The 60,948-nt window shown below is 36.0% G+C and overlaps 2 protein-coding genes across 2 annotated transcripts in view; one reads left to right on the top strand and one right to left on the bottom strand.

Annotated features, from left to right (window-relative positions):
- Positions 1 to 10,549: 10,549 nt before the first annotated feature.
- Positions 10,550 to 25,400, bottom strand: SF3B2 (Splicing factor 3B subunit 2). Its single transcript, XM_051211895.1, has 7 exons — positions 24,888 to 25,400; positions 22,903 to 23,403; positions 19,480 to 19,719; positions 15,690 to 15,960; positions 14,584 to 14,806; positions 12,803 to 13,046; positions 10,550 to 10,926 (listed from the first exon to the last, which is right to left on the bottom strand). Exons 1-7 carry the CDS (start codon positions 25,155 to 25,157, stop codon positions 10,759 to 10,761), a joined length of 1,917 nt encoding a protein of 638 aa, XP_051073293.1. The 5' UTR covers positions 25,158 to 25,400; the 3' UTR covers positions 10,550 to 10,758.
- A 12,751-nt stretch (positions 25,401 to 38,151) lies between these two features.
- The window catches only part of PSMD1 (26S proteasome non-ATPase regulatory subunit 1), a 25,714-nt gene continuing 2,917 nt past the window's right edge, over positions 38,152 to 60,948 (top strand). The window contains exons 1-17 of the mRNA XM_051211884.1: positions 38,152 to 38,256; positions 38,296 to 38,539; positions 38,572 to 38,788; positions 40,102 to 40,309; positions 42,595 to 43,008; positions 46,378 to 46,618; positions 46,775 to 46,915; positions 47,619 to 47,768; positions 48,134 to 48,324; positions 49,524 to 49,690; positions 49,835 to 50,066; positions 51,370 to 51,511; positions 53,250 to 53,444; positions 55,317 to 55,491; positions 56,092 to 56,161; positions 57,672 to 57,782; positions 59,494 to 60,324. Of these exons, the coding sequence (XP_051073292.1) occupies positions 38,194 to 38,256; positions 38,296 to 38,539; positions 38,572 to 38,788; positions 40,102 to 40,309; positions 42,595 to 43,008; positions 46,378 to 46,618; positions 46,775 to 46,915; positions 47,619 to 47,768; positions 48,134 to 48,324; positions 49,524 to 49,690; positions 49,835 to 50,066; positions 51,370 to 51,511; positions 53,250 to 53,444; positions 55,317 to 55,491; positions 56,092 to 56,161; positions 57,672 to 57,782; positions 59,494 to 60,240 (3,708 nt within the window). The 5' untranslated portion in view covers positions 38,152 to 38,193 and the 3' untranslated portion in view covers positions 60,241 to 60,324. The remainder of the gene's footprint in view (positions 38,257 to 38,295; positions 38,540 to 38,571; positions 38,789 to 40,101; positions 40,310 to 42,594; positions 43,009 to 46,377; positions 46,619 to 46,774; positions 46,916 to 47,618; positions 47,769 to 48,133; positions 48,325 to 49,523; positions 49,691 to 49,834; positions 50,067 to 51,369; positions 51,512 to 53,249; positions 53,445 to 55,316; positions 55,492 to 56,091; positions 56,162 to 57,671; positions 57,783 to 59,493; positions 60,325 to 60,948) is intronic.

Below are 60,948 nucleotides of genomic sequence, written 5' to 3'. Positions count from 1 at the left end.
TGGTTTTCCCAAATGTATGGCTATCACTTCGGCAATGTTAAGAAGATACAATATAACTTCCTTTGGAAGACTTCTACTTATTTTTTAGATGACGTTTAACGCAGAGTCCGTCTTGATTGAGTGACCAAAGACAACAAGCTAGAATTAAACTTCGTACAAGAAATCTTATCACTTGGTTTTTCCAAACTAATGATATACACACCAAAACTCCAATGAAAAGGATTTACTTCAAATGAAGTTAATTAGAGAAATGTAGATAATATTGACGTAGATAATAATATAGAGAATTTATTGTATATATTTATTTGTCTGGTATCATCATCATACCTTTGAAACAAAAAACTATAAACCAATAAACATTTCCTTGTCAAATTATTTACTTCAAATATATCATGACATAAAACATTAATAATAATAATAATAATAATAATAATAATAATAATGACAGCAGTAATAGTAGCAGTAGTATCAGTAATAGTAGTAGTAATAGTACTGGTAGTAGTAGTAGTAGTAGTAGTAGTAGTAGTAGTAGTAGTAGTAGTAGTAGTAGTAGTAGTAGTAGTAGTATAGTGGTAGTAGGTAGTAGTAGTAGTAGTAGTAGAGAGTAGAGTGTAGTAGTAGTAGTAGTAGTAGTAGTAGTAGTAGTAGTAGTAGTAGTAGTAGTAGTAGTAGTAGTATAGTAGTAGTAGTAGTAGTAGTAGTAGTAGTAGAGTAGTAGTAGTAATAGAGTAGTAGTAGTAGTAGTAGTAGTAGTAGTAGTAGTAGTAGTAGTAGTAGTAGTAGTAGTAGTAGTATAGTAGTAGTAGTAGTAGTAGTAGTAGTAGTAGTAGTAGTAGTAGTAGTAGTAGTAGTAGTATCAGTAATAGTAGTAGTATTAGTAATGGTAGTAGTAGTAGTAGTAGTGATAGTATAAAACCTACTGTTTGGAATATCTTTTACTTCGGAAAATAAGAATTATGTAAATAATCTAATAACTGAGTCAACGATTAAATATATTCATGCACAATGAATAAATGTTAATCATAAAATGATTCATACGAAAATGATAATTAATCAATCAGAATGTAATAAGTGTATCACAATAGTTAACAGATTAGAATGTTCATTACTGAAACTTGTTGGTTAGTTAGTAAGCTTTAATAAATGTTATTCGACATAGATACTTATAAATTATATAATATCTGCGTCTATTTTTTTGGTTAAACAGTTCTTACAATTACATCATATCTGATTGAGAATTCCGTCAGTAACCAGTTTTTCTACTTCTAATTATTTGTCAAGTTAATAGGGTTCATCATTTCTGTTCATTAAAGTGTAACAAATAACAGAATTATTATATTAACTCATGATCTCATTTATCACTTCACGAGATTGTGGTAATTGTTAAATTTTATTGAGATCGCAAATTGATATAAGTTAGACATCAATGAAAACCTAAAATCACTGGAGGTCTCTTCCTCCTAGTATGGGACTCATCAGCAGTGCATATTTACCACCACACTACCGGAAATCAAACTCAAGGCCTCCAGTCCTGTATGCACAAAAACATAATCTCTGAACCACTGAGCTAGGATCCAGTGGTGTACTACAATTTATTCACGATATTCTTCAGCCGCTTTCCATTACTTTCATTAAGTAATTTCCTCACACCTGACACAGTTATACTCCACTGGTCACAGTTTCTCCTTAGAACTTCGGAAATTTCCTCTTGAAGTTAATCAACAATGAAAATGTTTAACCAATTAATTAGTATCGTTTTCAGTATTTTCTCAAGACTACTATTTTATGGTTATACATTTTCAATTTATTTTTTTTTACTATCAAATTGTAATCCGTTGAGGGTTTTTACTTCAAGATCATAGTTCTTATGCCTATAAATCTCTCTTTCTACCTTTAATTTCAAATACTACCTCAGCTATGGTTTATCATAAGTATAACGCTGAAAATATTTTAATTCATATCGACTATTTGTTTCAAGAATCATTTTCACTCTCTAGAATAAAATAGTTTAGACTTATGAATGTAGCACCCTACAATTAGTGTTAAACATCTCAAAGTATACTAGAACTATACATTACAAAATACTTTCTTTCGTCTACTATCACAGAATAAATATGTGAATTGAATACACATGGAATATAACTAATACTGAATGATTATCAGTGAATAGTCAATACAAAATTCAATTCAATATGTAAAGTTATTCAGATTAGTTATTTTACGCAATTGAATAATTTATTTAATTCATCTGTGATATGGTTTAACGAGTTACTACTTTTTGGACGATTCATGCAGACTTGTATCAGCTAAAGAACTTCTGACAAACTAATATGCAATGAATAGCTGCTTCAGTCTAATTTAGGACTGCACGATAGTGTCTTCATATTACCACACATGTGATCGAACATTGAGTATTGTAGTCTAGAGCAATCACTGTACCTTTAGGTTATTAATTTAGAATTCAGTAGTCCAAAATTTCTACCAAATTAATTTCTGACATAACGCTATTCTCATCGATTTCTAGTGGTGAGTTAATGTCTCGTTTGTGACTTGGTCGATTCCTCAAATAACAAGTTACTATAACTTGTGGTGGTCCATCTAGAAGCTGGTCACACTTGATTCGAGACCTCCAGGATGAAAGTATATCTGACTGATGAGTCCTGAATAGAACAAAAATACTTTTTGAATTTCATTGATAGTTAGTATAATAAATATGACCATTTATAATAGTAGAATTATCGTATGAACTAGGAATTCCAGGATTAACGCAATTGAATTAAGAAGACACAGGCACAAACGAATGTATTGTATTTAGAATTCGAAATCGAGCATTCAACAAGTACAAAAGAATCATTAGTTAATTCAAACACCACACCATTATACTGTTAAAACATGAATTTACTTTATAAGACACACGATTGTACGTAGGCTGAAGATACAATGAACGTGGAAATTCATGAATCACCTTTTATATTCAATATTCACCTATAATATATGCTTTTTGCTTACTGAAAACATTATATATTCATGTGCAGTACATAAAAGACAAGATTATGTTTGTGACTAACTAATGTGCCAAACTCACTAAGACAATATTTAACATAAATGTATTACTTAATCTTGTAAAAATAACCTTCCTAACAAATTTCAATTTATTTAATAAACTGGTACGTTATGAGATTAGTTTTCAGAAGAGTTTTCAAGCTTAATACTAATTGGAATAAATCAAAGTGTTATTGATTTATTTCAAAAGGTTCGTTAACTTCAGATCTAGTGAGATTATCGTCTAGAATAATTAATAGGTAACTACTTCCCCCAAATGTCCTGGTACGGCCGAGAGTAAGGAGAGTCAGCTCTCCCGCTCGAAATGCTCTCACACAGCCACGTGTATACAGCCACTACCACGGAAGTCCTACTCACTGCCTTCTCACACCATGGATATTGTTTACAAAATTGGGAGGATGAAAATCAAATGTCCAGCGCTTCAACCAGGTTGGTTGATGGGTATGAATGATCCACCTAGGGGAGTTGGAAAGCCCTCACTCCAAACCAATGGTGCACAACGATCCAATATCCTGATGGAGCAAATGGAGTATGGACCAATTGTTGGTCACCGGCTATCATGTGACTGTCTCTCCTGACGTTGCTCCACTGCATTGTGGATCAGATCTTTAGGTCGAAGACTCCGTGTGTGGCCATCTAAGAAAACCACCTGTTTCGGTTTTGGCACTCGGGCAGTATCACAATCCACAGACAAATCAAGTGACCTGTGTGGCACATATGTATTCGGTGCCTCCTTATACCAATATTTATGTGTTCAAATAAATAGATGGCTAACTACTTCACTCTCGATATAATTGAATTTTACCAGTTATGACTTTGGAAATACTTCTCCAAGATGCTTATCAATATGTAAATGATAGTAATATAGTTTGTGTAAACTTTAAAATTAAGTATTCAAATAAGGGCTTCTTTTGATCACTTTTTTTGTAAAACCTGAATAAATTACATTCTGTAATGCTTCCCAGGAGAACAAATCATCCATGTAGTTACTAGTTGACAACTTATTAAATTTATTGTTTGACAATATGATAAAAAGATAATTAAATATTTGATCTTATCATGCTATAATACGAAAAGAATTTACCTGGTAAATAATTATTCGTTATTCATTTTCACTTTGTAGCTATCTATGTCATAAAATTACATCTTACTTTATTGAGAATATTGTTTGCTTGAATCTTCTCATTGATGTTTAAGGTTGCAATTGATCAATCTCTTATTGACATATATAGATACTGTGCGTATTGCCTCGATATAACCCTTAATTCACAAGCATTATATACAAAAATGGATAGTGTTCTGGATTCCACTGCTAGCCATTATCCATCTTTGCATTTAAACATAAATAGTTTGGAAATTTCTAGAAAATAAAATCCTTATTTATTAACAAAGTCTTCAGATGAATGATAGTTTTAACTTTCTAAATTAGACTTTAGTTTTCATTTGTAATCAATAAAAGTCGTGAATTTAAGCATTCATTAGATAATAATAAGTTATTACTAACGTTCTTTAGGTTTGATTAACTAATTAATTAATTAACTAAATTTACTTACAAAGCTTATCTTGTAATAGTCGTTTTATGAATCAAAGCTATCAAAATACATGAGTCGTTGCCTTATACCTTCACAAATAAAAATAAAACCTTCATTCTACTCATGTATAGAACAACTAAATTAGTCTCAGAGATGTTATTCGGACAACAATAAGTTTGTTCATTACCAAAACTCAATAAGATTATAGCATATAATAGATTGTTATCAGAATTGAGGTAGATGTCTAAAAGTGAGTGGTAGTCCTGTATATGTCTGTGTCATTTGAGATTGATTTCAGTATGATCGTTTTTAGTCCATAGTTCAGTTCCAGAAGTTAGTGATAGCCAAAGTCCTTTGGCATACTTAGGGCTATAGTGGACAGAGATCCAAGTTGGCAACGAAACATCTTGTTTTTCTGTCAAGGAACTCGATTTTATCAGTCGATCTCTCATCTAGAATTATAATAATCACTGAAAGTGTTTACTCACGTGTTGATAAATTTATAACCTTATAGACGCTTTTGATCAGTTGATAAACTTGATTTTCTCGATTCGAATTAACGTAATATAAAAAGCGGCTACTATACAGTAAGAGAGTAAGAACTGATAGTTTCTACATAATTCAGAATACATGTATACCATAAGTTTAGAATCAAGGCTTGACAATAAATCTGGGTGGACATCCTATTTATAACAAATCTATTTAAGTGCCATTTTTCAAAATAACTTGTGAAAATATTCTCAGTAGGTGAAGGTAGTAAGTTGAATTTTCGTAAGAGCGATTATAAGCACATCGTTGTGTATGAGATAACTCTTAACACCTTTATCCTTATCAAAGTGTTCCAGAATGTTGGTTCTAATACACATAACGGAAACACTTATATAATTCACACTAGTGATTATACTAAACAAAAATTGACTAACTAATACAATTAAAACATAACGTGATGGTAATTTAGTAAATTCCAATTTTTATGAACTCTAATTTATCAGAATTTCCATATAGTTTATTACAAAAATAAAGAAACAAACAAATGCTCTTTGATTGAGATCATGAACCGATTGATGTTAGACCACCATTACAAACCTGAAAGCACTGGACGACCGTTTCGTCCTATTGTGGGACTCCTCAGCAGTGCACATCCACGATCCCGCTCGCGGGATTCCAACCCAGGGCCTCCAGTCACGCGCGCGAACGCCTAGCCTACTGGACCATTGAGCCGGCATCCAATAGTGTTAATGTCTAACCTCAACCAATCCACGAAGTTGCGCGACCATCTTCCATTGTATTGAGGTGGACACCTGTTTCTACCTGACACAGATTAGCTCCGCTGGTCATGGCGTCTCACCAGAACTCCGAAAATTTTCTCACGAAGCTAGTCACTAGTGAGCACATGGTAATTATCAGCTGTTTTCTTTTCATTGCTTTGTTATTGAATAAGTTCATCATAAGATTATTTTAGTTGAATCAATCTGATTTCACTATCACATTAATTAAGAACTCATTTAAAAAGACTCCTGTGTAAGATAAATAATATACACTTGATGATAATAATAATAAAGACAAAAAGTCATTGTTAATTCACATTGGAACTAAACCCTGATAATAGTAACATATAGATAATAATAATAATAATAATAATAATAATAATAATAATAATAATAATAATAATAATAATGATAATAATAATAATAATAATAATAATGGTTGTACATAAATATGCTGTTCATCAGTAAAATTGTAAATAAATTTTGTTTTTTAGATAAACAGACCAAGACAAAAAATGATTTAAATGGATTAGCGAAAACAGAGAGTAGTGCTATGATTCCTTTCATTTTTTCTTTTGAACTGAATGCTAACCAGAAAAAAAAAAGAGAAATGATTAGAAAGACCAAAAAAAGAATTAATCCTTTAAATTCCCAAAAAAAACATCGAAGCATCAGTTAATTTGCATATAAATAATTGATGTGACGAATATAAAAATGGAATATACATATAAACTAATTTCAACACTGCTGAAAGCTATTTTATTCGTAAAAAGAGTAATAATATTTCTTAAAAATCAGTCATTATGCTTTAATAACTGATAATTATGACAGATATTCTCAAAAGTTGTTAATTATGCAAGAGATTGGAATGAGAAATTGAAAACGATTGAAGTATGAGTGAAAACGATAGCAACACTAGACAGTAATATTTCTTTATTGTCAAGTTGCCTTTGCTCCCAAATGTCTTGGTACGGCCGAGAGTAAGGAGAGTCAGCTCTCCCGCTCGAAATGCTCTCACACAGCCACGTGTATACAGCCACTACTACGGAAGTCCTACTCACTGCCTTCTCACACCATGGATATTGTTTACAAAATTGGGAGGATGAAAATCAAATGTCCAGCGCTTCAACCAGGTTGGTTGATGGGTATGAATGATCCACCTAGGGGAGTTGGAAAGCCCTCACTCCAAACCAATGGTGCACAACGATCCAATATCCTGATGGAGCAAATGGAGTATGGACCAATTGTTGGTCACCGGCTATCATGTGACTGTCTCTCCTGACGTTGCTCCACTGCATTGTGGATCAGATCTTTAGGTCGAAGACTCCGTGTGTGGCCATCTAAGAAAACCACCTGTTTCGGTTTTGGCACTCGGGCAGTATCACAATCCACAGACAAATCAAGTGACCTGTGTGGCACATATGTATTCGGTGCCTCCTTATACCAATATTTATGTGTTCAAATAAATATAAATAATAAGTTGTCTTTATGTATTTTATATTATATTACTTAATACAGTTCAGTAACTTGTAGCATTCTTCCTCATTTTTTAGTAAGAGAAATGTTACATGCAATATTTTAGCGTATTCGCATTCATCTGTTATGCTTGATACATTTATTACTGTTAGTGTATTATCTTAACATTCTTGATTTCTTTTGGCTTCACTGAAAATTTATTTATTTGCAACAATTTACATAAGCTGTGTGGATATATCTTGTCACGATTTGGTAAATTCCATTATTGAATACCACATAGAAACAAAAAGTTCAGCGAAGAGATCCCTTTTCAACGAATGTATTGCCAACCTGTTCAGTCGAATATATATATATACTGTGGTGTTTGAATGAACTAATTATACCTTTGTACTTGTTGAATGCTTGATTTCGAATTCTAAATACAATACATTCGTTTGTGCTTATCTAGTACTTCTTGATTCAATTGCGTTATTTTGGGAATTCTTAGTTCATACTACAATTCAAATAATTCGAAACATTATAATATATATCTGAAAATTTTGTTAAAGTACCAGTTCTATGGGGACATATGAACAAGGAACAAACATGATGATGTAATAGAATACTACATAGTTACAGGCTATTCCATTGTTGATCACATTTTTTTGTAGATATCTCTGACATGACGGTTGTAGGAAGTACTACTGATTTGGTTGTACCCTGGTGTGTGTAGACATTTTAGATACCTCACGAACTGAGATTTGTAAAATTCGTTACTTGGGTTGTCATTAATAACAGTACTGTTTTATAGGCAAATCATTTCTATTGATTTCGGATTTTAGGTGTAACTCAATCGTTTGATTTGAACCCTAGAAATGACTTAGCAATGAAATCCACGTTAGCTTAGAACTACTTAGTAGAACATAACCAATGGATACACCCTTGGATTGAAAAGAACTATTAGATATCTAACCAAATATGTTCATTTAAATGCGCACGAAACTTAAACTATCAACATAGTTTCCATGCTAGAAAATTTTTGTAAATAAAATTAGGAATAAGTGGGAAAATAACTATATATATACTCAACCAATCCATTCAATTAAAATACATCTTTAGACTATGAGGAAAAATTCCCCGATAAATTAATGGAAACTGTTATGACTTTATGTCCGGCTAGCTATCACACGATTTATCCACCAATCAAGATACGACTTACACAATCTTAGCACCGTGCCAAACCAATTACATTCGACTGGTATGAGCAGCCTAGCGTTCTTATTGGTCCTATGTCCGCCTAGCCCGTCCACTTGAGTCCAGAACACCAATACCAGCTTCCGCTATGCGAATCATATATTTCAAACATATTGGGTTTATATATCAAGCAAAGAAACAGGAACATTATGATATGCGATTTGTCCAGGAAGCCAACATAAGACCATTTACACAATTCATATATTGAAATGCTGAACACATCAATGATCCCAAGTTACTTGCAATAGATCATTCGTGGCACTCATATTTTTCCTAGTATAATTCTTGAACAGAAGTGCTTTGCTTACATAACCATATTAGTGACTAAATTTACCCGTCTTGGGTATTCTTTTTTGGCTAGTTTACGTATAATTAACAAAGCTATTGCTATGACTACTCTCCACTCGGTCACGATAATTTAGACTGTAGTCATTAGTTTTCCTTATCATTTTTAGAATGATGCTAAAAAAATACTGATCATCATCACACAGCTAAATAAGTTTTGGTAACTCTGCAAGGGTCAGAACTGTAATTACAAAATATACTCATTTTTATATTGGTTGTCTGACTCTTTCCATTGGTGTTTACGACTGCAATTGTCCAGTCTCTTATTGGCATATGTGAGTCCTGAACAGACAGTTTAATATATGTACGATATTTCTCGAATCATGCATATTGAAGATTTAATGCTAACGCTACTCACTGTAACTAACATTGTCACTTACAACTTTAGAAATATTCAAATTACTGAGGAAGCCAACTTCCGAACAGAGCGTTCTAGATACTATTCTCTGAAATAGTTTATAAACACACATTTTTTCAAGGGTGTGCTGAAATTCTCACCACAAGCAACCAAAGGACATAAACTGACATATCCTAAATAAAGTTTATTTGGCGGTTTTTATTTCTCATTACTTGAGACAACAAAATAGCGGCGTTAATAGGGTAATAGGTCTTAACTGTTTATGAGTACAGGGAATGCATTTAGTTGATATCAGACTCACAAAACATTTTACGTAATGGTATCCAAGCATTTCGGAAAATATTTCGTGCATCACTACTCCAAACCTTTTCAACACTACTTACTACCCAAATACATTGAGGTAATAGAAGGGACTTGTTTCAACTTTACATCTTAAAGAGATAAAAACGAAGCTTCGAGAATGCATATGCAAAGAAAACTATTGGTGTCGATTCGTAATACCTTTAGAGGATTAACAATTGTAGATTTTTTGGGTTTCATGCTATCGATTTTTGTTTCATACGTTATGAGCTTGGCAGTTTTGGAATGGCTAATTCACAAAAACATATGAATCAACTCGTGTTCATGATACACAACTATTCAAATAAACATTGGGATCAATCAGCTGCGAATATCTAATAGACACCAAAACTGCCCGACAGTTCAACAGTAATTATTCATACATATTAGTAACTAGTTAATCAAATACAGGTCTGTGCACTAGTTCTTAAGCGATGTTAACTAGTGTAGGAGTGAGTCAGGTGAAAGCTAGGGATAGACAACCTAAAACGTGACATTACACCATGAAATCATTGATTGTTTAACCAAACTAGGTTGGCAGGTTCAAATTACATGGTTAAAGTTTGAGAGATAAACTAATGTTTGAAAACGTTGGGTAACATGCCAATGCGGTGCAGATGCATCCATTCCTTATTTCATTCTAGACCTTGTATCCCAATATTACTCCATACATACCTTTTAATTCTGTTTTTCGAACAATATTTACTCTTTCTCGTTGTTATTGTCAATACCCATATTTATACTGCTTTACTACTATTCATCTTGTGGCGTTAATATAGTAAAACTTGGGCTAACGCACATCTATACCAAACTATACGTTCATTATGACCAACTGAGTGATTGAACGTTAGTATTTTAATCACTAAATCATCGCTACATTAATCGTAAATAGATAACAAACAACTCCTTTCAGATACTAAATTACAACACAATTATCATTCATTTGTTATAAATAAGGTTTATTATTAGAATTATTTCAAAACTATTCAAACGTTTTTTTATATTTACAAATAAATGTTAACTGAAAGATATGATCACTTTTTTATTCTGTTGCCGCATGTCATATTCAAGTATGTATATTCTAACAGTAATAGTGCGATGAATAACAAGTGTTGTTTCTTTGTAATGCATATTTATTACTTCATCAAAACTTGAATTCTTTATATTTTTTCGATGTGGACGGAACAGTTGGCTCGGGTGCATTACTTAAAACTGCACTACCCCCGCCAGATTTCACTCCACTAATATGATCTTGCTGAGATTCAGTGCCTGCTATGCGCTTACGTAACATACGTTCACGAGGATCTTCAGCCTAGACAAAGAGTTTAGGTAAAGTGAAAAAAGTTGACAATAAATAACATTGTAAACAATGTGTATTAATGAACAATCCTCTCTAAGTAAGCCTAAAAATAATGTGGTACACTCTCTTGGTAATTTTCAATCATTTTAAAAATAATATCGCGGTGAATGTTTTCCTTTATTTAGCTCATCTAAAAATGAAGTTTAATAATATGCAACTTGCTGAAAATCAATCTTAGTAACCGATTTCACTATAGAATCAATAGAACAAATTAATACGTAGTAGTGATAATGAGAGTTCATGTTATCTAGTTTCTGATTAATAAATATTAAGTTTTTTTTTCCGTAAAGACAACTATGATAAACTTCTGACTCATAATTTTGTACCGGCTTTGTTGTTATTTAATTGGTTCTTGTCACCTTTAAATTGTTAATTTTGTTATCTGTTCCAAGGCCACTGAGTATTACCATATATACTGGGTAGTTCCACCTCCATTTAAAGTTCTTAAATATCGACCCGTTTCTGTGTACCTGTCTTACATAAAATTGGAGATATTGTCGAAGTGTTATGTATCAGTTAACAGTCTATCGAGTTCACATTAGATTCTGTATGTACTAGACAAAACCTAATTGTTCGTGACTAGAAATTATCGTAGGGTGATCACAAAACTCAACGAGTAAACACATGTGTCTAGATATACATTTTGTCATTTGGTCTAGTCAAACCTTACTACTAATCACTACTTTATTTTCAAGTAGACTTAGGTATGATTTAATTTACATAAAAGGTAAATATATGTGCTACATCGCGAAGCATAACAACATTATTAAATTTTGGAATGCGATGAGATTGAATGATAGATTAATTATACTAAATTAATGAACACTATCAAGTGAGATAGAAAAAGGACAGAAACTAGTGGAAAAATATTTGTACCTTTGGTAGGTCTTAACTTTGAAAAGTAATTGGGATTATTATGTTCTCTGAAGAAAAGATGCAACATTCAGACAATGCTTAAAGAGAGCAAGAACGAAGATTGATGCAGAATATGAACTCATTTTATTACGTTAGGTTCTCATCAGCTGCTTACAACCTATAATATTTTAAAATCAACGTTTTATAGATATTGATATACTTATACATGTGAGGGTGTTTAGAGGTGAATATCTGTATCATGATGCAGCGAATATTTCAATAGTTAATAAGGTCATAAAAATTTAGTTTCGGATAAAGTTTGGGAGGGAAAGTTCCAGAACATTGAATTAGTGATTAGAACTCATAGAGTTAACAAACATATTCGTTCTTGTTCTCTTTAAGATAATAAAGGGAACTATATGTATGGAATTTCATACAATGCATTTGGAAACCCAAGTTTCAAGTTTTGCCATCGCATAAATCTTAGTTGAAATAGTTTTTTTAAAGCAGCACTTGAGATCTACAGTATTAACTAGAATATCAAGCATTCAAACATTAACTAGATTACCTGAAAAATATACCAAGTCTTCGAAAAATGATAAGTACTGGCATCATAAAGAAACGTTAAACTATATGCATATAAGACTCCAACCAGTAGACTACTTGAAGTTATGGGCTTTGTGTGTCAAAAAAAGTAATTTTGTTAAGATAGCCTACATTAATACGCCAAACATTAGTTGAAAACGGTTGCATTAGTTACTGTCACAGACTTTGCATAGATTTCCTTTCACAGTTCCTTTTGAATAAACTTATCGCAAAATGTTACTTTTCCAAAAGAAGTTTATAGGAAAATGAGACTACAGTTAAAGTAAGTGATTGTTTATCGTTTTAATGGGGATAAATAAGTTAAACTGAGAAAGCCAGAATCTAAGTATACTTTGAATCGGTTACATACATGAAACAGCATACTTACTTCGATTCCACGCTGAGCACCTGTTACACCAGCCACATCATACAATTTAGTACTACCCATAAGTGCATTAGGTTGTAAATTAGTTTCAGTTTCAGGAAGTATACGATACAACTGAGTGGATGGTGTAACCAAACCAGTACTATCTTCCATTGCCTCTTCTATAGTTTTCTTACGTAGTTCAATCATACTTTGTGGAGTTTCTAAACCAGCACCAACGCTGGATACACCACTAGGTGTTATTAATCTGTAACCAAACAAATAGTATAGAAGCAAAAACAAAATTAATTTTTTAATAAAAGAAATTACGCGAAATAATATACACGAAAACCCATGAATTGTCGGAAACGTTCCTAAGAAATCAATAAACCTCACAGCAATCAAGTTCGACTGAGGAAAAAACCTATAAAAAGTAGTTAACTTATGAGAAAATCCTTGAAAGTTGGCAATTCCCATTCACAATAAAAAATCATAATAAAGGAGACATGAAATTACACCAATGTTTATTTGTCAAATTAAGAAATCTTTACTTTTTTATATTACGAACTCAATGTGAACCATTTTTATGCATAATGTTGTCAATCAAATGATTCACAATAAATGCTCAAAGGATAATATTCACGAAGAATTTCACAAGTATAGAAATAAACACGAAAGCTAATAAGAACCCGGATTTTTTCCATCAACATAGTATTTTGTTAGGAGCGAGTTCGAATAACCTTCCCTGAACTCGAGGACAATCGTGACCATATCATCAAACAAAAATTACTTATTTTGCTAACATAATATAACCAATCAAGTAAATGGCTCAATACAAAATGAGCTTTATTTCAAATAAATGAATGGATGGATCCTTGAAATGTTGAATAAAATACTGTGAAACTATATTAATCAACTTTTCCTGAAAACAAACAACTAATACAACTCTGTGACAGGATACAGGTTCATGTACTCTACATTTCAATCACACTGTGTTTTACATGAGAGCTATTGACAACATTACCCGGCCCCTCAAGCCCACATATATGGAACCTGGCTCGAAGCCGTTACGAAGTTATTGGAACCCGACTGTTATAACTAATAATAAACTGTTGAGTCAATTAATTGAAAGTCAAATTATCTAACTTCCAGACCAAGCTCCATAAACAAGTAAGTCAAAATAAGGAATAAGGCGAGACGGTTAGAATCAATTACAGTTTGTGACTAAACTGAGCAGATATACAAAATTATAGAATTTAGACAGAAAAAATGGATGTATCCCATAGATAACAGAACATACTGTCTTCGCCATTGGTAAAGGCGACAATAGTTGGTCCATTTCAACCAATGATTAGATATAAAACTTTAAAAGCTGCTTAACTTTTACAATAAATTGTTATTTTTTAAACCGTTTGTTTTAATCAGTGAATGTGATTCTTGTTAATTATTATTTCGGATTTAATATTAAGCGGGGACCCGCTTTTTTTAATATTCTTTATACAATTAAAAGAAAAGATATCGAAATATTGTAATTTTAGTTTAAGAGTACTTATACTATCTCTAAGATCTGTTAACCTATTTCCTAGAATTATTTGCTATGTTGAAAGAAGAGATGAGTATTTCCACGAAAACAGAGCACAGTATACTCATCAAACGAATGGTGGATATTCTAACTGATGATACGCTCATTCCTGACTACACCCAAACGAAATGAGCTTCGTGGGCAGTAGCGATTATATTCTCTGGCTAAAGACAACTTATGGAAGGATACAAATAACAGTAATGGGAAATAAATGAGAGCTTACCCTCCAGCAGGTGTGACTAGGCCACCGACATCTACTGGTCGAGGAATAGATCCTGCACTTGGCAACGTTACGAGCATCTTTTTGGCTTCATTTTCAGCCATCGCAGATGCTGCTGCTTGATCTTCATCACTCTCATCGTCCGTATCCATATCCTGATCACCATCTTCACCTTCAGACTCCTCATCAGATTCCAACTCGCCCCAATAACTGATATTTCCATGAGCTGATTTCATAATAAAGAATATGTGACAATACGCAGTTAGTGTATATTTTACTAATATTATACTAACAAATCAAAGTCCTAAATATTTTTAAAGTGGTAGGAAAGAACTTTGATTTCATACTTTGCGATTGTTAGATAGCTTTGCTTTAAGTGGATATACTTACACCAGTCTTAGCAATTTTTCGTTCTGGTTGTTTACTTTTAACATTTTGAATCAGATGTCAACCTTTCTTTGGTGTTCAAAATAAGAGAGAGGCATATATATTGGTTACTTCTAGTCCGTTGTCCTAAAATAAACGCTAGGTATAACACTAAAACAATTACTACCTAATCTCATCTTTAATTCCTATTAACAATGACATAATTGGAAATTATTATTCTAAACAGTATCAACTCGGAAAGTATATCTCTTGTAGCAAAAAATTAATGATCAGTGGTTATCAGATTCAGTATACAGAAACAAATGAGCAAAAAATGAGCATCAAGATTATAATAATATCAACCATTTATTTAAAAGTAAGAGAAATGTTCATAAACATTGCCTTGATTAGATAACAAGAGTGGTAAACTGGTAATACGTGTAGGCTAAATATACCAGCTAGAATATTTACTATTTTCCAGTAAAGCTACAACAATCAATATCCACATTCACGTAGGCATTTAAATGCATCCTTCATATATGTGCCTGGTCCTAAATTGTAGCTGACTGGCTCATCTGATGTAGGACATGATATCAAACAGCTTTATTCCTAATCTAAAGAAACAATCCATGTAACAATTTCGAATAAATTTAACATTTAATTGTCATTAAGACGCACTGCTTTTAACAGTAAAATCACCAAACAAATAGTGAAATGCATTTTTAAAAATGTAAAAAACCTACCGATTTGCTCATCGGCATCCTCAAAAGTGGTTGGTGGGGGTGGCGGTGGTGGTACACCGGCAATATTACCTCCATTTCCAAACACATCTCCATAAACAGGACGTCCTAGCTCATCCACGGGAGGTTTACCCCATCCGCCAGGGTGATAACCAAATGCACAACCATCCGGAATAGGAGCATTTAGACCGGGGATCTTCAAATTGGGATACGAAGGAGGTGGACCATACCGTTGCATAGCAATCAACCATGGTGGAGGATATCGCTCAGCACCCTTAAGTGAAATTTGCAGAAAGTGTATTTTATTTTCGATACTAGGAGAGTGGGAAAATAATCTGCTTTTAATGGCCCAGAATTATCTGACTCCACTTTAGTCGTGTGATTATCGTTACTGATATAGACATGTCACCAATCCTAGCATATGATCATCGACTTAAATAACGTTAGTGTATAAGGGAATTAAATAAGTCAAATGCGATAATGGATTTTGAATATATTTCGTACAATCGTTAATCGGAAAGCGAAGCAAAACAAAATGACACGCAGTGGAGAAGGCGGGTGGGTCAACTCGATTTAATTAAGTGTTAATCGATATTCCTAGTCAAACAAAAACTAATGAATTTAAATCGGAAATTCAGTGTATGGTGTGAACCACAATTAATGTAATCAGACTGAAATCATGATAAAAAGAACGAATTAAGTGTATAAACCACCAAAAAACTAAAAATATAGTCTTAGGTTAATTTGATTCACACTTGTGACCTACTGCATTTAAATAATAACATGAGGCCTTAAATTATCTATGGTGTCATCTTATAAAAGGCGAACAAGTTTGTTGGTAAATACACGCATCAAAACTATACCATTTTATCAAAATCCTATCAAACTTTGATCACTACCAAAATAAAAACCATTAAGTTGTTTATACGAATATTCGTCAAGATTAGAACGAATAGTTTGACAGTAATTGAGCGCCGAGTATAGAGAAGTCATTATATGTGAAAATTATATTTGAAATATTCTCAGCGATTGAAATATAACTAATTCCAACGTTTCGTCCAGCTAACTTGTCTGGACTTCTTCAGGGTAACAATCAAAATCAAAATTATCAAAGACATATATAGCTTTTAACAATCAGGATTATACTGTGTTAAACCAATCATATTTGGATGTTGATTTTTTGTAAAATAGGATCAAATGAGTCAGTTAACTGCAAATCATGTGAAGAATTCAACTACATAGAAATAATTAACTGAGTAACAAATCGTATGTGTGTGAGTGTGCAGGTATGTATGTATGTGTAAGAGATTGATATGAAGGAATTAATAAATAAATAAAGTTCAAGTTCAAGGTGGAAAAATTTTTTGATAATGAAACATCGATGTACATGTCAAAACATAAATTGTATTGTTTCAAAAACTCATTGAATTCATTCCAAAAATAATAACGATGCATGTGATATTAAAAACAGGTTTAAACAAGAGATAGGTTCCAAATTTACTTGTCAAACGAAATTTGCCATGTAGTTGCCAGTTGAATACCATCTTTTCGGTTCAGGCTGTTCTTGTTCGCCCATATATGCAGCGCTTCTGCTGTCAATCTTTCTTTATGGGTGTTAAAACCTTTCTGAAGTATTTTGGTCCCTTCGAAATTAATCTTGTGCCCTGTTTCTAACGCATGTAACGCTATCGCTGACTTATTTTCAAGTTTCTTTAAATCGACCGAGGATTTTGGAACATTTTTCAAGCATTGTTTGTGTTCCTTCAATCTTACATTCAGTTGCCTGGATGTTTCTCCAACATAGGTAGCATTACAGTCATGACAGCGAATCTCATACACAATGTTCTGTTGTTCTTCCTTTGCTGATTTGTCCTTAACTTTCACTAATGTCGATCTTAATGTGTTATTCGCTCTAAAATACACTCTTATATCATGTTTGTTTAGAATCCGTTTGATTTCTTCTGATGTTGCACTACGGTAAGGTATGACTACGGTGTACTTCCATTCTTTTCGTATACTTTCTAGTTTAGGTTTTCTTTCATTTTTAATAATCTTCTTTAAAAACCTTTTTGGGTAGTTGTTATCCCTAAGAGTAGAAAATACTTTATTTAATTCGGTTCTTTGGTCTTCTTTGTCTGTAACAATCGTAGTACTTCTGTTCATTAGATTTTTCACTACATTAATTTTCGTGCTCTGTGAATGGGCTGAATTAAAATCCAAGTATCTCTCGGAATGTGTTGATTTTCTGTAAACATTTATTTTTAACTTCTTATTATTGTGTCGACGTTCAACCAAACAATCTAGAAATGCTAGTTTATGGTCAACTGATTCTAATTCCTTAGTTAGTTTAATGTTTTCAGAAATGCTGTTTGCATTGTTAAACAGTTCTTCCATACCATCCCGTTTATTGATAATAAAAATATCGTCTACATACCTTAACTATAACTTTGGTGGACACAAACTCTTTGCGATTGCACTAGTTTCTAGGGAATGCATGAATAAATTCGCTACAATCGGAGAAACTGATGAGCCCATTGCTATACCCTCTTTCTGTCTGTAAAGTTGACCCCGAAATATGAATAAGGTAGATCTTAAACATAATTCTAAGCATTTTATAACCTCTGATGAATCTAATGGGCATCGTAAATTCAAATCTAAATCAGATTCTAAACAATCATTGATAATATCCATTGCTCGACTGATAGGTACATTAGTGAATAAGGAAGATACATCAAAACTTGCCATTATTTCGTCTTCTTCTATATCGATGGTATCAATTAAATTCTTGAATTCCATAGAGTTTTTAATTCCATGATTAATCCGCTTTTCATATGGTTTGAGAATCTTAGCTAAATATTTAGCTAGATTGTAAGTCGGTGAGTTTGTATAGTCTACCACTGGTCTTAGTGGAGTATTATTCTTGTGGATCTTTGGTAGTTCATAAAATCTGCATGGGTTACAACTCTTTGGATATAACATAAACCATAAGGATGATCCTAGCTTAACTTTTAATGATTGTGAGAGTTTGCTAGTTTCTGCCTTGAGTTTGTTAAGAGTTGTTCTACTTTTTGCTTCTTTGATTTTTTCATATGGACCCTCTTGTAGATGTTCCTTGGCTTTCTTCTCATACTCTGTTTTATTCATAACTGTAGTATTACCTTTATCTGCTCTCGTTATTATGATCGTTTTGTCCTCTCTCAGCTGTTTTAGTGCGTAATATTCATTTTTATTTATGTTAGGGTTGTGAGGTTTCTGATGTAATAATGTGTTCATTATTTTATTCCTCAGTTCATTCGCTGTATCATTCGGGAGTATATTCAGCGCTGGTTCTACTGTTGGTATAACATTGAAAGGTGTTAATTTATGTCTTAAAGATAAAACCAACATACTATTCTGAGTAATTATCTTTAAATCATTATCTAATCCCAAAAGAAACGCGATATGGTTAACAGTTTTCAAACAAATCAACACAAGTTCCCATATAATTTATATACGAATAAGACCACGAAACAGAGCTACACGATATTGCGTAAAAATTAGGAAAGAATGGTACTTGAGAATTGTACAGTATGTGACAAATAGGAGCAAAGTACATCATACAAGCGTCTCAGATCGTAAAAAGGAACCAGGAATCCGATGAAATTTTATCTCGTTTGAAAATGCTGACAAAGCTCCGTAATAAAAATAAAGTAGGTCTGAAAAGTTTGGCTCTAATAGGTTATAGATCCGTAGGGAATGTGATAAACTAACACATAAATAATCTACGACTACATAGTAAAAATTTAAAACTTACGGAGCCAGACGGTAAACCTAGAGCATTTCGAAGCTCATCTGACATATTACCAGGTTTTTTCTCCTTCAGTTTTACTTCAAATTCTTTGCCTTCATAATAAAGATCGCCATGAATTGATAGTTTGGGTTTGGTTTGGTACTTAAAGAAAGCATCGTGCAATTTGTGATAATCGATATCCACCTTTCCAACTTTAGGACGAATTTTTTCACGCATTTTTGTTTTCAATGTTTTGTCAGAATCCTGAAAATTAGTTTAAGAAACTATTATTATCATTATTATTGCACAGTCTTCACAATTTAAGGACTGCAAAACATCTTACTAATATGACTGTGATAATACCAATGAATTAACTAAACTTTGATATTGGAATACTACAGCTCCATTCTCTCTTAGCCCCAGCTACTCCAAAAGAAAAATCTATTAGGAAGATTTATCTAATATAGATCAAAGAAGACTAATTCACATTCAAATTCATCCCATTATACAGAGATCACATGCAGTAATTGTTGCTTAAAGAAACTATTAAATTGGAAAATCGCCGCAGAATTAATACAATTGAATACCATGTTGAATAAAAGTAAAAGTAACGCGAAATAATATGGGGTCAATCAATACAATAAAAGTGTACTGGAAGTCCAAATCACATTAAATCAATACGTAATCATACGCTTGATGTCTTCCGAATAATTGAATTTTGAAGATTTGATATCCCCGATACCCGCACCCAATTAACAATGAACTACTCTAGGGTTTACCTGGAAGTTTTCCACCTTCCGCCGATGTCAGTCGGACTACGCCCTCGCCCATAAATCCAACTCAGGCATTTGATCTGCCTGGTTCTTTGTGGGTTGGCAGAACGAAGGTAATCAGAAAGAAGCATGAGAATGTTACTGTGGCTGTGTGTCCGGGAAGTATTTGTCTTACGTAACCGATTATGTTTAGTCCACCTGTCTTTTCCTACGACTACTTCATACAACATCCTTCCATGGCTTTCTATTACATACCTTTCTATTCGTCGGCTAGAGACCGGGAGTTGCGGACGAACATTGGCATATTAGGTCGGAATCCTAGGGGGATTGGCTGATATTTGAGGTAGTGTTGGCGCAGCATGGTGTGGTTTTTCAGCTCTCGACCGATCAAGGCTTTTACTAGTGATAACTTGTTTGGGGCTGCATCATTAAGAATGGGGTAATATATAAACGCGAAACTAGAATTCTGGAAGTACTCTCTTGAAGGTATTGACGAAACGTTGAACTTATTCATTTAACTGTGTATCATATGGCAGTGTTTTTAGCTGCCAGTTTATGACAAACTATTTGACTTTCTGAGTCGTAGTCGCTGAGTAGCGCTTGTTGAATATGCTTCACAGCCACCAGAAATGCTCAAATGGCACTGGACAAGTGAATTACTGCATAGGTTTTCGTAGAGAACGTAGCGATTGCCGGTTTTTCGGTTTCCATTAGCCACTCATCTATTCATGTACCAAAATCCATTGAATTCAGAAAATCACACTTTTTAAGACGCAGCCGGGACATGTTTTCATCATAGAACTGTCAAGGTCTGTAGGTCATTCGGCAATAACTAAGATACTATAGAGTTACTCCTGGAATATTAGATAACGATGCACATCAGTTGAATGGCCTTGGATAACCAAATGGAAAGTGGTCCCTGGGATTTGTAGGCAGAAATTCGTGAGTTGTGTCCGTTGGTAACAAGCTTTTCCAAAAGAAGCCACCACAAGAGGGTGGTAATTAGGTTAGCCGAGACTAGGAGAAAATAATTATACTATTCAAGACCCATCGAGAAATCAGTAGATTCCTAATCAGCCGTATAGTTTCCTACAAAATAGGGGCTGCTTATGCTGAATAGGTAACTGATGTGATGACGTCCTGTTGATGTAATTGTAAAGTCTCATTGACTTTCATCAGGTATGCATAGAGTGGATCTTTAAAGTTACGAAGAGAAAAACGTTAAGGTAGTAGTAACGCTGCTTGAATACTTTAGCAATAACCTAGACCTGATTTCAAAACATCGTCGTACTATTTCAGCAGCTTCATTAAATCGTCCGTATACATAGTGGATTGAACGTCATTACGTACAGGACTAAGGGATGTCAGCTAAATAAAGAGTGTCAAACCAGTTGATATTGCTGTTAGTTGTAGGTCGGCTTCTTAAGATTCCAATGGCAATAATCGTCTTTACAACCAATGGTGTTTGAAAGGGTAGAACTTGGTAAAAATGCCATATTCCACAACCCCGGCATGGAGAATGTAGAGTCGTTCGGAACGGAAACTTTTTTTCAAACTTGAATTTCCTGAGAAAACAGACGCGACCGGTTTTGTTTTTCGATAAACTATATGTTCTTTAGTATAGCTCTAACAACCAAACTGAACAAGTGTGATATCACACTGCAAGTTCACAAATTGTTGATACTCATTTGTGACATTGCTCAATGTTAGTTTTATTTCCTGATCCAGACGAATAAGTAGGTACATTCTAATATTATTAAATTTGGATGAATGTAAACTCCAAATGAGTATTAATAACTTGTTCTTTTGTTGCCGATTTAAGCTTAATTTTTTCGAACTTCGTATTCACAACGAAAATATGCATGGAGAAATCATCTGTTTCATATATTAACTTCAAGTAGTGTGAGTGCTAAACAGGGAAGTTATCGACATAACGTGACTTAAAGACTTACATGTTTCGTCAAATATTTTATGGCGTGATTTGCAAGGTATGATGTAGCAGTAAGTGTCTAGTTCTACTGGGCCAAGTCTACTGAACAATTAACTGATTTACCGATAGTCTTGAGCAAGTAAAATAAACTTCAAACAGGTCTTCACACAACCGAAACCATGTATCAACAGTTACATTTGTTTCAGGAGCATAAATACATTTAGCCATGTTGTAAGCAATTCCATCTTTTGAACGTGCAACACTCGAAACACGGACAGTCAGTCAGTCAGTAACAACGTAGAACTTCGTACGTACGTACGTACATCAGTTCGAGTTGCCACACCACATTAGCACAGAGATGCAGTTGTCGATTCAAATCCCATAGTGGTAGAGGTAATAAGAGTATAAGCAGTAATCGGGAAGATTAGGGTTTGGAGATGTTATTTAAAGAGTATAATCCAGTGAAATAAATTTGGAAAGAGGAAAAAAGGGACATGAAGAATTCAGAAGATTAGAATTTGGGAGAACACAGAGAGTGGATGCACCTGCGCCATTGCAAACGATTTTGAGCCAGAGATAGCAGCTTGAAGTTTGTAAAGTTTCATTGACCTAAGTTGTTGACTAAACAGTAACTCCACTTTAACAGAACCAAACTAAATAAAACTTGGGAAATATGTAGATGACGGTTACCAGGATAAAAGAGAAAATGTAACCAAATTTAAGGAAAAAACTTAATGAACTCACTTTGTCTTGTACCGTTTGTCGCATCTCCATAATCCCTGTGCGAGCAATGAAGTCGGGTAGGCGAAAAGGAGGTTTCTCGAAACCACGTTTACCCTGTAAATATTTTCTTTTTGCACACCAATGTTTGGGAACTGGTACAGTATTTCGATATGCCTTCAAGAAAGCTAATAAAAGTGGATCTTTGGCACAGACATCCCACATTTCGATGACATCGGGACGTGCTACCATCTGTTTAAGTGCAGCAACGCTAGGACGGTTGAGACGCTTTAGCTTTTTCTTGCTTAGTGTCTCGACCCCATTAGATCCTGAGTCTAAACCCCCTGCAGAACCAACTTTGGACTGTGAACCTTTATTCGATTCAGGATCTTGACTCGGGAAACGCCGCCTGGCTTCGTTTGCTGAAGCCTCTTCGGCAAGAAGTGCGGCAGTACGAGCCTTCAGATTGATGTCAGTATGTGATACTGGTTTAGAGGGAACAGAATCTGCCTCGTCATCAGCCAACTAGAAATAAAATAAATACAAATACTTCAGTGTGGGATTTTTGCAAATTTTTAGTACGATAGGGTTAAGAAAGCCATGGGACTGCATCTCCTGACGTTCCTCCATTGTCTTGTGGATCAGACCTTTGGGTCAGTCTCTGGGTGTGGCCCCCTAAGAAAACCATCTGCTTCGGTTTGGGCACTCAGACAGTAACCCAGCCCTCAAATAAATCATTTGGTTTATGTGGTGCATACCTATCCGGTGTCTCCTTGTACCAATGTTTGTATTTAAATAAATAAAAGAAAGTAACTAAGTAAATAATTTATAATAGTGCACAAAAATTGAAGGGATCATTAAGAACATGCATCCACGTGAAGTCCTGAACAATGACTACAAGTTATAATATGATACTGTAAATACTAAAATTTCTAAGATTTGGTAGCTAATAGATTGTAAGCAATCCACAGATTAAGGGGAATGTTCCAAAATAAGATGACGAAAATTCCTCAAAGCTGTTATAGTATAGAGGTAAGTCTGTTAAACTTTTTTTCTCTTAAATATAATCTTGATCAGTCTGCCAAAGACAGTGAGACATGGAGCGAATGTGCATAACTCATGTTAGGAAAGTGAGAGGCAATTAATACAGGAACCAGAGGATGGGAAGTGTTAATGGGAAAATAGCGTCCAAAATATGGTTCAGAAGACAACTAAAATCAAGGTGTCCAACCCTATCACTGTCCAATGTTATCACCTACTCTATTTACACACGGGCCAGGAGTGACACCAGGCACTCAGATTACAACATATAAGCATTTGAATACAAAATCATTAACCTTGGAAACACCACGAAGCGACAGCAATTCGAAAACACAGGAATTTTACTTGATGCATTTCGAAGTAAAAACACTTCGAAGCCGAACACACAAAAACAGTCATATCTACATTTCTGAACATTTTTCAGTTTCTTTTCGACTTCTGAGGTTATTGAATTTTGTGTTAGCATCAAGCAGTCGTGAAACCTGAATCACGAAGTACTATTTTAGAGGTTCGTAGTAACTAATGCATGAAAGACAAGGAATAGTAGTAATGCTATCTATATGTTGAATTAAACAAAAGACCCTTCTTCTCAAATGCCTCCCACAGTGAAATTTAAAGCATGTGTGCGGAGAATAAGGCTAAAACAGTTTGCGATGAAAAGCATTGACAGACATAAGATAGAAAGAATATAAAAACTTATCGCCGGTGAATAAAGTGTGAAACATGTTACTTGAGTCTAGAGATGACGAAAATGAACAAAATTACAGACAGCCCCTCAGTGAATAAAGACAAATCATCAAAACTAACAACCAATCGCACGGCGTGCAATTGATATCAAGCGTGTATGCTTATTTCAAGTCGTATGGTTTCTAAAACGTAAGTCAATCCTTAATGTCCTGAAGCAAACTATCAATAGACACAATGACCTATCACTAAACAACAAGACGGACCACCAATCGTCCACTCACCTTAAAGCGTTCGAACGGTCCTTTATATTGAAACTCAATAATTTCATCCTCTGGTTCAGGGTCACTTTCCTCGTCTTCATGCACTCCATTAGAATAGTCTGAAACCCCATTTAACGAATGCGGCTGGTTTTTCAGCTCTCTACGCCGCTTCAGTGAAGCTTTCTTCCTTAACTTCTTTTTCCTGTTACGTTCTTGTTGTCTACTGAGTCCATAGGAGAAATTAATAGAGTCAAACGACGGTTCAGCTGAGCTCGTAAAAGTCAACGCCATAACACACAAAACACAAATATGGCGCTTTAAAACTCACTTACGATAATCAATGATGTTGTGACAAGCTCGTATTTGTTTTTAGTCGCTTCTCGAAGAAAATGGCATGATTCCATGTGATTGTTATCGTTCAGTGCAGGAAGCTTGGTCTCTCAACCGAACGAATTTTGGTAGATTTGATAATTAATTTAAGGGTAATAGACTACAGGAGACTACATTAAGGATGAAGAATACATTTTAAAAATCTCGGTAGTTGAATTTAAGGTAAATCCGATGTTTCACTTGGATATCTGGTTCAAGCTTTTTCGCAGAAAATATTTCAAAAAACTCGGCACCCAAACATAGAAACTGTTCGTCTAAATTTAGTTTCAGATTGAAAAGGTCAGGAGGTCATATAGCCTGTGTCAGTCCAGGCAGTGGTGATCTCTTCTATTGGAAGTCTAGATATGTGAAGCCTCAATCACATGTTGTGATAGTGAATTCCATCATTTAATGATTCCATCGAAAAGTCCATAGTCAACCGACAAGTAATTTGTTCGAGGCTTGTGAAATTTTCCAGTGCCCTGGTTAACCCTCCTTTTTTGGAAGATGAGAAAAGCAAAGGCATATCATACTCAAATTTATCACTAAGTAAGTTGAAGCCGTGATCAAATCGCTTCTGGTTCATCTATATGGCAGTAAAAATAGGTTCAGTGTAGCCAGTCGAGCATCACACGGGAGCCTTTTTATCCCGGGAATCAGCTTAATTGCGGTTTTTCAACCCTTTCCAACAGCTCACTGCCTCATTTTAAGCAGACGCTAGCCACGTGCATGTTTTAACCGAGTTTAGGACGAACGAATACTGTATATAAAGTCAAAAGGGTTTTAGCATCGACATGGCTAAAGGCTCTATGTATTGACCATAAGGTTCTAAAACCTTTGGTGAATATCTCACGTCAGTTTGAAGTAGTTTTTAAGTATTGGCTAACAATTAATCCTAAGTCATTTTGTACCTGGACAACAGGTGGCTCAATGTTATTCAGTATGTATGTATCTGTGCCTTAGTGACCAATATGCATCATAGTGCACTTAGAAACACTTATTGGCAATTGCAAAATTTTAAACCATTCAGATGATTTTTCAGGTCGCTTTGAAGATATAAACTACCACACTTACTTTTTACAGCTCTCCGTATTTGTATATTGTCAGCACGTGACAAAAGCAATGACAATAGGAAACTAGGAAGGTCATTTACGTATAGGGGAAACAACAAAGGCCCCAAAACTGTACCCTGATGTACTTTGTTAGGCACAATTTTTCATCTAGACAACTTGGGTTCACATGTACTCTTTTCTGACGCGCAGCTAGGAAGTCCTCCATATACATAAACAAACTGCCACGAATCCCAATATTACTTAGTTTATATAACAGCTGGTTGTGAGGATCTTTGTCAAAAGCTTTGCTGAAGTCAATATAAGCTAAATCCATAGGTAAATTTGGATCTTTAAGAGCACACTATATTTCACGGACTACTGATGAGCTAACAAAACACAGATAACATGTTCTAAAGCTATTGTGCTTTTAAGAAAGAATCCCTTGTTCGTCGAGATACTTAAACAACTTTCGAATAATCTCTTCCAAAACTTTAAGAATCATGCTGGTTAGACTCACCGGTCGATCGTTCTCGGGTTTGTGTATCGTAACTGCTTTGAAGATAGGCCTCAGTACATCATTCTTACAGTCTTTTGGTAATTGACCCTGGGTTATAAATAGGTATAAACATATGCCTAAGGGATTCGTGAAAACATTTGCTGATTCCTTCAGTAACCTAGAATGTATTTCATCGGGTTCCATGTACCTGCCTACATCAAGCTCATTTAACAGATCGGTTGCCTCTTAGTGGCATCGAATCCTAACCAGAATCCTCAAAGCTGAACATAAGATAACTGGGAAAATAGACATTCAACATGTAACACTAAGGGAAAGTCAATAATGGTGGACGCACGAACGTTCATTGGGGATTTAATCCATCGGGTGGCATGGCTCAGCCTTTCAGACGTGATCATCCTTATTCAACTTATCTCTTTCATTTATACTAAATATATTGTTCTATCTCCAGCCTAAATGTGTTTGCCATCATGTGTTAGTAACGGTTACTATACGATGAGTCAGTGTAGACAATGATGTGAATTCCACGTAACATCTTATAGATTATGTAGTTACTTCATTACAAATCTACAATCTTAGGGTTAGGTTTACTATTAGACCAGTACCAGTAACGAAAGAGACCATAATTCTACAATGGTATCATTTGCTGTGTCTAGATTACGCTTGCTAATGCTTCTTTTAGCGGCATTCATCATTACAATGGCTTCGGACAGCAAGATTTTGAGTCCGAACAGCACTACTGATACAACCACATGCAACTATTTTTACTTAGCCGTTTATAAGTCGTGTGTTTGATTCGTATAAACTTCGTCGTACCATCCTTTGCATTCATCACACCGCATGCCACTTCTCATAGGGTATCTACAGTCTGGGTGTTGAGATTCACGACTTGTTACTGTCCAAACATAAATCAGAGGTTTTTAAAAAGAGACTAGATACAAACGACACCTAGAGACGAAAGAAACTAACGGCCAGAAAAAATGAAAATCTGTGAGTTTTTAGAACCAAAAGTGCAAAAAATACAATAAATCAATGTACATAAAAGTACAGAGGATGAATTACTTTCGGTAAACGACACTCTTGGCGAGTGCTCTGACTAAAACAAATTTCATTATAGCAATAATAGTAGTTCTGATGCATAATAAACAATAAAATCAACTCGGTGAGGAAAAATGCCACTGTCTGCTTTCAGAAGCGCTCGTGGTAATCTGGACGAAAGTTCTAACATATGAGAGACTACGTTTGTTCTAGGGAAGTAATGATGTTACTGCAAGTATTTATCGCGTCGAAGAGCAAGATGGTGATTATTTTCAACATGAAACATTATGAAACTAGTGTGTGATGGAGCGAAAAGAGAGGACTGTCAAGATCAATCAATGAATGGATTACCCATCAGGTGTGAATAGATTTAAGTCTAGGAGTATCAGGTAGGTTGTGACGAGGAGTGAAGTAAGAAGAAATGGATCAATAATAAATGTAATAATAATGGAAATAATTATGGTGGTTGTGGTAAGATAAGAGAAATGTACCATACAGCTGTTCCCGGCGAACAGTCATTACTCAGTTGTTGAACCTCTTCGTAAATTTTTCGGCAGAGTGCTCTTTGGTTATGTCTGATAAAAGAGCATCTCATGTATTGTTGACTCCGGATAAAGGAGTGTGATTTTATTTGAGTGTAAACTTTTTGACGACAAATAGAACGTGGGTTACCTCGTAAAGCCCATTGTTAGGGTTCAGGTAGGGTATTTTAATTTAGTTGGATGGTCAAATTGAACACGAGGGAAAAACTGGGAAGTGTAAGAACTCTCTGTGTCAAGTTTAGTGTTTGTACAACAAATCAAGGGAAAATACAGAACTTCAGACGGATTTGGCTTCTGAATGTTTCTGGAACCATAACAAATATAGTAACGACGTAGGAAATTATTCAGTCAGAAATGAGACACAGGGCTTATCACGTGCCCCTGATATTTTTGATCGGATAAAATGTTTTCAGACGTTTTCAAGGCCCCTCTTGACTTTGTCGACGAAATCTTTGGATCTCCCTAACACAGGCCACCTCTTATTCTTCAGTGACTTGGCGATATCTAACCTAGGTAACATTTTCGTTCTCATAGGATTCGCCAAATTTGCAGCACGTCTTTGTACTTGTTTGAAGAAATTCGTGTCCGTTTCGTGATGAAGAAAGGCTATAATCTCGCGAGCTTCTTAATATGGATGAAGATAGGTTTTGAGAATTATTAGAAAAACTTAAAGGGATAGCATTCATGGCTGTTTTTGGCCAAAGTTAAGAGTATTGCGTGCTTTGGCAGTATCCCACTTGTAGTCGTTTAGCGTTTTCGAACTTTTTTTTGTTAAAGACCTAGATTGCACTTCATCGGGGTTCTAATTAGGCAGCGGCAGCAGAGGAGGTAGTGTGTTCAACAAATCTCTCATGTTCAGTATTCTTGCCAAGGGTTTAAAAAGCTCTCAATTCCTCCCATTTTTGACCACTAAGAAACGTTTCTGGATAGCTTTTATTTCCCGGACATTTTTACTGTTTAGCAAATGTGCTTCCATCTCACCAACAGTAAATGTTTCTTTGTTCTGTGGAATATCGTTTTGCCAAAGTTACTTATGCGACTACCCTGATAAGAGGTGTCGAATTTAATATTGTTGACTCTGAGTCTAACAGTGAAAATATAAAGTTATTAACAAAAATTCTAGGAATCATGAGAAGCACGATAACCCACCTAGTAGTCAGAGAGTCTTACTGAAAGTATAGGTTACGATTAAATGTGAATCAACAGCGTCTATGCGGTAAGATATTCGTACAATTCTCAACTCCTTATCGAAAAGCTCTTGATCTCTTGTAGGAGAAATTCAGTGGGTCACTACTCTTTGAAGTTCATGGAAGTGCATAGTTCTGTAGTTTCTTTGGGATGTTTTCTGTTCTTCATCGTCTAGCAATGTCTGATCACTGCACTTCAATAGACTCGAAACTAATTAGAGGGAGAATGAGTCGGGAGCAAAATAAACCCCTAAATACAGTGGCTAAAACACAGGGATAAAAACATAAGATTTAATATAGGAATTACCTATTACACTTTTAATGGTATATCAATCCACAAAGTAAATAGTCCTGTAAATCCTTGAAATTAATAATGATCTTATCAGTTTTACTGAGCACACTCTAGTTGGGGACGCTCGGTCACCAATCCCACCAGACCACCATTGTGTGCGCCGTGTTAGGCTTCCTTCTCAACAAGCAATCAGTTTAAATCATATACTGAATATATCATCGAATTCCCTCGTTCCTGAATTCTAATTTGACTGGTTTTGAGATACTCCACCATAAAAGTGGTACAGACAATGGCATCATCAATCTCCGAATATCGTAACATTCTTGCACCTATAAGTACTGATTGGTCAGGATCCTATCCTTTAAACAGAGGTCAAAATTTAATTCAAATAATACCAGAATACTTTACACCAAAGCACAGATTTCAGTAGTGTCCCGTAGTTCTTCTTATCGAAAGTATAGTTATTGACAAAGTGTATCGCATCTCGCATTAGTATCAGTATTGTACCGATGTTTTGCGAGGATTCCCACACTGTCGCGCGTACATTTTGTTTTAGTACGTTGTTGAAGCACTTACTTATACCTGTTACTCCTAATGGAGCATAGGCCACCGACCAGTATTCTCCAACCCACTCTGTCCTGGGCCTTCTTTTCTAATTCCATCCAATTCTTGCTCGTTTTTCTCATGTCTATCCTCATTTCCCGGCGTAATGTGTTCTTTGGTCTTCCTCTTTTCCTTTGGCCTTGAGAATTCCATGTGAGGCTTGTCTTGTGACGCAGTTCGATGCTTTCCTCAATGTGTGTCCTATCCACTTCCAGCGCTTCTTTCTGATTCCTTCCTCCGCTGGAATATGGTTTGTTCTCTCCCATAGTAGGTTGTTGCTAATAGTGGCCGGCCAACGGATCTGAAGTATTTTGCGTAGACAACTGTTAATAAACACCCGTTTCTTCTGGATGATGGCTTTCGTAGTTCTCCAGGTTTCTGCCCCATACAGTAGAACTGTGTAGACATTTGTATTGAAAATCCTGACCTTGGTGTTGGTTGACAGTTGTTTTGAGTTCCAGATGTTCCTCAGTTGTAAATATGCTGCTCTTGCTTTGCCGATCCGCGCCTTCACATCTGCATCAGATCCACTCTGTTCATCAATGATGCTGCCCAAATACGTAAAGGTTTTTACATCTTCCAAATCTTCTCCGTCAATTGTGATTGGATTGCTGCATGCTGTGTTGTATCGGAGAATCTTGCTTTTCCTTTTGTGTGTGTTGAGACTACTGCTGAGGCTGCTGCTACACTGTTCGTCTTTTCCTGGTTTTGTTGTTGCGTGTGCGATAGAAGAGCCGAAACATCTGCGAAGTCTAGATCATCCAACTGCATCTTAGATGTCCATTGTATCCCGCGCTTCCCTTCAGACGTTGACGTCTTCATGATCCAGTCGATCACCAGGAGAAAGAGGAAGGGTGAGAGTAAGCAACCTTGCCTGACACCGTTCTTCACTTCGAACGACTTTGTCAACTGTCCTCCATGCACGATTTTGCAGTGTAATCCATCATATGAACTCTGTATGATATTGACTATCTTCTGAGGCACGCCGTAGTGTCAAAGAAGCTTCCATAGTGTTGTTCTGTCCACGGTATCAAATGCTTTTTCGTAGTCAATGAAGTTGATGTAGAGTGATGAATTCCATTCAACTGATTGTAGAATTGCGATTTGGTCTGTACGGGATCGATCCTTATGGAATCCTGCCTGTTGGTCACGAAGTTGGGCATCTACGGAGTCCTTCATTCTGTTTAACAATACCCTGTTGAAGACTTTTCCCGGTATTGAGAGAAGAGTGATGCCCCTGTAGTTATCACAGTTGCTGAGATCGTCTTTCTTCGGTATTTTGATCAGTAGTCCTTCTTTCCAGTCTGTTGGTACTTGTTCCTCATCCCAAATCTTATTGAAGAGAATGTGGAGTATCCTTGTAGTTACCGCTAAGTCTGCTTTTAGTGCCTCTGCTGGGATGTTGTCCGGTCCTGCTGCTTTGCCACTCTTCATTTGTCTGATGGCCATGCTGATTTCTTCAATTGTTGGTGGGCCAACATTGATTGGGAGGTCCGTGGGTGCTGCTTCGATGTTGGGTGGGTTCAGTGGAGCTGGTCGATTCAAGAGTTCTTTGAAGTGTTCCACCCACCTGTTTCGTTGTTCTTCAGTGTTGGTGATTACCTTGCCTTCCTTGCTTTTCAAGGGTCGCTCTGGTTTGCGGCGATTTGCCGAGAGTTTCTTTGTCATGTCATATAGTTGTCTCATGTTTCCTTCTCTTGCAGCCTTCTCCGCCGTCATTGCTAGATCTTCCACATATTTACGTTTGTCGGTTCTGATGCTCCTCTTCACTTGTTTGTTTGCTTCTGTGTATTCAGCTTGTGCCTTGGCTTTCTCTGCTCTTGTTCAGCCGGTATTGATTGCTGCCTTCTTTTTCCTCCTTTCTTGAGTCTTATCCAGTGTATCAACAGTGATCCATTCCTTGTGATGGTGCTTCTTGTGGCCCAGAACCTCATGGCATGTTGAAGTGATTGCTTCTTTGATTCCCTTCCAGTTGCTCTCCATAGTAGTTCCTTCTCCACTGAGTAGATCATGAAAGGCCTGGAAATAATTGTTGAGGACTATCTTGAATTTGTTGAGTTTGTCAGTATCCCGAAGGCCGTATTGAACATTTGTGATATTGTCCGCCCTGTTGTCCAGTACTTCCTGAGTTTCAATTTCATCTTGGCAACCAGCAAGTGATGATCTGATGCTCCTCTCTTGGTTCTCACGTCCTCTATAGTCCTCTTGAACTTTTTGTTGATGCAAATATGGTCGATTTGGTTTTGTGTAGTGTGATCCGGTGAAGTCCATATGCTTTTGTGAATGCGCTTATGTGGGAATATGGTGCCGCCTATGACCAATTTATTGAAGGCACATAGGTTTGCAAATCTCTCACCATTTTCGTTCCTTCCTCCCAGTCCATGTCGTCCCATGATGTTTTCATATTCAGTGTTGTCCGTTCAAACCTTGGCATTGAAGTCTCTCATCAGAATGGTCAGGTCCTTTGTTGGGCACTTCTCGATGATTGACTGCAGCCTATCATAGAATTGATCTTTAGCGTCTTCATCGTAGTCGTTGGTAGGCGCATAGCATTGGATGATGTTCATTGAAATCCCCTCTTTCTTTGTTTTGAAGGAGGCTTTGATGATCCTTGGTCCATGAGATTCCCACCCTATAAGTGCATCTTGTGCTTGTTTGGACAGCATCAATGCAACTCCTTGTGTATGTGGGGCATTGTCTTCTTGGCCGGAGCATAGCAGGAGCCCTCCTGAAGTTAGTCGTTGTTGTCCAACTTTGGTCCAATGTGTTTCACTGGTCCCAAGCACCTCTAGGTTGAAAATCCTCATTTCTGCAGCGATTTGGAAAGCTCTCCCGGTGTCCCACACTGTACGAATATTCCACGTACCTAAATAAATGATTGCTCTGGTTGTCAGAAACTCCGCCTGTAGCTCTTCTAGAGTTACTGCCGGTCCCAAGCCCGGGTAAAGGAGGAGGGTTGGGCATGGGGTTAGCGTCCCCATCCCGTAGAAAACTAACTCGCTAAAAAAACGCTTACCAGAAAAAATAATTCAAACCATTTTAACTCTGCCCTGAGAGTTAGAAGGTCTTCATTTAGAAGAATTATGACGCTTCATGGTGAAAGCCGAATTCCTTCGGAAGCCACGAGGCCGATGCCCCTTCTAACAATTAGAGCAAAAATTTTTATAGGTACATGGAACGTTAGAACAATGTGGGAAACCGGGAAAACCAGCCAAATAGCAACGGAAATGAGGAGATACAACTTGGCAGTACTGGGAATCAGCGAAACCCACTGGACCCAAGCTGGACAGAAAAGGCTAGCTACGGGAGAGATGCTGCTATACTCCGGTCACGAAGAGGAAAATGCTCCACACACACAGGGAGTTGCTCTTATGCTGTCCAAAGTAGCACGAAATGCACTTGTAGGATGGGAATCCCACGGATCCAGAATCATCAAAGCATCATTCAAAACAAAGAAGGAGGGGATCTTAATGAATATTATCCAATGTTATGCACCCACCAATGATAGCAACGACGACATTAAAGATCAATTCTACGAGCGGCTGCAGTCAATCATAGAGAAATGCTCAAGAAAGGACCTCACCATTCTGATGGGAGATCTAAATGCCAAGGTCGGAATAGACAACACTGGATATGAAGATATTATGGGACGACATGGACTGGGAGAGAGGAACGAAAATGGAGAAAGATTTGCAAATTTGTGTGCATTCAACAAATTAGTCATAGGAGGCACAATATTTCCACACAAGCGTATACACAAGGCTACATGGATCTCACCGGACCACACTACAGAGAACCAGATAGATCATATTTGCATCAAAAAAAATTCCGAAGGACAATGGAAGATGTGAGAACCAGGAAAGGAGCTGACGTAGCTTCAGATCACCACCTAGTTGTAGCCAATTTAAAACTGAAGCTAAAAAAGAACTGGACAAGTGGACAAACAGCAATACAAAGGTTCAATACAGCCTTCCTTCGAGATACTGACAAACTCAATGAATTCAAGATAGCTCTCAACAACAGATTCCAAGCCTTTCAAGATCTACTGAAGGAAGAAGAAACTACCATGGAGGACAACTGGAAAGGCATCAAAGAAACATTGACTTCAACGTGTCAAGAGGTTCTGGGCCTAAAGAAACACCATCATAAGGAATGGATCTCTATAGAAACACTGGACAAGATAAAAGAAAGGAAGAACAAGAAGACAGCAATTAACAACAGCCGAACACGAGCAGAGAAAGTCCAAGCACAAGCTGAATACATAGAAGCAAACAAGCAAGTGAAGAGGAGCATTAGAGCCGACAGGAAGAAATACGTGGAAGAATTAGCAACGACGGCAGAAAAAGCTGCTAGAGAAGGAAATATGAAACAGCTCTACGATACAACGAAGAAACTATCAGGGAAATACAGTAAACCAGAGAGGCCGGTCAAAGACAAAGAAGGCAAGCCAATCACTGAAATTCAATAACAGCGAAACAGATGGGTAGAATACTTCGAGGAACTCCTGAATAGGCCGGCTCCAATGAATCCACCGAACATCGAAGCAGCACACACAGATCTTCCTATAGATGTCAACCCACCAACGACGGAAGAAATTAGAATGGCCGTCAGACAAATCAAGAACGGGAAAGCAGCGGGACCCGACAACATACCAGCTGAAGCACTGAAATCAGACGTCGAAGTAACCACAAGCATGCTTTACCCTCTATTCAAAAAGATTTGGGAGGAGGAACAAGTGCCGATGGACTGGAAAGAAGGACACCTCATCAAGATTCCAAAGAAAGGAGATCTGAGCAAATGTGAAAACTACAGAGGCATTACACTACTGTCAATACCAGGGAAAGTCTTCAACAGATTGTTGCTGAACCGGATGAAGGATGCAGTAGATGCCCAACTTCGAGATCAACAAGCTGGATTCCGAAAGGATCGGTCGTGCACAGACCAAATTGCAACACTACGGATCATCGTCGAACAATCAGTTGAGTGGAACTCGTCACTATACATCAACTTCATTGATTATGAAAAGGCATTCGACAGTGTAGATAGGAGGACATTATGGAAACTTCTTCGACACTACGGGGTTCCTGAGAAGATTGTCAATATTATCCGGAACTCATACGACGGACTACAGTGCAAAGTAGTGCATGGAGGACAGCTGACAGATGCATTCCAAGTAAGGACCGGAGTCAGACAAGGCTGTTTACTCTCTCCCTTCCTCTTTCTTCTGGTGGTCGACTGGATTATGAAGACCTCGACATCTGAAGGAAAACACGGAATACAATGGACAGCTCAGAACCAATTAGACGATCTGGACTTCGCAGATGACCTAGCCCTCCTATCACGTACACGTGAACAGATTCAGATAAAGACAGCCAATGTAGCAGGAGTCTCTGCATCAGTAGGCCTCAGCATACACAAAGGGAAAACCAAGGTCCTCAAATTCAAAGCGGAGAACAGCAATCCAATCACCCTTGATGGCGAAACTCTGGAAGATGTAGAATCCTTCACATATCTGGGAAGCATCGTCGATAGACATGGAGGTTCAGATGCAGACGTAAAGGCGAGGATTGGCAAAGCAAGGGCCGCATTCCTACAATTGAAGAACATATGGAACTCAAAACAACTTTCAACCAATATCAAAGTGAGAATCTTCAATACGAACGTCAAGGCAATTCTACTGTATGGAGCTGAAACTTGGAGAACTACAACAACCACAATCAAGAAAGTACAAGTATTTATAAATAGCTGTCTACGCAAGATACTCAACATCCATTGGCCGGATACCATCAGCAATAGCCTTGTGTGGGAGAGAACAAACCAACTTCCAGCTGAAGAGGAAATTAGGAAAAGACGATGGAAATGGATAGGACATACATTACGCAAATCGTCAAACTGCATCACGAGGCAAGCTCTAACTTGGAATCCTGAAGGGAAGCGGAAAAGAGGAAGGCCAAAGAACACATTACGTCGGATAATAGAAGCAGATATGAAAAGGATGAATTACAACTGGAAGGAGCTGGAAAGGATTGCCCAGGACAGGGTTGGATGGAGAATGCTGGTGAGCGACCTATGCTCCTTCACGAGGAGTAACAGGTGTAAGTAAGTAAGTAAGTCTGGTTGTCAGAAGGGGTATCGGCCCCGTAACTTTCGAAGGAACTCGGCTTTCATCATGAGGCGTCATAGTTCTTCTAAATGAAGACCTTCTAACTCACAGGGCAGAGTTTAAAAGGTTTGAATATTTTTTTCTGGTTAGCGTTGTTTTAGCGAGTTAGTTTTCTACGGGATGGGGTCGCTAACCCCATCCTCAACTATCCTCCTTTATCCGGGCTTGGAACCGGCAGTAGCCCCCGGAGAAACTCCAGGCGGAGTTTTATTGAAGCACAGTTGACTGATATGCTTGTAGCTTACGAACCAAGTATCAAAAATCCAATTCGAATACCAAACGGTTACTCGTAAACTATAAGGAACCAACTGAAATGTATTGTTCTAGTCATAATCATAGCAATTGCACAATAGACCTTGAACCACTAGATTTTCAGGGCGAAATTTCCGAAATGCCAAACAAAAATAGCGTGAAGCCGAGGATGTATAGGATCAAAGTTATGAATGAATAATTGCGAAGTCTAATTGAACTAAATATATGCAAAGGAGAGTGAAGTTTATTATATTCCATATTACAGTCATTAAGCAGTTGGATACTTTCAGCACCATCCAGTGATCAATCAATTGCAAATGCATTACAGCCCTACAGGAGGTCAGTCACGGCACGGACAGCTTAGTGGTAACGTCTCTGACTGTAGAGCTGGGTGAAACGGCATGAAACACTTTAGCAGGCAGAAATTTCACTAAATTTAGAAGTAACCACTGTATTTAAAAGTGCAACATAGTGTAAAACTTAAGTCAAGAGTTTCTGTAGGTTTGTAAATCACAGGTGACTGAAAAGTTTTCCAAAGTTTCCCCACTTTAACTTAGAGCGAAAGTGGTAGTTTGTTGGCGTGTCAATGGGTCATATTTTAGTCTCACTGAAATCTGTGAAGAGTGGGATCCTCCAGGCGATGTTTTTAGTATTTTGTATTCCTATCAAATGCAGGAGTCTACAACCAGCATTTATAGGGGCTACGGAAATACAGCAAGTATTGTTTGAATAAACATAGGTGAGAGTATGACGGCATCTTCTAAAGGCTTGAGGAATTATGGACAGCTGGTCTAATTTCTGAAGTCGGGTAGGGATACGTTCAGAACAATCCAGGGCATTTGCAATTGTGAGTTTAAATATCTGGCAGTTGTATTAGAGTGGATCCAGTGAATACAGACGAAATTGATGAAACACCTTTCTGAAGTATCGTATATTAGTATACTACGACGTGACTCATTCCCTCCGGCTTGCAGCAATTAGGAAGTAATCAGGCAATGACTTACTTTCTAGTGAGTGATGATTTTGATATTATCGTATTTTCCCAATTTCTTCCATCTACAGCTGACCATCGGAGAGAATTTTCCCATAATGTCCAGAAAGTGAAGTTCATATACTTTCGTATCATTTATTCGGACGTAACTTAACGAAGCTTTTCCACCCTATATGGCATTAGAATCTTCAGTTTTTGAAAAAAATTCATAATTGTAGTAACATAAATTTTGAGCAGTAATGTAAGTCTCTTGGCTTTTAGCACCTTGGGAGACCGAGGCGTGTCATTCAAAGCTGACGTTACTTTGATTAGTCACGGACTGCAATGGCACTGACTTCTGCTGCTGGACTTGTTTCTCTTTTGGACGACAAGGGTTCTGATGTCAAAGTAAAATCAACCAATTTATTTCACTTATTCTCACTTCAGGCATTTGCTCTAAAACGTCTCTATGATATGGTTGACGAGTTTTGGGCTGAAATCTCAGAAGCAGTAATGAAAATTGAAATACTTCATGAAGACTCTAATTTTGAATATAACAAACTTGCTGCTTTACTTGTTTCCAAAGTTTATTATCATCTAGCTGTCTATGATGATGCACTTCACTATGCTTTATGTGCTGAAGAGCTCTTCGATCTAAATGCGAATACCGAATTTGTGGAAACCATTATTGGTAAATAACAAATACTAATTACAACTGTATAGCTAAATGTATTGATAAGTATACCGCTCTTCGAACTGCTCAAGATCAGCTTGTGGATTCGTCCGGTTCCGTTGTAGCAGAATATTCAGACGACAGTACTTGGTCTGTTACTAGTCCAACATACAAAAGACTAGAACACGTTGTCAACAAAATGTTTGACCGTTGCTTTGATCACAAACAGTATAAACAAGCCCTGGGAATAGCTATTGAAACTCGGAGGTATGTTTTTGGTGTAATCCCATCAATGTTTTTTTACATAATGATAACCATCCACCAAACGCGTTCGTCTACAAAGTGATGCCTCATAAATTTGTTTCTAGTAAGGCCGCGAAGAAAGTCTCGAAGGCTAAGCTGCCGAAGGTTGATAAGAAGAAGAAGAGAAGGAGGAAAGAGTTATGCTATCTACATCTATAAAGTTTGCCAAGTTCATCCTGACACTGGTATCTCGTCGAAGGCAATGTCAATCATGAACTCGTCTGTGAACGATATCTTTGGGCGCACTGTCGCGGAAGCCATCCAACTATCTCGCTGCGACCTGCGAACTACACTGTGTATCACCGTGTTCAATTAAACTTCCATACTTTCAAGTCATTGTCAGAGTCCTTTAGGCTGTTTTCTAGGTCGATTTTCTCTACCAACTGAGATCTTTCTGTTATTTTGTCTGTTCGATTATAAACGTATATAATCCTATGGAGTCCATGCTTTTATGTGATTACTGTTCAATAAGGTAAACAGACTCCGATGACGTACAGTGGTTAGTAAAGGGGATTATGGCACTAAATGGTTTCGTTTTACTGCTCACACAGGTTTACGAATAAACAGATTTTGGCGAGACTATAATTTATGGACGAACCAATCAGGTTTAAGATAACTGGTCTTGGACTTTTTCGCGAAACTAATTCATTCACTTGGCTAAACAGAGTTTTGCCATTATAGCTGATGTCAGTTCATGATGTAAACCTTAAATCTACTTCATAAACCTAACTATCAACCGTAAATATTAGTCCTAATTACTCACACCTGTTTATGACCTTCATTTAGCCGTAGTATGTAGACAGAGATTCTCAAGGTTTTTCTAGCGTAGCCCGGAGGTCGTCCATTATTTAGTCTCACCCACATTTTAAATAGATAGGAAAGTTGTTCACTTGGAATGAAAAGTAGTACTTACTCATTAGTGGTGAATGTGCTTTGAGGTTTGGACCATATCTCCCCCATTCGGGCTTCAAATATAACGGAAAGATAGCTCTTCTTTAGTCTTCATTTCTAATCTGTAATATGTGTAGGTCACCATTAATTGGCTTTCGGTATACTAACACAACGTGGTAATCTAGGTACTCAAGTAGTATATTAATTTTTTCTGACATCTAGCTACTTTTATTCCATCCGAAATCGCCCATGTAACATGGTTTTGAAGTACTGATCCAACTCATCGAGTTGAGTATTTGCTCTTTGTCACTCGCATATTTTCAACTGTTTGCCACTTTTGTACTGGAATGAAATATTTTAAGTGAATAAAATATCATTCTTTTCAGGTTGGACATATTTGAGAAGGCGATAATTTCGTCGGATGATCAAGAGGGCATGCTTCGCTATGCTTTTCGTGTTGTGCTCACTTTAATCGACAGTGTACGCTTGAGAAACCGTCTTCTTAAAATCTTAGTTTCTGTGTATATGAACCGAGCTCTTCCCTCAGATGCTGTAAATGTTTGTCAGTGCTTAGTACTAATGGATGACCCACAGGTTCGTCAATTTTAAAATATTTATTTCATTTGTTACGTTAGAATGTTCCATGAAATATTGTTTTTTAAGATTGTCAGCTAATTTATCTAGCGTAAGTTTCTATACGTAGCTAACGGTATTACCTGAGTATCTAAACCAAAGTAGGTCAGGAGGGTCTGAATTTAAAACATGTTAGTTGGAAGTCTTGTACTTTAACCATCAAGGTACTTCAACTAAGCCATTCACAGATATATCACTGAAAAGGAAGAGAATAACACTAAGAATAACGATTATGAACCTATGCATTAACGATGATGAATCAAGCGATAGTGTACCATTTAATACTATTTCACACCAGCATAGATTACTCTAGATTTCAGACATACCAATTAACCTGATCTTTCTTAGTCATAATCTACACATATTTGACCTCGTCGGTTATTCATCTGTTATCTTCATTGCTCTTATCTGAGCGTATATGCGTGAATGTTTATCACTTACTCTCTATCATGTCTTAAGCTTGTTTTTCTGTCTGAATTAAAATATTCATTCACATTTTATTAAATTGAGTTTGCACGTTTGACTTTTCCAATTCGGCTTCTTTTCTCATTATCTGGGTCAGTAAATGTATGAAATATACGTATCCAAAAACCATTCTCCTATTTGACCTGTTCTGTTATTCACTAATGTAAATCAAGTCGGTGAATATGTAAAGGTTCAAGCAGGATATATATTTCGTTAACATCATCTTCCGATCATATGGAGTCAGATTGCGCGTCATTAATTGTCATTTTTTATCTAGGGCTTAATTGCGGCTCGAATGGAGCATATCAATAGTCGATGAAGAACATACATTCACACACATTTGAAAGATGTGATAACTCATCATTCTAAATCAAACCAAAAGATCTAAAATCTTTTTAAGAGTTTCATAAATACGTTTAATATTAACTTGATGGGAGGTGATAGCTGGTGTTTTTTATTTATTTAAGCACATAAACATACGAGACACCGAATACATATGCGACACACAAGTCACTTGATTTATGTGTGTGCTGTGGTACTGCCCGGGTACACAAACCGAAGCAGGTGGTTTTCTCAGGTGGCCACACCCGGAGCCTTCGACCTAAAGATCTGATCCACAAGGCAGTGGGGCAACGTCAGGAGAGGCAGTCCATGGTAGCCGGTGACCAACAATTGGTTCATACTCCATTTGCTCCATCAGGATACTGGAGCCTATGTGCACCACTGGTTTGGAATCAGGGTTTTCCAACTTCCCCAGGTGGACTCTCCGTGTCCACTGATCCGGTTAAAGCGCCGGACATTCGCTTTTTGTCCACTCAATTTCGTAAGACACCGCTGCGAGGAGGCAGTGAGTAGGACTTCCGTGGTAGTAGCCGTATACGCATGGCCGTGTGAGAGCATTTTGAGTGGGAAAACTGACTCTCCCCACTCTCGGCCGTACCAGAACATTTGGGTGCTGGGAGAAATTTTCGAGCAACCAAGCCAAAACTTGATGTCAGTCCATGAAATCATCAACTGTCGAACTGAGCCATGTATTTAGATTCAGATTATCTGGTTGTGGTTCTCGTAACTACTGTAACTGGTGTTTAGGGACTTCAGGTGACATGGATCAATATTGCTCGCAATGGTACAGTTGTGTTCACTCTTTGTGTACACTTAAATCTTGAATTTAGTAATCATCTTAAAAGTTATTTTGTTCTACGAATTCATACTGTTTCGAACCATAGTTTTTATCCCTAACTTTTTCTTCTACCACAAATCCTGTTACCACTTATACTACTCTGAAATCCCGTTGTCATGATTTATTGTGACAACTTAAAATAAATCTACCAGGTTCTGTGTTGCATGTGACTTGTCGACCATTTTATTCTGTTTGTTCAGGAAAATTTTAGTTAAAAGATTAACTTTAAGAACCAAATATCATTTGATTCTGATGATATAAATTTAGTCAGTTTTCATGTCGTTCATTATTTTAACAGTTTGAGAACATTCTTGTTGAAATCCGTAAGGAAAATAATTGTCCTACTTTTGTCATTGGTCAGTAAATATACTAATCATTGAGTGGAATTCCACCTTCACATCATAATTTGTATGTTATCATGTAATGTGATATTTTAATATGTGATCAAAAGCGCTGATGTATCATAATTTCATTAAAATGTGGTAATTTACTCAGTGGTTGGTAAGGACATACTTTCACTAGCCCCCTTGGTTCCTCAAATTTTTCATTTCATTATTTACAGATAAATACACTAAGTGGTATATATTTACTCTCATTTCAGGCCACAGCAGATACTCTGGAACACTTGTTACTACAATCACAAGAGGCAGCCGTAACAGCATATCAAATAGGTTTTGATTTGTATGAAAATGCAACCCAAAACTTTCTTCAACGTGTTTCAGCCTCTCTTGCCCGGAGCTCAAAGTTGAGTCATGTAATGAGCTTAATTGAACGTGATAAAAACGCTGCAAAAAGTTCAAAAACGCCGGAGGGTTCAGCTTGTACCACCGTTGAAACTACAGACGGCGATAAAAATAAATCAGACAACAAGGAAGCAGAAGAAGCAGTGGAAACTGCATTAGCTAGTGAAACAAACAAAGAGGCTGAGATACCTGCAGATGAACCGCTGTCAGAATTAGATAAAGAAATTAAAAATCGTCTTATGCACTTGGTCAGTATTTTATCAGGAGATAAAGTAAGCATCAGAACCGTACATAATTGGTTTTATTATATTATTAGAAAGATAATTTATTGTTAGACAGTATTTATTTTGATAAAATGGTAATGTGTATTGTACTGACTAAATAGGGGTTGTCAGTCGACGCGAAGAGTATATCCTTTTTCTTATGCTTATCATCACAAAATGTTTTTTGAACTGCCATTATTTTTGTGTAAATATTTCTTATTGATGAAAGTGGTTTCAAGCACTCATTAACCGTTAATCGAAGCGTAAATATTATTTCAGTAAACATCGTCAATATCGTCGACGGATCCACCAAATGAGGCGGAAGTCCTCTAGGAACTCCAACTTTTGAAGCGCTACAAATCACCGGGCCCAGATGACTTACCTCCGGTTCTTTTTAAAGATGGTGATGTCTTTCTGGTTAAGGAACTTACTGTGTTGTTTGCAAAGGTCTGGGAACTAGAGAGTGTACGAACGTCATGGAATGAGTCGATAGTTGTCCCTATCTTTAAAAAGGGTTCACGTCGTTCCTGTAACAACTATCGGGGGATAAGTCTGCTTCCGATTGCGTCCAAGCTATTGGCTTCCGTCATACTTCGTAGGTTGTTCAAAACCCGAGAAAGATTGGCTCGCAAGGAGCAGGCTGGTTTTCGTTGTGGTCGAGGATGTATTGATCATATCTTCACCCTCCACCAAATGTTAGGACACCGCCATACTTATCAAAGGCCAACAATCGTAGTGTTTCTTGACATCAGGGCTGCCTTCGATTCATTGGACAGGACTGTTCTCTGGGATTGTCTATTGAATAAGAGTGTGCCTGAGAAGTTTTTTAGCATCTTAAAGACCCTGTATTACAAACACCTCAGGTAGAGTGAAGGCATACAACCACCTTTCTCCATCGTTCCTGTTAGCGGGACATAGACTGGATTAAAGCATGCTCAATGCACGATTGCTTTGGTGCACGCCGATTGGCTAATTCTTATCCAATCAGCACTAGTCGATAGTTGGAGAATACTCTAGAATCTTCTCATGTAAAAACTATAAATATACTGACGTTTTCCCTATTGTGCTTCTTACTTGCATCTTACTTCCATCTAACCTTGTTATTTGGAATATAATCTCTTTCCTGTTCAACCGTGTTCTGATTTGGGGACTTGTTGAGTGAATCGGTGTCCGAGAATACTAAGCAATAGGAATAGCTGGGTCATAACCGTAAGAAAGAGATTATAACAGTTCCATTCAAGTAGTGGGCTTAGACAGAGTTGCCCAATCTCACGATTTCTCTTCAACTTTGCCATCGATGACATTCTGGAAACAGCTCTGATGGATGTAAGTAATGGCGGTGTGGATCTGTTGCCTGGATAAAGACTGCCCGACCTTGAGTGTGCGGATGATATTGTCTTACTGTGCGATAATGCCCAAGTCATGCAATCCGCACTTAATCAGTTGGCAGTCAGTGTTCGTAGGTATGGTATGTGCTTTGCACCTTCGAAGTGCAAAGTACTCCTACAAGACTGGCAGGATTCTAATCCTGTATTCACCCTGGATGGTGAGCAGATAGAATTAGTCGAAGAGTTCGTCTATCTAGGTAGCTGCATAAGTGCTGGTGGTGGCGTGAGTGATGAGATCAATGCACGTATAGTGAAAGCCAGAGCGGCTTATGCCAATCTGGGCCATCTTTGGCGCCTTCGTGATGTTAGTCTGGCTGTAAAAGGTCGGATCTACAACGCGTCGGTGAGAGCAGTTTTTCTCTATGCTTGTGAAACCTGGCCTCTCCGAGTTGATGGTGTTAGACGACTCTCTGTGTTCGATCATCGTTGTCTCCGAAGGATTGCAGACATCCAGTGGCAACACCATGTTAGTAATGCAGAGGTTCGGCATCGTGTGTTCGGGCACAGAGACGATAATCCAATTGGTGTCATCATCTTGAAACATCGACTTCGGTGGCTTGGAAATGTTCTACGAATGCCGTCCCAGAGAATTCCACGTCGTGCATTATTTGCCGACTCTGGGACTGGTTGGAAAAAGCGGAGGGGTGGTCGGTATATGACAAGGTATCGTGGTATGAAAGAAAGCTGCAAAGGGCTGGCTTTTGTTGGTTCTTCACTACTCCCTGGCTGGGGTCTGAGAGATGGTACGACACAGTGGCTAGGGACGTTATCAGATATGGCTCAGAATAGAAGCCAGTGGCGATCCTGCTGTAACTTCGTTTACTTTTTTCGTAGAAAATAGACGTAACTTTTTTATCTGTAAGAATTCCTTCTGGTTGTACCTTTCCGTTTCCCCCATTATTATTATTATTATTATTATTATTATTATTATTATTATTACACTACCACACACTAATCTGTGGTCGTTTTTGTTTTTTCCCTTATATTCGCCTTACCTTCTTTTTCTCTTATTCTCATTGTTTTGTGTGGTGTATACATATTTGGTGCCCTCTTGTACCAATATTTATGTGTTCAAATAAATATAATAAACTCATTAACCACACTATGGTGAACAGATATACTAAGCTTTAAACTCCACTCGACTTTTTTGTAACTCTCTTAATAACGTCCAGATTCTTCAATTTTCAACTGATCTATGCAAGTATTTACATACGTTGACGGATAAAATCAAGGATGTATTATCCTAAGGCTCTTCAGTACTGCACAAACGTACCAACAGATGTATTTCAAAAGTAGGAACGAATTTTTGTAATAATTCTAGTTAGCGAATATATTTTATAAACTAAACTACTTTAGATGCACAATTTGTGTACATTTTCATTATATTAATTTCTTTGACATTCCCTCCTATTGATTATGTGTTGCACAAAACTGAACGAAAGCAGATTTCATACACCTGTGATTTTATCATAACTGGTTTGTCGTAGGACATCTTCAAACGTTGACCATTAAATGTGTTTCGAATGGTCGAACTCGACAAAAAGCCGTCACTTTCAGTATTCGTTTCTACACAAACCAGTTTTGCTTTGACCAGGTGTTGATTTTCTTCACTTAGTGGATAGTACTTAAGGGCAGTATTTTATATTTATCTTAACTCAGATTAACGTCACTGATCTAAAGCGATATTAAAACAGCCACCAAGTAATTTTCAAATCAATTGGTTTAATCGCATGTCATGTTCGTTTGTGTAACGGAGTGGCATTACTAGATATCATATGACAGGTTCGTATGACAATAACGATCTATGTACTGAATTACCTATGTAATCGAGCGCAAGGATATTGAAAAAATGATCATACCATGGTAAAGTACGAGTGTATAATTTAACTTTACCATTCCAACGTACACTGTGGATGCACGCTTTTTCATTACTATAGTCATTAGTAGATATTGTCTTAACTACTTAAAAATTCGATTTTCTTATATTTAGGTAATTGAATTGCATCTCCAATTTTTGATACGAAATAACAAAGCTGACCTTCGACTACTTGAACGCATACGTGATGAGGTACGACATTCGGTGACGCATAATGCTACAGTTATTGCAAATGGTATTATGCATTGTGGAACAACATCAGATCAATTTTTAAGGGATCATTTAAATTGGTTAGGAAAAGCTGTAAATTGGGCTAAATTTACTGCTACTGCTACCCTTGGGGTTATACACAAAGGTAAATATTTTATTATTTTCCATTTATGGGAGTGTACCTACTGGGATAATAATAAACATTGATTTCAGTACTGATAAGGTTTACAGATATTTTGTCCGAGTTTTTACTGATAGTTATAACTTCCGATTGTTGTCTTGCTGTTGTTTATCCTTTCAGGTCATGAAAAAGAGGCTTTACGTCTTATGTCTGCCTATTTGCCCAAAGATGCAAGCGGTTCATCCGGTTCCGTGTACACTGAAGGTGGTGGTTTGTTTGCTCTAGGTTTGATTCATGCTAATCATGGTGGAACGATGACAGGTAAGTTCTTGAAAGTAATCACAAATATTTAAAAGACATTTTAATTACTTTCTGTGTAAAAATATTTTCATCCGTAAAATTTTACCATGTATCAAACTTATGTACCTTGTAAACATTTACTGGCTCATAAGATAAGCTAGTTGTATCTATGTAACTAGTTTTCTACTTTTTTATAAATGCTTTTTCATATGGCCTTGGTTGGGGTACTTGGATTATTAACTTATACATATTGGTGGGTATTTTTGCGAATAAATTATTCTGGTACTAATTAGTTTCAATCATTTTGCGCTGTATTAGATTGTCTCACATATTTTACTTGCATAATGCTTGTCATTTAATTTTTATTTAGCTTGTATTCCCGATCTGTTGATATAGCTCTTTCGCGGTATTTTATATCCATGATAATCTGCGATATTTAATGGCGGAGATACACTCATTATTTTGCATAAAGTTTTAAACACGAGATTATTTCATACTTCTGATTCATAGGTTCTACCAGGTTCTTTTATATCGACAGTTTTTACTTCTTAATTTTGGTTCTTCACTACCATTTTCGTCATTAATTTTGTTACTCTCTATACTGTGAACCTTGTTCATTTTTGTACTGATGCGAACTCATCCTAAGTTTCACGAAGTTGTTTATCTCTCTATTTTTTAATTATACTCTTCCATAGCGACTGTTAAATATTATTTATTTCTTCAGAATATTTGCTCAATCAATGCAAGGAGGCTACTGCAGAACCTGTCAGGCATGGTGCATGTTTAGGCCTTGGTTTAGCTGCTATGGGGACCGGTAGAGAGGACGTGTATGATCAAATTAAACTTAATCTTTATCAAGATGATGCAATTACAGGTAGGCTTGTTTACAATATTTTCTTTGTTATTCTATCCATTCTATTGTATTCGACGTGAATTATCCATTATTCATAATTCCTAGCACCAAATAACATTAATGCAGTTAGTTCTTCACAATGGTTTATCGTACATCCTGAGTTATATCATGATTATAGGAGTGCTAACCATAGAAGCCTATTTCTTAATTTCATTATTACATAAGACTGAACTATTTTATTTTCCTATATTAAAAAAAAATTGAATGTATTTAATCTGTGGTTTTGCAAAAGGCTTCTACTCATAGCGTGATTCAGTTGATTAACCGACTTATTTAGTATTTTTATTTATTATTATTTTAATTTATCATACTGTGTTTGTCTCAAGGTGAAGCAGCGGGTATTGGTATTGGTTTAGTCATGTTAGGAACTGGGTCAACACGAGCTATTGAAGATCTACTTGGTTATGCTAAAGAAACAGCACATGAGAAGATTATACGTGGCGTTGCTTTAGGCATTGCACTTGTCATGTACGGTCGAGTTGAAGAAGCTGACGAACTTATTGACAATCTGATTATTGTAAGTTTTTTATTCACTGTGTTGTGTAAATGATAGTTTTGAATTTTTGCTGGGTAAATTTTAATTAAAATGGTAAATAAAACCGTTGGTCGATAGCTGTTGCACAGTGATACAATTCGGTCAACTTAGGACTGCTCACAAGGTTAAGTTGTTGACACGAGCTCCAGAATGAAATGGTATCAAAGGACAATACAACTGGGTAGCAGGATAATTTTTTGTTGCTTGTGACAGACATGTTTGTTTACAAACTATTAAACACGAAAGTAGGCATGATTACATGTCGTTTTATATAAGGGATTGTAAGACATATTTAGTAGGTCACATATACGCCAATGAAATTAAGCCTTGAGTATCCGGCTTAATTTTCGAACATATTGTCGAGAGACTCTATGATGGTGATTTTAATTATTTCTACACTAATCCCTAACAAAATTTCCACAGCAATCCTAGACAGACCAATGTTCATGGAAAATCTTAGAGCCTTCTATGGAAAATTTCCCTGTGTCCTATTCTAACCTCACTAATGTGTCACATACTGTGCAATTGGGTCTTAAGACCTAGTAGGATTAGATATTCATATAAACCAGAGTTTTTATTCATTTCCTCAGTAGTTGTGAGATTTACATTTTAGCAGTAAAAAAAACATCAAGACATCGAACGAACTAAAAACAAATCTAGTTGACGTAAATATGTAATGCAGGCCGAGGACCGTTATTTTGACGAAGCGATCCACTAGTATGATGAGTAATTTCTTGTCTTCCCTTAGGATCTCAGTGTAGTCAACAGATCGTGGTTAAAAGAGCTTTACCATCATGTTACTAGGTTGTCATTTAATCCTCAATACTTAAATCTATTTATCTCACGATGAGACTACTATTATATATGCTATATGTTCTTCCTATCGATGTTAACTGTCCTGAAAATCATAATCTATCGATATAAGTCCTATATGTTTCATCTAACATCAACAGTTATTTAGCAAACGGTTGGTTTTTGATACTTATCGTTTCAACGAGTGGACAGAGCCCCTAGTGGTCTTTATCACTAAATGAAGAACTTTTTAATTCGGATAAGTATGTGTCAGAATTTTATTCCATATTTGTCAATTGTTTTCGTCATATAGACAGATTTGCAAAATGTCATTTATTCAATCAACCTCTATCATTGGTTATTCCTGTTTGTTTTTCTTCAAAATATAGGATAATGATCCCATTTTACGTTGGTCTGGTATGGCAACAATTGCAATGGCTTACTGTGGGACTGGTAATAATCAGGCAGTGAAACGTTTACTCCACGCTGCAGTCAGTGACACCAATGATGACGTTCGACGATGGGCTGTTACAGCTCTTGGTTTCGTTCTATTCAAGTATGTTGTGTATAAACGTTTTCTCAGAATACTTATCGGTTATTTGTCATTAGTCTTCTTTCCAAGCAAGCCATTGTACTAAGCATTCTTACCTTAAAAATGAAGTTAATTTGACCGTAACCCTCATTTTTTGTTACCTTTTAGAAATCCTGAGCAGGTCCCATCACTGGTGTCCTTACTCGTTGAATCTTACCATCCTCATTTGCGCTATGGTGCTGCTATGGCTGTAGGAATAGCCTGCGCGGGAACAGCCCTTAAAGAAGCTGTTAGTTTATTAGAAACTTTACATGAAGGGACAGTGCCATTTGTTCGTCAAGGTGCCTTAATTGCTAATGCAATGGTATTAATTCAGCAGAATGCGGTTACCTCCCCAAAGGTATGAGTCATAAAGATGGTCATTTCATTATGCTCTTATTTACAAACTAATATATTGTCAATTTTGTTACTTTTCATATTGCCTTATCATTCACGGATATTTGTTTGCAGCTGGTGTAATAAAACGTTATTCTTAGTGAAATTCCCATTTAGCTTCAAGATTAATGCGCTTCTTCAGAGCATATCCATGGAGGTCTATGGGCTTTTACACCTGCGACTCTAGAAAATTTCATACTTACATCCAAGATGCATTTGTCTGTTAAAGGATTGTTTTAGTGTAAGCTTTTGTTTGAAAATTTTATCAACTTACAGAACCACAATATAGACTAATGTCTCAATAGCGATTTATCAGACTTAAGATCACAGTTAAATAATGTCTCTACTGATTTAGCATTGATTATGGCTTATATGACAACTATGATGTAATTAATGGAGTGTAATGATGCATCTGTCGGCTGTTCTCTGTGCACGACTTTGCAGCGTAGTCCGTCACCCAGATCTTTTTTGGTATCTAGATGAGGTATCCTTCTTCCTAGTCTGTCGGTACTTGTTCATCCCTCAAATCTTCCTGACTAGAGTGTGAAGCATGTTGCCAATTGCTTCTTTATCTGACTTCAGTGGTATATTGTCAGGTCCTGTTGTTTTCCCACTCCTAATTTGTCTGGCGGCCGTGGTGATTTCTTCGATCGTTGGTAGAGTGACATCTCTAGGATGGTCTGTATGTGCTGCTTCGATGTCCGGTGGACTCAATGGAGCTTATCTATTCAAGAGTTTCTCGAATTGTTCTACCCATCCGTTCCTCTGTTCCTGAATCTCAATAACTGGCTTACCTTCTTTGTCCTTTACCGGTCTCTCTGGTTTACTATATTTCCCTGCTGGTTTCTTCGTTGTGTCATATGGCTGTTTCATATTTCCTTCTCTTGTAGCTTTTCCTGCTGTCGCTGTTAGGTCTTCCACGTATTTCTGCTTGTCATCTCTAATGATCCTCTTCACTTGCTTGTTTGCTTCTTCTCTGGATTTTAAAGTCCAGAATGCTAACCGCTACACTACGAGGCCACGGTTTCCTAATTATTCAACAGTTAATACGTTTCTTTTGGGATTCCGACCATTTTAATTGTGTTGTATCATCGAGTGGCGTTAACTTAAATAAATAACTTTTCGAAGTTCTTTTAACTATTCGAAATGCGTAACAGATCATTTCAGACTCTGACACTTTAAATAGTGAAGAAGTGGGTAAACAGTTAGCTCAACGCATGAGTAATAAATAAGGTTTGATATTGAAATTAAATATCCTTTTCTTTTAGTCTGTAGATTTCCGTCAGAAATTGTTGAAAATTATTGGGGATCGTCATGAAGATTTATTGGCCAAATTCGGTGCTATCATAGCATGTGGCATTTTAGATGCTGGGGGATGTAATATGACTATTTCATTGCAAACACGTACGGGTACGTCCAATTTATTTCAAATCATTATATTTGATGACCTCCATTTGGTACCACAATTATTATTTTAGGTTCTTTTCGGTTAATTGTAGTTGATAAAAGACTTCTACTTCTTTATCACAAGTCTATAACCATTGGGTGGATTGACTAATTAACTGATAGTTATCATAAATCCTGATTTAGCAGATATCACATTCTAGGACTCTAAATCAGTGATAGCACTTCTTGCTAATCGACTGTTTTGTAGTAAATGTTGTCACACTCTGAATTAGAAAAACTGTTATGTATCGGTATCAAGGAAACCAGTTCTCAAAAATACATACCTGGTTTAAAGTATGAGATCACCGATGTAATACCAAGATTAATCGCGATTGAATACTTTAATTGAAGTAGAATAAAAAAACTTCAGGGCTATTCGATTTCTTATGACTCTTCAGCTGATATGGATATGGAAGTAAATTGATAACTGAAATATCCAGTTAGCTAGCAACAATATAGGATCTAACATAAAGTGCATCGTCCCAACCTGCCAAACTTCATATTAATGCAATGAAGGGAAATTAACAATGTAAAAAGATGCAAAGTTAAAATCTATGGTGGTTAAAACTGTAGAAATAAAATGAGATAAGTTAAGTTGGTGAAAAAAGTATCATACGCTATTTTAACCCAGGAAATAGTGGAAGATATAGCGTAACTCCTTCCTCAGTGTAGTCATTGAAAGTTCCCTGAAAACTTTAATGAAACAATACCACTTATTTCAACATGAATTATCGAATTGATAAAAATACTGCATATTGTAATTTAGTGTTGTATAATAGGTTTGATTGTGTTGTGTAGTAGTTTTTTGTCACAACATTGATTTTTATTGATAATAATATATTTGTAATATCCCAGTAAGCGGAAAAATTAAATTTTCTGACGTTTCGCGACTCTGTGTAAGCCACTTCTTCAGAAAACAAATAAACTGATTAAATTAGTCCAAGTTAAAATAGTACAGAGGAACAAAGCAAAAATATTTTGTACAACCAATCAATAAACAGATCTGATCAAGTCAGTGTCATGTCATTACGGTAATTTATGTGAGACATGTTTGTTTATTAGTGTGTGGGTGAAAAATGTGACATTTGTAATGCGAGTTGAATTTCTATGTAAGATAATAGTGTGAGATGTGACTAGAATCAGATGTAGTAACTCGGGTAGATAGTCAAAGTTGGATGAATAATAAGGCCTTTTCTATTGAGGGTAGTAGGATTTAGTAATATATAGAAAGCTTCAGCTACTCACTTTTGTTTGTAGTTGGAAAAACCTTTTTGTATTATTTTGATAATTTTAATATTGACTTGATGGTTGTTGAGAATGTGATGCACTGCTATTGCCAATCTAATTTAGAGTTTTTCAAGTTCTACAGGATTATTAAGTAGTTTGTTTTATATACACCTATGATGTTCTGTGCTTCATATCAAGATTGCACGAGATGACTCTCCAATATAAGAGGCATTACAATTGATACATACTAGTTTGTTTATTTATTCTCTGAAGAAGTGGCTTACACTGAGCTTCTAAATGTCAGAAAATTTGATTTTTCTACTTATTGAGATATTAAAAATTATCATTTTTATTAATAAAAATCTACCCAATGCTCAATTTATTTGAAATTATCAAGTCAAATCTACAACATTGATTTTGTTATTAACTTCTCACATTTTTTCTCTCTGTTCATTTGCTATATTGTATCACGTAGGCAATGCAAATATGGCAGCGGCTGTCGGTCTTTTAATCTTTCAGAATTTCTGGTTTTGGCATCCATTAACCAATTTTATCAGCTTAGCATTTACACCAACTGCATTAATAGCATTGAATAAAGATTTGAATATGCCAAAGATACAGTTTCGTTCAAATGCTAAACCGTCGACTTTTGCTTATCCTCAACCATTGCGTTAGTTAAATTCTGATTATTTATTTATTTCCTGTGTTATATTTACTATTATCTGTTATTACAGAAAAATGACAATTCAACGAAGAAAACTTTTTCTTTTCGGCAATTTCATTTAATTAGACTATATATAGTTATATCCCGATGAGAATAATAAATGATAACTTTCGGGATATACAATAATCCAATGGCTAATGAAAAATATCAGTGTGAAGATAATTGTGCAGTTAAATAAAATAATTGAAAGTTATAATAACGGCTAATGAGTAGTTGTGAAAAATATTTAAAAATGAGTAAAGAAGACGATAAGTTATGGAAGGGAGAAAGAAAGGTTAAGACCATGGTAGAAAAAGGTATTGAACACGTTGTTTTTGTACATAAAAAGTTAGGGTTGGATTTGTGGATAACTATAACCTCTGCTGTACATACCTCTTTCATTTTTATTCCTGTCGGACCGATTTTTCTGACTTTATGAATAATTTTGAAGGAGGATTCTGTCTAAGTAGACTGACTAGAATTAATTAGTTGTTCTAGAATTGAGCGTATGACTGACTTTTGTAATCCTTTATATAGCCAGTCAGAGTAATTTTAGTTGATATTTATAAGTTGTGATATTCTACTAGGTACAAAGTAATCGTTCTAAACACATACATTTCTAGTATGTTGGTTTTGTAAAGTTAAACATATACACCATTGGATTTCGACTCGGTGGTTTGAGAGCTAAGCGTTCACATGCGAGACTGAAGGTCCTGCGCTTAATCCACGATGTGGTCGTGGGTGCACTTTCCTAAAGAGTCCCATGCTAGGACGAAACGGCTGTTTAGTGCTTTTCAGTTTTAAGTGGTGATCTAACGTATATTTCTGTCAATAATGGAACAACAAAAGACGTGTGAAAATCATATTTAAATTATCTCAGCAAATGTTCATATACGTTATGGAACTATAAAATTCTGTATCCAACTAATGTCCCTTAGTTAATCCATCCACTTTTCAATCACTGTGTTCGAAATCCTCCTGGACTTGTATTTATAAACTTCATATAACAGACATACATAGCTCAGATCCTAATATATAAATATACATCTGAGTACTAGGTTATAATGCAGATAATCAGTAGTAGAGTCATATACTTGTTAATGCACATCTATGCATATAATCATATTGCCTTTTTAAAAAGAAAATAAACAGTGTTACGGACCGATTGGAACTTGGATTATTCTTATTAACATTTGGTTTATCTGGAAATTTCGATGTTAAGCATAATTCAGGTTAACTTAAACCTAATTCATTTTATACAATTATCGAATAAAATTGTTACTTGGTATAGAATAGATGGGATTTGGCTAGCATTGGAATCCAAGACGCGGAGACTGACAAGTGGTTATAGATGCCTGGAAGCTGAAATTCAAATTTATTTATAGTATGAATTCAATCATTCAATGGTGACGAATATGTAAAGGCCCATAGCCAATTCAATTTTTTCAACATATGGTTTTCACTTCCGGATCCCCAAAACTGTCATCAAAATCAGAAAATGATCCAAGTTTGACAACCATTAAAAACCTGGAACCCCTGTATAACAGTGTAGTTCTAGCATGGGACTCATCAGTAGTGCACACCCGCTACTCTGAAACCGGAAGTCGAACCTACGGTCTTACGCACGAACGCCTAACCTGTAGACCAATGAATTGGAATATAATAGTGTACAAGTCTAAGTTCGATCAATCGGTTCGTGTTCTCATTGAAGTTCAATACTCTCTATAATTCTTTACTGAAAGTGACACATTATTGTAGACTTTCTATAAAACGATGATAAATCATGTCATATTGATTTGTTAACGTTTTTCGCAATTATTCTACTCTTCGAATTTTCAGAACAGGAAAAAGAAAAGAAACGTGAAAAAGTAGAGACAGCTATTTTAAGTATCACAGCTAAACAACGTAAAAAGGAGGCTGATAGAAAACAACACAAAGAACAACAACAGTCGACAACCACCGGTGGAGCACAAACTCGCAAAGATTCTCAAACTAAAGAAGTTAAGATGGACATGTAAGATTTTATTGCATTAATGATTTTGACAATATTCTCAGTTCATTATCATAGATAAATCAATCCTAGAAAAGTCTTTTCTTCTAACTGATAAAATTTGAATGGCTTTAATGGTGATATGTGGTAGTAGTATTCTTTCTGCACAAACTTAATTACTTATTGTTTACCCAATAATTTTTAGCGACAAATTACCACAACCAAAAACAAACCACATTCGTAGATATTTCAACGATTAAAATTAAGTAGTTCTGTCGTTTCATAGGGCAATTAAATTCTAATTTATTAGATAAAAGTAATCAAAGTTTATTATTTGAATATAGGTTTCGTTACGAACTGACATCAGATGAAAAACCAACTTTCATAATACAATTTATTGTATTCAACCTCATTGTAAATATATTTCCTTTTGCTTTGTGGGAGTACATTTAATTAAGGAATGATACATTTCAGGCAACGGGCTACTTATCATTATTATTGAACTCAAAATCAATTGTTTACACAAATACTTATGTTAATGTTTCTAAAGTTTTAATCTATTAGTCGTCGGTTGATCAGTAATTTAAATATTCAAGTTAATTTAACTGTTCTGTTTTAAAACAGAGATACTCCACTAGAAACTGTCAAAGAAGAAAAACCTTCAGCATCATCAACTGAAACAAAAGAAGAGAAAGTGAGTAAAGTCTTATTATTTATTAGTATCGGATTTTGAGCAAAGGGTTTGCTTAGAGAAATGGATTGTTATTAATATACTGTGTGGAACTTAGCATATATATATATATATCAGTTCAAGTTGCCATACCACATAGACACACCTATATGGAACTATTAAAATGAATGCAGTAGTAATAGAAGTGGTCACAGTGTAATTAGTTTTATCAAAGATTAGGCATAGATAATAGGATTCAAGAAGAAAGAATGAATCAACGGAATAAAAAGTATAAGTATTTCAAGACAGCATGGATGATTATGCACCTTTATGATCAACTCTGAGCTATGCCATGCGACATTTCCAACTATTAGTTCCGATAATTGTGCAAATCCTAACAACGTAGTTGCCACGTTTGGAGAGATTACGATTTACCTAAATCAGCAAACAAAACAAAAGTCAGCAACACGACAACAGGACGAGCTAAACTATTAACTGCTCTCCGGCCCTGCTAAGACCAGATTCATCCGAGGGAAGGGTATGTTTCACAAACAGTCGGGAGCACGAACGAACAGACATACGACTCGATCGTATATATACAGTATAAAAATGTTCTTGGGAAACGTCACAAAATAGTCTCTTAAAATTGGAAACAAACCAATGACACTTAAGGTCCTTCTAAGTGTAAAATACAACCTGAAGGTAAAAATGGATGCTCTTGGCGCGGAAATGTGAAATTCAAATTTTCAAAATAAAATTTCAAAAATAAAAGGTTTGTAAAGTGATTTCTTGGGGTCTAGAATCCCTAACATTAATATTTACCTACCTCTACGAGTTCAACAGCCAATAACTTTCTGAACTGATTCCAAGTTCTGATTTTTCTTCCCCTAGCTTTCTTCCAACGTGCTCCTTACATAAGCAAATATCACGCATCCTGGTAGACGTTGGTCAAGGATGCGTAATACATCTTGCTCATTCGGTGAAGATTCACTAAATCATCAACCGATCTGCCATATTTGTCTAGTGCTCTGTTTTTCATATCAACATAGCTCTCTCGGTGTTCCCACCAGTACAATACAAATGCTTAGTAGATACTTATGTTTAAGTACTAGTAACTTACGAATACCCTCTGCTTATAATGTCATGTTGTACAGAGGGGACTGTTGAGCAGTATACTCGCTTCTTCGTTATCAGATGAACAAATAACACTGAAGGTGACTGAAATTGGCAACAATCCAACAAACTCCCTGAATACGTTTAATTTATATGTTCATATTTCCAATTCTAATCAACTTATGAGCAATGGAGGCTTTGGAACAGATCCTTCTCCACCATACGTGCAATAGTTTATTTGTTCGTACGATAACTACCTACCATTAATTAGTCCTAAAGGTGTTAGTTATTTAAAGGATGTATTTGGTCATATGGAATTGTAGATTGAACCCTTTATGTTTAATTATCCTGGTCTTCGTAATTTTGTATATAATCGTTTAGATTTACACTTATTCATTTGTTTATTATTATTACCATTTAGGAACCGAATTTCAGTCTACTAAATAACCCAGCTAGAGTAATGCGTTCACAACAAAGATACGTGACCCTTCCTGAATCATCTCGTTATGTAACTTTAAAACCAATCAGTCAGGTATATATCCACTATCTGTAACAAATAATTTAATTTGAGATATCTTTGTTTTGCAATAACAGATTTTAAAATGTTGCGTAACCCACAGATATTTTGTAATTAAATGTAATTTTTCTATAGCTAATTTTAAATTGGAACTTGTTTTTTCTTCAATAAACAAAGCATTAGTTATTAGTACTGTATTTTACAATTCCATCTTTCAAGGTTTAATTTATCAGGTAGCTCGTCAAGAAATGCCTTTCATTGGAAGTATGTAAAATCGTTTGTTGCAAATTTGTCAAATAAATCTAACTACTAATCCTCAGGTTATGTGGAAGAAACTACTTTTGAGAAATTCATTTATAAATCGATTTTATAAGAATAAAGTCATAGCAAATACGTGATACCTCTTCTACGTTATAATTGTATTTTCAAATTTGTTCTTAGTCGTCTGTATCGTGTGCACATCCTTCTGCTGATGATTGTGTAACTGTTTGGTATGTTAAGAATATAGTCTACCTCTTTGTATTACTATATTATTTAGGGAAAAATAATTAAAGAAGAGAAGTATTTCTTTTCAGTTTGATTCTCATCCCTGCTTTAGACTAATATATGATTTAACAATAAGAAACCTCATTAATTTGATCATCATAAAAGTTTGAAATGTCTTATTACACAATCTCTCATTTGCCGATGCCTTTTTTCTCCAGATTTTTATTCTGTTTTTGTTGATTAGCTGTAACCTTCTCCTTACGAATATGTGATATCACCGCTTGATTGGTATTGATCTTATTATTATTAGTAGTATAAAGCCGTGATGAAAAACAAATTGCAAAAGCGTATTTCTTCCCTCCATTCATCTTTTTATTGTTAAATATCACAATAAAAATAATTGTTGTTCATTTTATTGTTTCTAACTTTTTTTCTCTACTGATATCAAGGTTAATTGTTAGTTTAAGTGGTGTGTGGAGATCGTTGAATGTTTTTGTAATCATAAATCGAACTAGACTAAAAAAACCCCCAATGAAATCTAGTAATCATTAGACAACTGTTTCGTCATAGTGTGATATTTCTCATCATTGTTATTGGTTAGAGTGAAACAGTAAATAGAAAAGCTTATTTAAATTCCAGTGGTTTATTCAGAAACTTGTTGATTTGAATGTTATTATTTGACCGATAATACTATCCATATCATTTTTGTTAGTTTTCCCAAAAAAATATTTTGTCATATATTTTCCACATTAAACCATTATCATGGATTGATAAACTTTTTAGTGACTGAATTATTGATCCATCCTTTTTCATCAAATGATTCGTATATTTTCAGTTCATAGTGCATAATATTTATGTTAGATTGGTTTATTTATTGTCGTGTGAGCTCGTGATTTAATTATCACTCACAGTAGAGCGGAAAGCTATCTTTTTGGTTTAAACACTCAACTATCAGCTACTAGATAACAGTCATGAACATCACTGTATATGATTTGGCTTCAACACCCAGGTAGTATCAGTAGTCCCCAGATCGAGATTTGTGTAGCCCAAAACCATGTACACAAACATGTACTTGTAGCAGTTCATAGAAAATGAGCCGACTATTTTGTGAATTTAGATTATACATGTCTAAATTTTATGCTTTTTCCTTTATTGTAAAACAAGTATATAATTTATTTTGAAATCGTTCTTATGTGTGTTGAACGTCCTTTAAAATTCAATTTTTATAATACATTTGTAGGGTGGAATACTGATGGTGCAAGATAGGAGTCCTCAAGATGCAGAAGTTCTAGTTGAAAATGTACTTGGACATGGTCCTACCTTAGAACGATCAGGAGGCGGTGGAGGAACTGGGTCGTCTAGTGGTACAAGTAGCTCTGATCTTGCTGCTGCATTAGGCTCTGGATCTAATTCTAAAACAGAGCTTATTCATGCATCAACCATTGGAGCTTATCTTGACGAGGATGATGATGACGATGATGAGGAAGATGAAGATGACGATGAAGATTCTTCTAGTGATATGCATGAAGAAGATGAAGACGATGATGAAGAAGAGTTTGATGTAGCTGCAGCCACTGTTTCGACTGTTGAAATCGAAGAGTCTGACGATCACACTTCTAAAGGAGATATAGAAATGAGTGAAAGTAGTACAGAGGTGAAACGCGACAAAAGTCGTGGGTCTACTTCAAGCCGTCGTGGCAGCAAATCACATGTATCAAGCCTTGAACCGAATCCACCAGAACCGTTTCTATACATAGAAGAAGGTACAACATCGCAAACAACAACACCTAGTATTGCGGGTAGCAGTAGTACTAGTAGTAAATCAGACTCCACTGTAGCTACAGACACCTCTTCTACTAATGCTAAACAGTCACCTCCAACTTCGTCCTCCGAACCAATGGATGTTATATTGGAAACTGATAAAGAAGCAGAAAAGAAATCAGATTCTGAATTGGATAGCAAATCAAAAGACAATAATGACAAATAAATCGATAATTGGTTTCAACTTTATGTTCAGTGCCATGCAAACTCTTTTTCTTTGTTTTGTTACATTCTCTGGTATTACACTTCTGTACGCATGGAAAATTCGAATGTATTTTTCTTTACTTGTTCATTTTTGACTCACTGAATGTGTTTATTTTTTGTCTGAAAACTGATGTATAAATGTATCAGTTTCGTCTCTCTCAATGAGAAAGAAATATGTACCGACGTTTCAAAAGTGTTAACTTAATCTGTATAGAAGCTTGAAAATAAGTTTTGTCTTCTTGTATTGGTTCTATTAGTAAATGTGGATTTATCTAGTCAATTTCTAGGATGTTAATTTCTGTACAAGAAATTTTTGATTACTATCATGGAATTACAACTTGTCTGATAGTTTAGACAGTTAACCTCTCAGATTACGGGTAAAAAAGTAGTAGAACTGTTCTTTATACTTTGATTATAACAGTTTGACTCGTGTATATATAGGCTTTTCAGTATTGTTCTCAGATTAGTCAGTCACAACGTAGAACCTGTACGTATGTACTCCGGTCCAATTTGCCACATCCCATTATCACAGAGATGAAGTTTTCAGGCCTAATCCCAGAATAGTAGATGTAGTAACAGTATCAGTGGTAATAAGAAAGATTAGGCATCGAAGACAAGATTCGAGAAGAAAATATAAATAAGCGAAACAAAAACGAAAGTTATGAGAAAC

This window comes from Schistosoma haematobium, chromosome 1 (genome assembly GCF_000699445.3).
Source record: "Schistosoma haematobium chromosome 1, whole genome shotgun sequence".
In the NCBI taxonomy this organism is placed as follows: domain Eukaryota; kingdom Metazoa; phylum Platyhelminthes; class Trematoda; order Strigeidida; family Schistosomatidae; genus Schistosoma; species Schistosoma haematobium.
This window is presented reverse-complemented; position numbering and strand designations above follow the sequence as displayed.

What these genes read in the sequence shown, in the direction of transcription:
- SF3B2 (XM_051211895.1), bottom strand. Translation starts at nt 25,157, where the DNA reads ATGGCGTTGACTTTTACGAGCTCAGCTGAACCGTCGTTTGACTCTATT. An exon ending in GACAAACGGTACAAGACAAA is followed by an intron (nt 19,720 to 22,902) that starts GTGAGTTCATTA and finishes ACTAATTTTCAG; the next exon opens with GATTCTGACAAAACATTGAA. An exon ending in CTAGTCACACCTGCTGGAGG is followed by an intron (nt 13,047 to 14,583) that starts GTAAGCTCTCAT and finishes GTTTGGTTACAG; the next exon opens with ATTAATAACACCTAGTGGTG.